The 64,601-nt window shown below is 39.0% G+C and overlaps 1 protein-coding gene and 1 long non-coding RNA gene across 5 annotated transcripts; one reads left to right on the top strand and one right to left on the bottom strand.

Annotated features, from left to right (window-relative positions):
• Window positions 1-1,517: 1,517 nt before the first annotated feature.
• Window positions 1,518-8,315, top strand: HMGB1 (high mobility group box 1). Of its 3 annotated transcripts, none has more exons than XM_074303551.1 (5): window positions 1,518-1,669; window positions 4,302-4,464; window positions 4,796-4,941; window positions 5,295-5,469; window positions 6,524-8,315. In XM_074303551.1, the coding sequence occupies exons 2-5, from the start codon at window positions 4,315-4,317 to the stop codon at window positions 6,701-6,703; spliced, it is 651 nt and encodes a 216-aa protein (XP_074159652.1). In that variant the 5' UTR covers window positions 1,518-1,669; window positions 4,302-4,314; the 3' UTR covers window positions 6,704-8,315. The 3 variants fall into 3 exon arrangements, with proteins under 3 accessions (XP_074159652.1, XP_074159653.1, XP_074159654.1); XM_074303552.1 differs by having other exon boundaries at window positions 1,526-1,625; XM_074303553.1 differs by lacking the exon at window positions 1,518-1,669 and adding an exon at window positions 2,765-2,897.
• Window positions 8,316-25,509: 17,194 nt separating this feature from the next.
• On the bottom strand, window positions 25,510-55,209 carry LOC141563023 (uncharacterized). Of its 2 annotated transcripts, none has more exons than XR_012488308.1 (4): window positions 54,967-55,209; window positions 29,989-30,144; window positions 29,283-29,435; window positions 25,510-26,057 (listed from the first exon to the last, which is right to left on the bottom strand). It is a non-coding gene; the product is annotated as an uncharacterized LOC141563023 (long non-coding RNA). The 2 variants fall into 2 exon arrangements; XR_012488307.1 differs by lacking the exon at window positions 25,510-26,057 and adding an exon at window positions 26,907-28,041 and having other exon boundaries at window positions 54,967-55,207.
• Window positions 55,210-64,601: the final 9,392 nt, after the last annotated feature.

A 64,601-nucleotide genomic window follows, 5' to 3' on the forward strand; every position in this document is an offset into this window, starting at 1 on the left:
GGCAAAAATTATCTAGTCTTTCCCCAAAAATTGTTTGGCTGCCTAGATGGTTCTGATAAAAGCTAATTAATAGAACACAACAGAAGCATTCAAAGAACTGACTTTACTATAAATTTAATGCATATACATTTGTATTTTTAGTCAATACTTCTGAAGGCAAAGTTTAGCAAATTTTAAAGTGTAACTATATCATTGTTGGGGGGAAGGGGAAGTCTGTTTTAACTGAATAGGGGTGTGGTCTTGGCAAGGGGGAATAGATTAAAAAAAAACACCTCAGTTTCATAAAAGACTGCCCCAGCAGCATATTCTTTCATGGCTTAGCCGTTGTAGCTAATAGATACTTGAAGGTACTGCATTTTCTTTGTATTGAGTCTCTTTTGGTGTGGTGGGAATTGTAGCCAGCTCGGTGCGCTGGAAGCACAGGCTGCAGATTTGGGCACATGCACTCTCTGCTTCGGGTAACAATACACCCACCAGTGCTGTAACCCTAGAGCAGTTACATGGATGGACTAAGTGGTGTGATGGGAGCGCAAGATAGTATCACAAGGATCCGTTTGATTATAACAGTAATCCACACCAAGTCAAATAAAACAGCCCAACAGCTAAAAACGCAGCCTTTAATGAGTCTGCTAATTCTAGTAGGCCCTCATAAGTGTTTCCTACCTGTGAGTGTACCTTATCAAAACTTAAGTGGCTGCGCTTTCATTACGTGCTATAATTATTTGATTTCTAGGAAGTTAAGACACTGCTTTGTATTGAAACTTAAAAAAAAAAAGTTCTAGACTGCTGGGAAACACGAGCAAACAGGGAGAAAAGGTGAAACTGAATGCCTTGCTCAGTGTTTGGTGAGCCGGGACTCCAGCTGCTGCGCTTGACCTGCAGTGTGGGCACTTCGGCCTAGACAAGGGGGTTTTAAATGCTGCCTCACTGGATCATGTCACTTTCAGGCAGGAGAGACCATGCCTTTGTGGAAGACTCGAGTGTAATGCAAGCCTGCGTTGTGGAGGGGGCGAGCGGTCGCCCTCCCTTTCCTGTCTGTAACAGCAGAGCCCCCAGTTCTCAAGGGGGCGATCCCACACCTTTGCCTCATGTTGGAATGTTCCCTAAAAAGTCTGGGACCTCTTATTTGAAAGGTTTTGAAAGAGACTAAGTGTGGGGAAGGGGGGGGAGGCCTGTGGGTGTCTCTCTTGCCTGAGGAGTTGGAGGTGTTTGCAGAAAAGCCAGGCCATTTTCGCTCCGGCGGCCACTCCGGCGTGGGGCTAGCTTGGGTTAGACACATGCATACACACACCATAGAGCTCTGCTTTCCCGTAGCAGCTGCTGCCTCTGCCTCTGCCTCTCCCGCCTCAGCCTCTCTGCCCGGCACACACACAGGTTCAGATTTGCGCGCTGTTTCAATCCTCGATGACGTGTCTCCGTTACGGGCCAATAGGAAACGGGCTCTGGTCAGGACAATGGGAGGGAGCCCGCCAATGAGCGAGCGCGGTGAGTTGGCGGTAGCCAATGGGAGCAGCGCTGCCTGGAGAGTAATGTTACAGAACGGAGAGAGTGAGGAGGCTGCGTCTGGCTCGCGCTCTCACAGCCATTGCAGTACATTGAGCTCCATAGAGACAGCGCCGGGGCAAGTAAGAGCCGGACGGGCACTGGGCTACTCTGTGCGGCGCTGAGGGTGAGTCTGGGGCAGCGCCGCGGTGGGGAGAGCGCCCCGGGCAGCTCCGAACCCCGCGCGGGAGCCGGATCCCCGCGGCCCGGAGCCGGCGGGTCAGGATTCACACAAAGGCAAATGAGGGGGGATCGTGGGGGGAACTGCGTACGGACAGGAGCCTTTTTCCCGGGCGCTTGAACCCTGCCCGGCGACGGGAACCCGCGGACCCGTAGCCCCCTCGGGCTGCTGGGGACCCTGAACCCCACGAGTTTTTTTTTTAATCTCAGGGCGGAAAATTTTTTTTTTAATTAAAAAAAAATTTTTAATAAATGTATTTTTTAGTGAGGGGGGGGGCTCGTGGCCGATGTGCGCGGAGCGCGGGGTAGGGACGGGCAGACCGCGCTTGAGGCGGCGAGGGCGCGGGGCTCGGGAGGCTCAGCCTAAGCTGCTTACAGTGCATTGCATTAGCCATTGCTGCAGATAGAGCCCCAGACGCCGCCGCCGCCGCCGAGCGAGCTTCCCAGCCTGGCGGGGCGGGGGCGACCGGGGCTCGGCTGGGCTGGGGGGGGCGCCAAGGGCGGTTGCGGGGTGGGGGGTGACGGCTATGCGGGGATCCCCTCCCCGCGCCCCCTTCTCCCCGGGGCGCGGCGCGGGGGGGAGAGGCGCCGCTGCGCTCGCTGTAACATGGCTGACTCCAGCTCGGCGCTGCTGGCTGGAGAGAAAACAAGGCGGGCGAGAGCCAGAGCTAGGGGGAGCTGGCTGGGCGCTCCAGGTCCGAGACAACTTTTTTTTTTTTCCCTTCTCTTCCCCCCCTCCCCCTTTTCACAGCCCCGTGTTTTCCGTGCGGGGGCGGCCCGGGGAGCGCGGGATTTTGGGGGGAGGCGAGCGGGCGGCGGCTCCGGCGGGGAGGGGTAGGCGCCCTTTCCCGGGGTGCGAAGGCGCGTCCCCCCTCCCCCCCCCGGCTCTAGCTTGGGTCTGGAGGGGCCGCGCCCCCACCCCCACCCCGGGCTCCTCCCCCTCCCCCTCGTCCTTCCCCCTCCCCCTGCCTGTAATGGCTGAGTGTGCGCCAGAGCGCACCGCGCACTCCTCCCCCTCCCCTCCCTCTCTCACTCTCAGTCTCCCACACTCACACACACACACACGCACGCACACACAAAGGGAAGGAGCCATATTCTCGCTCTCACTCTCGCCCTCTCGGCGGCGCAGGCGAGGAAGACGAGCAGCGGCCATTCCGTGCGCGCCGCGCCGCCGGGTACACACGCACCCTCACGCGCCACGCGGGGCCCCGCGGCCCAAGTCTTTTTCTTCCCCACCTTCTCCCCCCCTCCCCCGGCCTCTCCCTCCATTTCCCCGCCCCCGCTTAAAGCGCGGGCTTCGGGCGGAGCCAGACCCCATTTCGAGTGGGGACTTTTGCTCTTTGGCGCACGACGGACGCTTCATACAAAATGGGGGGGGGCGGGAAGGAGGTGGAAGGAGAGTCGCCGCCGCCCCCCGGGGCCTGCTCGGACCGCCGCGCGCACACCGAGCGAGCCCGGGGCTGGGCCGGCGGCCGGGCTAAGCTGAGCGGCGGCGCGCGCGGCCTCGAGCCCCGCTTCCCGGGCCGGGGTCCCGCCACCGCCGGCCCAAGTGTTCGGGCCCTTTCCCTGCTGGGGGGGGTTCCACACGTGGCTCGAGGGCGACTCTGCTCTTTCTAATTTATTTAACAAATGAAATTATATATTAAAAGGGTTCTTTGATTCCTCCTTACTCCACCCCCACCCTCCTGCCACTACTTCCCAGCAAAGTTTAGAAGAGGTGTGGGGGGCAAGTGCAAAGTGGCGGGAAGAGAAGCCAGCCTCGGGCCCTCGTGCCCTCTCCTTAATTAAAAGAGATTTATGTAGTCAACTAGTTTAAATGGGGGGGGAGTTTAAAAAAAAAACCTGCATTACTGGCTGGGATGGTTCGTCAGCCCCTAAATCTTGTTTACTCAGAGAAACTTCAAACCGGACGCGTTTAGTCAGAGCAGAAATCCGCCTCTTGGGCCAACGAAGCCCGCAGCCCCACAAGTGCCCAGCTTAGTGCAGTGTGCACAAGTGGCCCCACTCTGGCCGGGAGCAAAGTTTAATACAAAGGGGAGGAGAAGGCAGTGCTTTTTTTAAAGGAGGAATTGGGAAATCCTCGACCTACCTCCTAGAGGGAATCTAGGCAAAGAACTTCCCTTAAAGTGCCAAGTCTCCCATTCCTTTACTATAGAGTCCTAGTAAAACTGGTTGTTTTTAAACCATTGGATTGGTGTTTACTTTAAGTTAAATATTGTCTTAATTTGTATTTAAATGAGCATAAATTGTAAAATATTTTCGAAGTGATGCTGTTATACTTAGGCAATATACATATTTTTGACTTTTAAGTCTGTTCTTTGTCGATACTTAAGGTATGAGAAATCACTATGGAGTTAGGACAGTGCATACAGCCATTTCAATTCTTCCTGAGCACTTTAAGATGCTAGATTCTATTGCTTACTTTCAGCATCAGTTATTCTGAAAACATGTTGATCCACTATCTGCCAGGCTTTTTCAGAAAGAATATTGAATAGTTAATTGTAGTAATTTATATGTTGACTTTTCAAAAAAGAGATACTGAGGTTTTAAATGGTTATCTGTCTTTTGTGTTTTTAAAGAAAATAATCAAAAATGGGCAAAGGTGATCCTAAGAAGCCGAGAGGGAAAATGTCTTCATATGCCTTCTTTGTGCAAACCTGCCGGGAGGAACACAAGAAGAAGCACCCAGATGCTTCTGTGAACTTCTCAGAATTTTCTAAAAAATGCTCAGAAAGGTGGAAGGTAAGAGCAGCAGCTGGTGAATTAAGAGTTGAATAAAAAGTTAAATAACAACAACAACAATAAAGTTCAGTAGCAAAATCCAAAATGTTACCCATCCTTACTGGTAGTACAGCATTTTGTGGCAGACTGGTCCTAAGGATAACTGATTTCATCTTCTAACAGACTTTATTTGAAAAGTACTTTATATATAGTAAAATGTAACTGGGATTTGGAGTAGAAGGGCCATACCACTGAGTCTGCTGTAAGTCTGGGTGATTAGTAAAGTTAATTATACTTTACTTGGTATAGTTAGGCATTTTCTGTTTGCTTAAAACAGTATATTCTTTTCTAGACAATGTCTGCTAAAGAGAAAGGAAAATTTGAGGACATGGCAAAAGCTGATAAGGTTCGTTATGAAAGAGAAATGAAAACCTACATACCACCTAAGGGAGAAACAAAAAAGAAGTTTAAGGATCCCAATGCACCGAAGAGGCCTCCGTAAGTATCCCTTCTTGTTCTCTCCTTGAATACTTTGCCTTCCAGGTCAGCCTTTTATAATGAGTACCTTGTGAGTTTAAGGTGTCACATTTCTAAACCAAAGTAGTTTTCCTGGCACTTTGAGATTTTGGTTTATATCTGACAGACCTTAAAGACTTACTATATGCACTGCAAGTGACAAGTAAATTAGCCATGTTTTCTCTTCAAAGATCATTGGGCATAATTTTTATTGTGAAAACTGGTTGGTGTTATCTTGTACACTGCTTGATTACAGAGAAAAAAAATTTAGTAATTTACAATATGTTTTGTTGCCATTCGAATTTATAATTTTAAAATTGAAATTCTTTTTGTAGTTCGGCATTTTTCTTATTCTGTTCTGAGTATCGTCCAAAAATCAAAGGGGAGCATCCTGGTCTTTCTATTGGAGATGTGGCAAAAAAATTGGGAGAAATGTGGAATAATACTGCTGCAGATGACAAGCAACCTTATGAAAAGAAAGCAGCTAAACTGAAGGAAAAATATGAAAAGGTAACAAGATACATAAGTATTTTCCTAGTATAATTTGAGGGCACAATAAAGATTATTTCAGATATTTTATGTTCACCTCATGTTAAGTTGATCCTTAAATTTTAAAAATTGGTATTTTTACATCCAATTTCCTATTTGGAGCAAATATTGTTCATTAATACTAGGTTTCTTTAAGAATTGTGCTGTAAATCACCTAAATTAGTTATGTGGAATAAGATAAATAAGTTTAGCAGGTCCTGGTTTAACAATGACAACATGTAGTTTTTCTTATTTTTTTGGACTGTCCAAAACCTAGTTTGTTATCAAATATCAAAACTTCAAAAGCCATTAATGGGTGTAACCTAAAACAACTGATCCCATTCACATCCTTCTGATTTGCTACTCATTTGTCCTTCATAAAACCTCTTCTAGTATGGTTTTACAATCTTTTTGTTCTATAAAATATGACGGTATTGGCAAGATTAAAGTATCACATTTGAAAAAAACTTAACATTACATATTGTAGGCTAGGTGGGTTTCTCTACACCCTTTTGTGTATTCTGGGTTAAAGGAAATATTTTTCACTCTGAAGTCTAGTTTGGCTTGTTTAATCAGTATATTTGTTCATTTGTCTTAAATGAATAGTCTGATTCTATAGATTTAGGGTCTTAGAGTGATAGACCAGAAGAGTAATTTTTTTGCATTCAGAAGGTGGCAGTGTCTACCCTTTAATCAAAGTCCCTATGCATTTCTTGTTTTTAATAAACTGCAGTTAGAATGCTTACATAATTGCACTTCATTGAGGCATAGCAATTGCAAATATTAGACCATGTCATTCTGATGGGTTGTGGATGGCTAATTATAATTATCTCAAATATATATTTTTTTGCATTCATTTCTTGAGGGCTTGGTTATTTATAGAGTTGTAATATATCTGTAAACACCAAACTATAGCAGTCCCATAAATTTCTTTTCTGTAACAGTTATAAATCTTTTTCCTTCTTTTTCCCTCCTATTTCTTTTACTCCCTCTCCACACCCATCCCCCTAATTCCCCCCAAAAAAACACTTTACAGGATATTGCTGCATACCGGGCTAAAGGAAAACCTGATGTGGGAAAAAAAGGAGGAGTTGTCAAGGCTGAGAAGAGCAAGAAAAAGAAGGAGGAGGAAGAAGATGAAGAAGATGAAGAAGACGAGGAGGAAGATGAAGAAGATGAGGAGGAGGATGAGGAAGATGATGATGACGATGAATAAGTTGGTTATAGAGCAGTTTTTTTCTTGTCTATAAAGCATTTAACCCCCCTGTACACAACTCACTCCTTTTAAAGAAAAAAAAAAATTGAAATGTAAGGCTGTGTAAGATTTGTTTTTAAACTGTACAGTGTCTTTTTTTGTATAGTTAACACACTACCGAATGTGTCTTTAGATAGCCCTGTCCTTTAGTGGTATTTTCAATAGCCACTAACCTTGCCTGGTACAGTATGGGGGTTGTAAATTGGCATGGAAATTTAAAGCAGGTTCTTGTTGGTGCACAGCACAAATTAGTTATATATGGGGATGTAGTTCATTTTCATCTTCAGTTGTCTTTGATGCAGCATATGAAATAATTGTTGTTCTGTTAACTGAATACCACTCTGTAATTGCAAAAAAAAACAAAAAACAAAAAAAAGTTGCAGCTGTTTTGTTGACATTCTGAATGCTTCTAAGTAAATACAATTTTTTTTATTAGTATTGTTGTCCTTTTCATAGGTGCCCTTAAATCATAACTTTCTTTTTGAGGGGAAGCTCGTCTTTGCTTTTGTATGCCCATTTGGGATCACATGAATTATTACAGTTTTCATCTTTTCATATAGTTAGCCGATAAAAAGCTTTGATCTACACACCCTGCATAATTGTGATGGGGTACAAAAAGTTGTATAGAAACAATTTTCTTCCATAACTGGAAATTGAAAGTTACCAGTTAATAAACTCAAAATTTCACGTAGTACAGTATTCTATCCAATTACAACATTTAACCAAGAGGAGAACATAGAAATTTGCAGCATGGAATTATTTGAATGAAACATACTAAAATTAATGTCCTTGAAGGACCAGTAGAAGGGTATATTCTAATCTTTATGTGGGGGATATACATTCATAGCTTCATTACTATGTAACTGAAGTTATGTTTATAATTCCCATCCTTTAGAAGAGCTAAGGAATGTACCCCAAAAGCGTGAGTTGAAAAATACAAGACTGCCATGTTAATCTTTGGCAGTGGAGTTATTGTAGATTAAGTATGCTTATAGTATGAAGAGCTGGCAATGAATGGCCCCTTGGGAAACTTGAAATTGTATATGGTACCATTTATAACTCAAAATCTAGATTTGATTATCAAAACAATATTATAATTCCGTCTCCTTTAGAGTGAGTCATGTTTTTCCCATTAGGGTTCACATTAAAATTGTAATATTTGACCCTATATAAATTAAGCAGACCATGATGGGAAATACACTTAAAATTTGGCATTAAGGTAAGATGTAGACCAAATGTCTCAATTTGATCAAATTTCTTTCCTTTCCAAAACCAAAGCTAACAGTGTATTCATTAAAAGTGACCATTTATATGTTTACCTGCTTTCCATTTTGGGGGGACAATTTGGCAGTTTTGTGGTTTTGAAATTATGGTTCTCTTAAGTGCCAGTGTTTTAAAAATAGCGTTCTTGTAATTTTACACGCTTTTGTGATGGAGTACTGTTTTGTTATACAATTTTGACTTTCAGATTCTAATTTCAGTTTTGCATTTGTTTATGTATAATTTCAGGAGGAATACTGAACACCTGAATCCTGAATGATACTAATAAACTAATAATTGCAGAGGTTTTAAATATTTAGTTAAATGGCTTTCACTTAATACCTTAAGATTTTATTAAATATATTTTAAGTATTTTGTTTTAAATAAGATTGCCACTGAAGAATTGTTGTTAAAAATAGGATAGATAAAACATTTAAATCTCTGCCTTTAAAAAATTCTAATTGAAATATGTTCAGTATAAAAAAAATTTCATTGATCTGAACATTAGAAGTGATAAGTGAAATTATGTGCTTGTTTAAGGGACAATAGCACTGATTTTTTTTTTTTTTTTTCTCTTCCCCTCCAGGTAGGTTTCAATATATGGTCTTTACTAAAAATGTCATACTGAGGATGGTTGACATACCCTAATATTTTAAATTTAAGTTTGTTTTGACTAGATCAAGTAATCACTTGTAGTCCTAGGGTTAACCATGGTTTATAAACAAGTATGACTAGTGAACCTCTTGAATAGAAACAATTTAGATGTTGCTTAATTTTGTTTCTCAACATTCTAATGTTTTATCTGGTGAAAAATGAATTTGGTTTGATTGACCTAGTAACTTGTTTTAGTATATGACCATTGAACATTTGAGATGAGAATTTAGAGATCTCTTGATAATACAGTTCATTTAGCATTTTAGATTGGTGCAAAAAATATTGAATAGGCCTCCTTACTACTAAGTTATTTTCAAGTCAGTATAATTTGTGAAAGAATCAGATTCTTGGCAAAATTTTCACCTGGGTTGAATAATAAAGTAAATTTTGACTTATCGACACTTAGGGAATTCTACAGTTCAATAATGATAACAATTTCTGAGATATTTATATCGTATAGATACTAAGTTATATTTGGTATAATTTTAGTAATTTTATTGTACTACAGCTCTTTGAAAATAACATGATTTCCATTGACCAGAATAAGAACATCCAACTTCCCAGGTGTTACATATGAGAGGTCACTCTACCTGGTAATTTGCTTCAGCCATCTGTATTAGGGATACTGTTTGTATGTAGCTTAATATAATACAAGAAGGAACTCCGAAGTGCCCTGGGTTATGTTTACTGAGTAATTGAAATGCAGCTGTTAAAAAAACATACTCGTTATGAAATTCAAATACCTCAGTTTCTGAATTAACCAGGTAGATTCACGGACTTGAAAGAAAGTGCATCCAGTGTGTATTCACAGGGCTTTGCTCAAATACAACACAGCTGTGTTAAAATTAAGAGGCTATCAACCACTTTCTTATCAGTCAGTCCATATTGTTTTCATGTAGCAAATAGTGTTTGAAATAAGTTAACTGGAATTTAGGACATTTAAGTTTTTTTTTTTTTTAAATACTATGTCAATGAAAAATACATGTGTCCTAGACCTTATCTGGTCTGCAACATTCTCATAATCTTTCAAGTGACTCTGTTTTTCTTTAATATTTGCATCTATTTCCTTGGGTCTGTGTTACTGCAAAACATTTTTCCTTATCCCCTTTTAGCAGCAAAGATTCAAATGGTCATCCTAGCACAACTTGGGAAATTCCCTGAGCATAAGCTAAAAAGTATGCAGTGGAGGAACAATGAGATAAAGCGTTACTCTTCCAGAAGCAATTACTGTTGCTGTTCAGTCCACAAAACAAGTTCTTAATCTTTTTTTTTTTTTTTTTTTTCTTTTACAACCTTCCTTGGCTAGCTAGTAAAGCCTGTGGACCCCATTTCAGAATGAATAAAACATTTCTATAGTCATGAAAATGATAAATTCATAACACCAGGTTAAGAATGCCTTACTGCTTATCAGATCTTTAGAGGATTTTCAATGTGGGAACTAATTAGTATAAAGAAATCTATCAACTGGACCAAAATTTGGCCCTTTATTGAATACTTGTGGGTGGAAAAAGGACAAGTAAAGGAAGTATGGAATATTTTGAGGCTCATGGATACCTATATATATTTTATGAAATTATCTAAATTACCTAGGCTGATAGGGTGGGAAATAAGTAAAATGCTGTATTTGATATTCCAGAAGGCCACATGTTGAAATCTCAAATATGGAACTGAACAGTCATTTAACTTATTTACTCAAATGAAATGGGAATTATAACATCTCACTGGGTGATTATAAGGCTCAAAAAGATGATGGTATAGAAAGTGTTTGCTATGTACATGTTATTACAGGCACCAGAGATTAGCCTTGGTCAGAAAACCAGACATCAAAGGAGGAAAAACAAAGTCACAGGTTTATCTTGTATGGTCATCTTTGAAGGTTTATCAAAATGTCCCAAGTCTTTCTAAATGATTTCTTTTTATGCCAGTAGACTGAGGCTATCTAGAATGGTTGGTGCTCGATGTTTTAGTTTTACTTATCTTGTTTTTTTTTTGTAATGCGTTGAATTGTCAGCCAAAAAAATCTTTGGTAATTCATTTTTAAAAAGATCTTTAATCCTACCTTCATTTTAAGCAGAAATAGTGAACTTCAATGAGAGACAACTAATACTATAAGAAGTGGTTTGAATCCTAAAGTAGAATCTGGTAGGTATAGGAGAGAGTGATTTAAAGAGCTAATAAATTTGAATGGTTCCAAGACATTCTGGATAGCCTTGACTAAATTGGTTCCATTAGAAAAGGTCAACACTTTGCTGCTCTGATGCTTTGGGGTGAAGTATAACTCCAATATAACCCCAATTTGTAGGCTTTAGTGTATAATTAAGTGGGGCTCCTTTGAATTACAAGGTATAATTGTGGGCTTTGCTATTGAGTTTAAATCAGGTATTGTCAAATCTTTTAGACCTAGATTAGAATTTATATAGTAAACTAAACTGCTCTAAAACTGAATGGGAATTAATACAGTAAAGATTTGAATAAACCTACATAAGCTGTTGGCTAGGACCTCCAAAAACATCCTCAAATTCAATCAAAAGAGATTGCTTTTCACTGAGTCAAAGCAACAGGTCAATAGGAGGGACACAGGTTAAGAAAACAAATAGTAAGTATTCAACCTGGAGATGGTAACAGCCTTCACTCTTAAGTCTTCAGGAGATTACATTGCTATCCCTGCCCAATGTTGTGCAGAAGAGGAAATAAAAGAGCCTGGTCTGGACCAAAGGTACAAAAATATGTGACATGAGCAAAGGCCTCCCTACAGACCAGGTCAAAAGGTGGACTAACAACCTCGTTTCCTGCTAGGAGAAACTTCACATTGCAGCAGGGATTCTTAACCTAGAATCCATGGACTTTGAAAGGGTCCAGGGTTTAAGGGGATCTATGAACTTCATTGGGGGAGAAAAAAGACACTTTCATTTGAACATAATTAGTAGTGTAATTTTGTTTATAGTCAGACTTTTTATTTTTTAATTTTTAAGAAAATTTTATAGCTTATTTTTTCAAATACATGTTAATACAATTGTCAACATTTACCTTTGCAAAACCTTGTGTTCCATTTTTTTCTCCCTCCTCCCCCTGGACAGCAAGCAATCCACTATAGGTTAAACATGTGCAATTCTTCTAAATATTTCTTTGTTATGCTATTCAAGAAAAATCAGATTAAAAGAGAAAAATAATTGGAAATGTAATTCCGACAAAGGGTTCACAATATTCACTGGACAGTCCACTGACACAAAAGGATTAAGGATCTTTGAGCTAGAAGGAATTTTGGTGCAATATCTTCTGGTAGTAGGATCATAAATTTAGAGTGGGAAGGGAACAGTTACCTCACCTTGCTTCATTGTACAGGTGAGGAAACAGGCCAGAGGACAAATGATAATTCCAAATCATTCCAGTATTAAATAGACTGAGGACTACAGCATTCATTATACCATGCTGCTCAGATCAGCGACATCACCTTTTCTGTATGTGTTTCATTACCGGACTCAAAAATCAGCCTCCAGGCTCAGCTATGTCACCATTCCCTAAAAAGAACTTAAAAAACAAACATACTTAAAGCCAGTAATGAAAAAGAGTCCTATTAATAAGCAGTTGCTAGAGTAAAGGTTATGGAATTTGAGTAAATACATAGGAAATAAAAGTTATATTCTGTGGGTAGTTGGTTTTATAATTTTCTGTTGCTATTAAGAGCAAAGAGAAACCCCATCTTGAATATCCACCAAGTAAATTAAAGCATGTGTTTTGAAGGGAAGCATACCAAACACATAGGTAGCCCTTATTTAAAAACAACTCTACACTGAACATTTTCTATTAGTCAGACTTATGAAGCAGGAAGTAAGAGCAAATTACCTAGAGTGGTGAGTATTAATTGCTTAGGTTCACTCAGCCCTATCCTACTATCAACTTTACTCAGATTTTATTTGACATCCTAGGGGAGCAGCAACAGAGCAGAGCATATGGGAGGCCTTGACTGCCTTTGGAGAAAAAAACTAAGGAGGTCCCTGGGGAGGGCACTTCCTGGCCATTCTGAGAGCTCAGAGCACCAGGGTCCCCTTGCTTAGTTTTGTTGTGACATGCTTGGAGAATGCCAGCCTTTTACCCTGTTTTTACATCTATGTTCTGTGAAGATTTAGCCTTCCTGGGATACAGCATCATTGATACCTCCTTGCCTTTAAAGTAGTTTCACTGTATCAGAAATTTATCAAATATACACACGTGTGTGTATGTGTGTGTGTATGTGTATATTATGTGTTATTGACAATGTGTCTTAAGCTGCTTGGTTCTGAATGGAAAATGTTAAGAGGTCTATGACTTCAGAAAAGATTGGCAGCAACAGAAAAAAGAAGGGGATGGAGGTGGGGGAAGGTGGAAAGAAGTTCTTCAAAGAAAACAGTTTTATGGAGACATCTGGAAATCCAGTGGAACAGGAGCTCCCCTCCTCCTCCTTGCCCTTGTCATTTTATAGCTTTTGGGAGTTAAGGTCACAGGATCAGGGATTTTAGGGCTAAAAGAGAATACCTTTAGAGGCCATCTGGTCCAGAGACATGTACAAGGATCCAGCCTCTCAAAGTCAAATATCCACAAACTTCACTCTTGACTAAGAAAAGGTATATAGTGAGCTCACTCCCAGACTAAGAGCTGACTGAACATGAGCTAGTTCTCACCTACTCTAGCAATAACCTGGAACTCACATAAGACTTCAGAAAAAAAAAAAAAAATCTAATGAGGAACTACTGTAAGTAAATTCCTCCACTGCAGAACTGCACAAACAAGTCAACCAGAAGCCCGGGGCAAGGGAAAGGGGTTAGGCGCAAAGGCAATGCCAGCCCAGGCAAACAAGTCTGCTCCCAGCAGGACCAGATGTGTCGCCTTCAGGGCTGCTGATGGAGCCAACAAAACTAGAGGCCCCGAGGAAGCCTGGGGAGGTTAGAAAGCGCTGGGAATCCCAGGGGGAGGGTCCTGGAAGAGAGGCCCAGTGCTGAGGCTCCCAGCAGTCTGTCCGGACATAAATCTCAGCCCCCAAGACGATGGGCCCTGCCCCCCAACAGCACAAGTCCCCAAGGAGGCCAGGCTGGGCCAAACTGAAGCTACCCACACGTTGGGAAAGCCCCAATTCAGGAACAAAAGCTGAAGAGATGAGTAATTTTTTTAATCCCCTAAATAGTTTTTATTTTAAAGTATTATAGATCTGGTATCCCTCATAAGAAGAGAAAAATTCAATCACTGCAAATAGTAACTAAAAGAAAATGGATTGTCCACAATGTCTAGAATAAATGAAGTAAGAGTTAAAAAAAAAAAAAAGAAAAAGAAAAAAGAAAAGGCCTGGAAGAAAGAACTGGAAGGAGAATCGATAGCTTAAAAAAGAAAACAGCAAACTTTACCCATGCAAGGGGTTCCCTGAAAACTAGAATAGAACAAATATGAGTTTGCAAAAAATGTTAGAGAATCAAAGAACTTAAGAAGAAAATTTAAGATACTTCATAACAATAATAGCTAACTTAGAAAAACAGGTCAAAGAGAGAATATTTAAGAATCACTTGATTCCCTGAAACCATGATTTCCAAATTTTGAAAAATTTATCAACACCCAGACATTATAACTTAAGAAATTTTAACTGAAAATTGCACATATCTATTAGAACAAAATAAAGACTGGATCTACTGAACATTTTATGAAAAGAATCCCAAAAGGAAAAGCCACAATCCAGCATGTACAAGTAAAAAAAAAAATCCTACATTTCTTCAGAAAGAAATTTAAATACCAGTCAACTACAGTCAGAAACATGTTTTATTATTTGATCCTCCCATCAATTCTGTGAAGAGACCCAGAGACATTGTTTTGATGTCTCTTATTCAGCAAGTTAAGAGTCAGAGGTAGAATTAATCCTGGTCTTTCCTGACTCTGGAGAGTAACATACTCACCATTAAACTGTGTTGCTTCCTGTGGTTCCTGCTTCTACCATTTAGTACACTCTCCCCTGTTTCTATAGCCTTCGGATTATTAATATTTTATTAGAATGTTCTGTTCTTTTAAATATGTGATTAAAGAAAGGTATGCTTCATTCTTCAATATGACCTTAGAAAACTTGAAGCCAAAACGCTTTTCTATAGGAACATTACTACCCTCATATAATAGTAGTCAATGGAAATAGGATTCATTGGACAGAATTAATTTTCCAGTAAACTTTTCAGGAATGCATCTGTGTCACACTTTGAAAAAGGGGTATTTATAGTTATACTATATGGGCTTGACCTGAAAAGTAGCAGGAATTTTCTCCATAAAGAATCCTACTGTTTCACTCCAAAATACCAACGAACTAGAGGTGAAAAGTATGGGAACCAGGCTCCTCATAGTCCCTTGTAAAGCCTGTAGCAAAGTTGATCCATACGCTGACAGGATAGATGTGACTGATAGAGGGAAAGGGAAAAACAATGATTAAATACTTACTATGTGGAAAAACCTGTGCTCAACTTAGAACACAAAGAGAGAATTTAGACAATCCCTGATCTCCAAGGACCTTGCATCCTAAGGGGGAGAAAGACTTAAGAAAAGAAGGTTCCTGTTCCCGTTCAGTTTCTTGCAGATGGAAAAGGGCAGATGCACTCAACTTTCAAGGAGCAATGGCAAGCATAGTAGGTCCACAGATTTCAATAGCATGTGGTTCTAGACTGTCTCCAGCAGAGGTGAGGATGGCAGACGGTGGTCCCATGCCTAAGGCGCTGGGACAATGGGGCAGTGAGGATTAGCAGGGCAAGGGAGCAGTTTCATGGGACCTCCCCTCCTCTTTTAAGGGAATGGTCCCACTCAAGTTGGGAAGGGAAAAGTCTTATGGGTCTGATTGTGGCCTTGAATCAAGGATCTCAGCAACCTGACAAGGTGGGAAAGGTTTTCAGCTTAAGCCTAGAAAAGTAGGATCTGAATTCTGGCTCTGTTGTTTACATACTATTTGTATATGCATATATTTTGTTGTTATTTTTCAATTGTGTTCCACCCATTTGGATTGAACAGGATCTCTTGAAAGAGACACTGGAGTATTTACCATTTCCTTCTCCAGCTCAGTTTCCAGATAAGGAAACTGAGGCAGACAGTTAAGTGACTTGACAGGATCACAGTTATGTACCCACTGTCCTATCTATTCATATGGTTACACTAGATGACCTCTCAGATTCTTCTTAGATCTAAATCTAATAATCTATTGAGTCCAAGACTTTAGGCCCAATGATTGCCAAAGGATGATTACTACTCTCCCTTGGGATTCTAAGGGCAACCCTAGGAGGCTAAGAGTTTTCTAGTATCCCACTGATAGGTTCCCCAATATCATTTAACAAGTTTGTAACTCCCATTTTTGTAAAAATGTAGCGGCCATTTTTGTAGTGATAAGGAACAGGAAACTGAATGGGGGCCCATCAGTTGGAGACTGGCTGAATAAATTATGGTATATGAATGTTATGGAGCATTATTGACTCCTTTGTCCCTGGTAAAATTTGTCTTCTAGCAGACTATAAATACATGAAAGCAAAGACTTTTAAAAATATTTTAAAATTTTATTTCATTTTTACCTCTGTTTCTCTAGCACTAATGCACTATCTTTTGTGTTGTAAGCATTTAATCTCTCACATATAAACAAGATAGTTTTACAGATATAACATACCTCCAAAAGATTACCCAGGTTCAAAACACTTTGTGGACCAGACATATTTCAGGTTCTCTACATATGATGTCAATCTCTGGTACCTCTCCTCCTCCCACACTGACATATCCTTCTGGTAGATCCTAGCCATTAAACATTCACTCAGGCCTCAAGTTCATCCTTAATTGAACAGTTTAAGCTGCAAAAATCAAAGTAAAATGAAAAATCATTATATGTATGTATCATAAAATGCAATGTGACCATCACTTTCCAGCTCTAACCACAGAAACATTTCCTTTTTCCAGGTTGGCGTCTACTTCCTCTCTCTTGCATCTCCTGGGCTCTGGGAGAACCACAGGTCAGTCCCTTTAAAATCTGTTACCTCCCAAGGAGAGGAGGAGAAGGAGTCAGGCAGTTTAGTTTCCAATCAGGAACTTTAAATGACCACCTTAGTCACGGCCCCATAGCGAACAGAACCTCCAGCTCCAGGATTTCAGAATTGTGCACCAGTGTACCTCAGAAACATCACTCCTGAAAATGAGGAACTGCTTCAACACTCCCAAGGCTAATGACACTTCAGCACAGCCAGCGGCAGCTCCAGTCTTCAATTTCTGTCTCTTCTCCCACATCCTTGCACAATTTCTGCGTGTCACATCCAGCCCAAGGTAGGGCTTTCTGGCACCAAAGTGAACCAGAAGTTCAAGGCCTAGCACTCTCCAAGTTCCAGGGCTTTATCCAGAGATACCTTCATAGCACCAGAGAATCATAGATAATCCCCAGCATAACATTCCCTTAATCGTTGATTTGGACTAAGGGAAATTATTGATCTTTCCTCGTTAAAATTCATAGGCATTCTAGTTCAGCTTCTTACAAGCTGAATTATCTCAATAAGAAGAGCTGGAAATATTTACTTTCCATCTCATCGAGACCTACTAGAATCCCTCCCCAAGTAGCCAGAACCAATTAAACTGGGTTCCATGGGATCAGGAAAGAATTCTAAGGGAATGGACCCATTTCTTTGTGCTGAATGATTTTCATTTCATATTCCATTTGTAAGAAGCCAGAGCTGACCAGATCAGGCTGGTGGCTCAAGTCTGACACTGGACGTAATCCATCTAACAGTTAACAAAAGAAGGTTTACACTCCTTAGCATTTCCGGTCCCTCTGTTTTTGTCCGCTTGCATTTTTGATTTCCTTCTCAGGTTAATTTTACATTATTTCAAAGTCCAATTCTTCTTGTGCAGCAAAAATAATTGTATGGACATGTATACATATATCGTATTTAACATATCCTTTTACATATTTAACATGTATTGGACTATTTGCCATCTGGGGAGGGGTGGGGGGAAGGAGGGGAAAAGTTGGAACAGAAGGTTTTGCAAAGGTCAATGCTGAAAAATTACCCATGCATATATCATGTAAATAAAAAGCTATAATTAAAAAAAAAAAAGACGAATGTTTACCAGCTATAGCAAGGGAAGGATTTTCAGAGCAGAAGAGACATTCATTGAGGCTATAGTTGAAAAGAAGTACTTGAAATTTTACTTTCCTGGTGCCACTGTTGGTCATTCTTCTAAACTACTGAAGTTGCCACATTATCTTGAAAATTAGGAGAAACATTATGAGACTAGTTTTAAATTTTAATTTTTTTTATTACATTTTAAATTCCAAAACTGTCTCCCCTCCCTCTCCTGTACTAGAGTAGATCACCATTTAACAATTATATGTGTACATATACATATGTACACAAACATGTACATATGTAAAACCATATTATACATACTTCTATTTATCAATTCTTTCTCTGGAGGTATATATCCAATCATCTTTCATAGGTCCTTTTGTAGTTGATTCAAATATTTGTAATGTTCAGAATAGCTTAGTTGTTCACATTCTTTGAACAATATTGCTATTATATACAATATTCTCTTGGTTTTACTCATTTAGTTTCTTCATTATTTCATGAAAATTTTTTCTGTTTTTTGAGGTTAATTTTTTTAAAATGAGGAAAACTGCATCATAATATATGCAAATGAATCATGATCTTATGACCCTATTTTGGGGAAAGATCATTTTTTTTGGGTTATTAATAGCTATGCTTATTTTCTTTAATGTTTTTTATGATGCAGAAAATGTTTTAATAAAAGATTAGATATGAAATCATTATATAGTTGCTATTTAGATGATATATTACATCAAGTTTTTAAAATGTTTCTCCATCTTGTTTAAAAATGGACATTGTCGAGATTGGTAAGAAAACATATATAAAGATCAGTTGTACAACATTCTCTTTAATTTTTCCACAATTACATAAATGTCGAGTTTTGTGATGTGAATTTTTTCTTGGAGGTACTCCTACAAGTAATAATTGATAATATTGTAATTAAGTAATAATTGCTGTTAGAGTGTGTTAGAATATGCGGGGTACTTAATCTTGCCTTTTTGTTGAATCCATCTGTTTGGAAGAGTTTAATGAAAATAAGCCCCAACATTAAGATGTAAATGAGAAAATATTGTTGGAAATTTAAAATCTTCCTTATCAAAAGAATTGATGGAGTCTGAATACATAGTGAAGCATAAAACTTTTTTTACATTTTTTCTTGAGTTTTTTTCTTTTGGTTTGCATTTTATTTCATAACATGACTAATATAAAAATATGCTTCGTATGACTACACATCTATAACATATCAAATTGCTTCCCTTCTTTGGGAGAAGGGGAGGGAGGGAAGGAGAAATTTAGAATTCAAAAAAATTTAAAACAAATATTAAAAATTGTTTTCACATGTAATTGGGGAAAAATGAAATATCTAAATATTTTAAAAATCAACCTTATCTTCAAATAGCTGAAAAGTTTGTGGCACAAGTGATTTCTGAATCTTGTTGAAGTATAGAAAACTAATACTTTTGATTTAAAAAAAAAAGTGTGTTGTTATTTAGCTATTTCAGTTGTGTCCAACTTTTCATGACCCAGTTGAGATTTTCTTACCAAAGATACTGGAGGCAAACAAGGTGAAGTGATTTGCCCAAAGTCATGGTGACTAAGGTCAGATTCGAACTCACAAAGATCAGGTTTTTTTTACTCCAGGCCTGATACTTCACCACCTAGCTACCCCTGATTTAAAAAAAAAAAAAAGTTAAATTAAATATTTGAATGTTACTCCAGAAAACACTTTATGACTTGGTAAATTTATAAGCTTTTTCTATAAACATCCTTTGCTGACCAGTATGTAGAATTGACATGTCAACTGTACTATTCTGTTTAAACATTGCTTTATCACTCCAAATGATTTTATTGACAAACAGTAAGTCCTCTATTAATTTTGACAAAAATAATTCACAAAATTCAACCTTTCGATCAGACTCATCTTCATTCAAGGGCATACATTAATCTTGGAATGAAATTTTTGAATTTTGTTCTCTTGAAAATGCAACGAACACCTAGTTTTTCAATCCCTAATTCAAGGGTAGCTCATCAAACACATTTCCTTGGTGATTCTAGGAATTGTTTCCTCACCTTTAATTTCCCAGAACTTTGTTTGAAGGTCTCCAAGACAATTATCTATGTACATATGGCATGTTATTATCAGTTTCAAATTTATCATGGACTCATGAAACTATAGTTCAAATTGGAGTTCTATCTGAAATTCATTTCTCCACTATTCTGAACTTCTCTTGGATTTTATACTTCCAGAACCACTTCAGTACAAATTTCCATTGTTCAAACTTAAGGAAATCAGAGCTACACCCATTCTTCTCCATCTTCCTTTCCATACTCCAGATTATCTGCTGTTTCATTTTGCACAGCACCAACCAAAAATGACCATGGTTATCAGTTCCCTATTTATTCTTATGTTCACAGAACCAGCAAATGTATCAATGACCAAAAAATGACTGTGTTGAACAAGATATTTTTCTTGTTTTCTTCTCTTTCTGAGCAGAAAATCCAGCCAACTACCTAGTCTGGAATTTCAATAGTCAAATTGGATTTCTGGCTCAGCTAATCCTTGAAATGAACATTTTTTTGATCTCCCACCTCCATGCATTAGCAAAAGCTGTCTCTCATATCTACAGTGTCCTCTCTTTTCATGTTTGATAACTTTTAGCATCCTTATCTTCCTTCAAAACTCAGCTTCTTTTCTTCAAATCCTTCTTTATTTTCAGAACATCTTCTATTTGTTTATCTCTATATGTATTCTACCCATACAGTAAAACTAAACTCCATGAGGACAGGGCCTGTTTTCATTTTTAAGTGCATTTGCCCAGAACTGTTTCTTGCACATAGTAGGTGCTAAGTAATTATTTACTGAATTGAACTGTATAAAGTATTCAAATTCAAGAGAAAAATCTTTAAAAGAGCTAAATTTTACTTCATTAAAGACTCAAGGATATTCTTATTAAGTAACATTAAATTTTTCTTTGCCTACTGAGTTTGCAGTATCATCACAATTAGTCTTGTCACTGAGTTTTTCTGAATTTCTCTATTTGTATTAATATAGAAAAGCAGTATAGCTTAGTTGATAGTGGGCCAGCTTTGGAGTCAGTAATCAATTAACCCTTCAACCAATCAATAAGTACTTATTAAGCTCTTACTATTGATTAGGGGAGGAGTTAGGTGGCACAGTGGTCACAGAACTAGATCTGGAGTTAGGAAGATTTGAGTTCAAATTCTACCTCTGACACCTACCAGCTGTGTGACCCTGAGCAAGTCATTTAACTTTCTGCCTCAGTTTTCTCATTTGTAAAATGAGCTGGGGAAGGAAATGTCCAACCAGTCCAGGATCTGTGCCAAGAAAACCCCAATGTTGTCACAAAGGGCTGACAACAGTGATGTGCTAGGCGCTGTACTAGGTGCTGAGGAGAGATACAAGAAGAAAAAACAAAAATAAAAAAATCCCTTGCCCTCAAAGAATTTGCATTCAGTTGGGAAGGACAAGTATGCTTAGAAATATGTACAAATGTATACAAAATAAAGGCAAAGGAAATAGGGAGATGGGCCTCAGCAGCTTTCCCAGGAAAGCTTTGATGATGAAAGTGGCATTTGAGATAACTTTGAAGGAAGTTGGGTATTCTAGCAAGCAGAGGTAAGGAAGGAATGCATCAAAGCATGGGAGACAAAAGCAGACAAAAAATAGATGGTGTATGTGAGTAAAAGAAAGGCCAGTTTGGCTAGAATGAACTGTGAGTAATGAATAATAAAGCTGGAAAAGTAGGTTTGAATGAGGTTGAGAATTTCTTTAAAGATCAAACAGGAGAATTTGTATTTCATTCTAGAGGCAACAGGGAGGGAGCCCCTGCTGTTTCTTGAGCAGGGGAGTGAAGCGATCAAACTGTTGCTTTAGGAATATCACTTCTTCAGCTACATGAAGGTTAGATTGAAGAGGGAAGGCAGGGAGACCAATTAGTGCACAATTCCAATAAGAGTTTGATAAGGGCTTGAACTAGATTGATAGCCAAGTGAGTAAAAATAAAGGGACAAATACAAGATATTGTGGAGGTAAAATTCTTTAGAATGGAGTTCAAGTCCTTCTTCTGATAAAGACTAGCTGTGTTATCATGAGTGAGTCATTAACTTTCCAGCATCTCCAGGATACATTCTAAAATCTGCATCATTGGAAGAAGCTGGAGTGAAGTCCTCAGTTGTCCAAAGCAGTAAAATTAGAAAATTGGATAAAAAAAAAATTGAGGCTCACTATTGTGAATTTTTATTAAAATAATTTATTCAAATTCAGATGATAATAGGTGATTTTTAAATAGCACTTTAAGGGTTGTGTTATACTTTACATTTTATGTGAGTCTTAAAATAATCCTATGAATTAACTATGAAAAGTTATTCCCATTTTACAGATGAGAAATTGAGGTTCATGTAGGTAGAGTGATTTGCCTTTTAGAAGCAGAATTTGAAAAAAAAAAAAAAAAAAAAAAAGAAACAGAATTTGAAGCCATGAGTTTCTGACTCCCAATCCACCCATCCTACCCATAATACAGTAATTTTTCCACATAACAAACTTTTTCTAGATACCAGTTTGTGTTCAAAATAAAATTTTCAAATAGTCCATGACACAACAACAGCAGATATTTGTTGCAGTAAAAAGTTAAACAACAAATTCTAGTACTCAGCTTGATTCTCTAAGCCTCAGTTTCTTAAACAGTGGTTAGTGATCCTATATGGGTCTTGTAATTGAATATGAGGGTCACAAAATTATAATTTATTATCAATAAATGTTTGATTTGTTTATCAATTTTATATAACTATATATCCGAAGCCATGTAAAAATTTCTCAGGTGAAAAAGGGTTGAGTGGAAAAAGTTTAATAAGTCTGGATCTAAGCTATGCATTAGAAATTGTGCTGTCCTAAATTACAGAGGCAACCAGAGTTCAGTGGAGAGTCAGGAAGACCTAAGTTAAAGCTCTGGCCTCAGACACTCACTAGCTGTATCTCCTTGAGAAAGTCATGTAAGTTCTGTTTGCCTTGATCCACTGGAGAAGGACATTGCAAATCACTCTGGTGCCTTTGCCAAGAAAACCCCATGTCCAGTATTGGTATGATGTGGTCTGTGGAGTCACAAAGCACAACTTAACAAAACTGTAGAAAAACCCTCCCAGGAAAATTTCCCACAATATAATTATGACAGCTAACTCTGACTTGTGTAATCTAGCCACTTTGCTTTTCTATTTAATAGAATTTTATTTTTCCCAAATACATAAAAAGATAGTTTTCAGCATTCACCTTTGCAAAACCTTGTGTTCCAAATTTTTCTCCCTCTCACCCTGCCTTTCCTCTGCCCCCTCACCTAGACAGCAAGCAATATGAGAAAAAAAAACAACACAAACAAAAAGTCTCCATAGTTCTCTCTGGATGTGGACGGCTCCCTCCAGCACATATTTATTGGAACTGCCTTGAATCACCTCACTGTTGAAAAGACCACAGTTGAACACTCTATAATATTGCTATTGCTGTATACAATATTCTCCTGGTTCTACTCACTTCATCAGTTCATGTTAAGTCTCTCCAAGTCTCTCTAAAATCATCCTCCCAATCATTTCTTATAGAACATGATATTCCACAACATTCCTGGACCATAACTTATTCAGCCATTCCCCAACTGATGGGCATTCATTCAGTCTCCAGTTTCTAGCCACTACAAAGAGGGCTGCCACAAACATTTTTGCACATGTGAGTCCTTTTCCCTTTTTTATGATCTCCTTGGGAAACAGACCCAGTACAGACACTGCTGGGTCAAAGGCATGCACAGTTAATAGCCCTTTGGGCCTAGTTCCAAATTCTAGCTACTTTTCTGATTCCAAAAAGTCGACCGGTTAGTAGCTAGTACAATTGAGCAGATTCAGGAACCTCAGTTATATTAGAATTTTTTTCTCTTATTGGGTTCACTTCTTTCTTTAGCATTAGATTTGAGTTTGACTGACTCTCTGTGGCCCACTTGGGCAAGTAAATCAGAAGGCTCCCCCAGGGCCTTGGCCAGCTGAAATCGCACCGCTTCCTCAGGCCATTTCCTGCCCTGGTCAAGCCCCTGACCTCTCTCCCAGATTCTCCAGTCCCTCTCCATTCACAACCTCAAAAGCTTAGGTCCCTGCAACTACTTCTCAGGATGTGAGGAGCTGCAAATAGCTCCGGACAGCTGCATCTGGAGGCAACTTCCCTGGAAAACAGCCAGCCCCGGCCCAAGGCTGCTGCCTCTGGCCAGCCTTCAAAACTCCCCTGCAAATGATCTGCAGGAGGGTTTCTTTACCTGAAGCCGGTCTTGACTTGTGCTGAGAGAGGAGGACAAAATATCGATTTTATTTTCTTGAAAATGGTTGGTAAGGAAGAACAGCATGATGAAAACATTTGTCTGCCTGTAAATGTTCTGTATTTGTCTTCAAGCTGCCTCTATTAGATAAGTGCTCTTTCTAATTCCATCTTCAGAGATGAGAAAATCGAGGCAATGAGAGATAACTTTATTTCCCCAAAGAGACAACTGAGGTAGGTATACTCCTATGAGTTTAGAAGAACTGTTTTAGAACCCTGGCTTGGCTACTTACTATATGTGCCTTGAGGGAAATTACTTCAGCTTTCTATGCCTCAGTCCCCATCTATAAAATGAGAAATTCTAAGATAAACTGTAAGGATTCTTTAAATCCTAAGATCCAAATAAAATCCAGACCTCCAAGCTCTTAAAAATAGCTTTTTTCTAGGCCTGGAGAGACTTACATGAACTGATGCTAAGTGAAGTGGGCAGAACCAGGAGAACATAGTACATGGCAACAACAAGACTGTGTGATGACCAATTGTGATGGTTGTGGATCTTTTCAACAATGAGCCAATTCCAGCAGATTTGTGATGGAGAGAGCCATTTGCGTCCAGAGAGAGGACTATGGGTTCTGAATGTGGATCACAACATAATATTTTCTTTCTTTCTTTCTTTTTTTTTTTTAATTGAAGCTTTTTATTTACAAAACACATGCATGATTAATTTTTCAATATTGACTCTTGCAAAGCCTTTTGTTACAAATTTTCTCCTCCTTCCCCTCCACCCCCCTCTCCTAGCTGGCAAGTAGTTCAAAATGTTAAATATGTTAAAATATATGTTAAATTTAATATATGTATACTTTTTATATAGTTTTCTTGTGTACCATGATAAGTGGGGAAATGTGTATAGAAGAACTGCACATGTTTAAATTAACATATAGTAAATTACTTGTCTAGGGAAGGCAGTGGGGGAAAAGGGAGAGAGAAACATTTGTAACACAAGGTTTTACAGGGGTGAATGTTGAAAACTATCTTTGCATATATTTTGAAAATAAAAAGCTATTTTTTAAAAAATAACTTTTTCTGACACTTTTCCCAAGCCTTTCCTATTGTTTCCTTAAGAACTTCCTTCCTGAGTTTTGTGCTTATTGTAAAAATCCCATTTTCCCCTTTGGCCATAATCCCAAGTACGAAATATTAGTGCTATTTATAGAGCACCAAAGGTAATGCTGACTTGAAAACAAAACAAGAAATCATCCCTGAAGTAAAATGACCTTTTTCATTCACCTTTTTCAGTAATTTCTCTGCCATCCATGGTTGGAAAATTGGGACCTTACAAAGTCCTGGGTAAGGCAAGCATACAATAACTCAAAAGGACCAGGCAGCCCATAGAGGGGCTAACACAACTAGCATGAGAGAGGAGAAAAGGGAGAATCATGGAGCTACAGGATTAGGAAATGGGTGAGGAAAGAACAAAGGAGATAGAGGATGGCCGACTGGATCCCCAAGAGAATCATGACTGAGCAGAAGAAACAAGGTACATAAACCTTTCCTATGTGTATATATGTAAAATAAGGATTACCCTGGCCTTCCCTGCCTGAGAGCCCATCTCACCCCTCCAATGCTCCCCATACTCATAAGGAGGTTTGGCAGTTTCTAGGCTTTCTGCCTTAGCATCTCCAGCTCAAGATGGTGTTCCTCCAATTGTTTCCAGTTCCACTTAGCCACTTAAGAGTCAGATTCGCTTTTACAAAAGAGTATTTGCCTAAAGGTATAATGAAAAAATACAGAAATACTTTCCAATACATGGAACATAATCTCTACCCTCCATATAACTGGGGGAGTAAAGGGACTGCATTCACTCAGTTCTTGTACAGTACTTTCCCCCATTCCAAAGCCCCTGGGATGGATCTCCAGCACCTTGCTTTCTCAGGACTTCCCAGCCAGGTGAGCCAGCTACAACATCCAGCTAGGTCTCCATGACACCATGGTTCTGGTTCCACTGAGCATTCCATGGGGCACCTAGAAGCTGAAGAGGATAAAAGAAACAAAGATTTTCCAGGCTCATTTCTGAGAGCCACGAGGAATACAAAGGGAGGAGGAGGAAGATAGACCTTCCTCCCTCATCAGTCCAATTCATGAGGCCAGAGCTGGATACCAGCTAGAAAGAGCTCACAGGAGAGAGAGGAGTAAAAAGCAAAATAAAACAAAAACAAAAATGGTTGCAATCCTGAGTTTTAAAGACTTCGCCTCTTCTGGCTACATATGCAATCAAAGGGGGCTATTTCCATCCGTGTGCTAAAGGAGTTCTGGCTATTTTCTCTTGTACCACCTTCATGTTAGGTGATAGGAGCATCTTTCTACATCCTGTTGTATATGTGTATGAGTGTGTGGATAGTTAGCTAGAGGAGCAGATATGACTACTTTCCTGCAAAGCATGGTGAAAAATTAGCTCTCATAGGAATACGCATTGACTTTCATACCTGCAACTACACTGGTCCAGGGCCTGGGAGGAAGCACATGCTCTGCTTTACAGTGGTGTGATACCTTGAGCCCTCAAACAAGTGAAGTAAGGGGAATCAGTTTGTGCCCATCTCACAGCTATAAAATGAAGTGACTTTTTCTTTTGTGGAAGCTGATTCTGCTGGAAAGGGAATACTGCTGTGATGTTGGTCTAGTTGCCCCTTCTAGAGCCCCTCCTCATTGCCCCACCCCATGCACTACTCAGCCAAGAATGGTTCAGCAGGAAATCAGTCAACATCCTGCCTTGGGATCTTTTAAGGAGGAATTTTCTACAGGTGCGCTAATGGCAATCCCCACTCTCCTCATGTGGTACCCTTCTCTTCAAGGGGAGATTTGGGGGCTCTAATCAGAGGAGCAAGAGAATACTGATGAGAGTTCCCAATGATGAGGTTCTGGGGGCACAATGGAGAAGCCAAAACTAGTCCCAAAGGGGTTTTCCCATGTGGAAATTTATTTTTTAGATCTCTTATGAGAGTGTCTGTGTAGCATCTGAATTGTTCATTTATTATCTCTCATGCAATACAGCAGGCCCCACCTCCTTTTCCAATCCTCTTTTCATCTCTTCATTAATATATTTTTTTAATGCTTTCATTCACTAATAGAAATATACCACAGCCTATTTATGCCTCTCAGGAGTCTCTCCTTTGCTCTTTGGGGGAAATTCAGTTTTAATTCCTTGAAGAGTGTGATGTTCCATGTTTCATTATACAATTTAATGTTTAAAAAAATGAGATTTCATTTCAAGGAAAAGCCTGAGGTCTTGGAAAATACTGTTTCATTTATCAAATGCAATTCATCCCATTCTCTTCCTTCTCTTCAACTCTAAGCCCAGTTTTTGGCTGGTTTTCTCTAAAGAAAAGTAACAAAAATACCTAGACCAGACCAATTATGCACAAAGTAAGTTCATATTGAAGGAGAAGCAATTCTTATGGTATTGAGGGACCTTCAAGATATATGAAAAGGGAGAAAATGTGAAATAATAAAAAAGGAAGTTATTATTACCAAAACAAGTAATTGTGAGATAATCACTAATGGACCACATACCTATCTTTTCATCTCTATAAAAATCTTTTTTTTTTTTTTAAACTAAATTTCAAACGGGCATTAACAAATGCATCTGTTTCCTCCCAGGGTATTTCTTACTTCAAGTTTTTTGTTGCTGAGAGTGATTTCTGCCAATCAGATACTCCCTAAAGGAGATCTAAATTCAGAATATTAACTCTATTGCCTTGTAAATAAATAAAGGCAGTCTTACCTGTCTCCAGTGGCTATCTTAAATTGTTTCTGCGAACCAAACCACTGGATAGGTCTTAGGGTGAAGAAATGAAAAAAATCAAATAAACCAATACCTGGAAAAAATGAGGTAAGACCAAAGATTTAAGACCCACTGAGTTTTAAGAGTCACTCATATTTTAATATGCTTGGGTGATTTTCTAGGCTATCTTAGATTTCAAAGTTCTCTTCCTCCTTTTCCAAGCTGGCCTTCCAACCTGCACACAAAAAAATCCATTAGATTGTTCTGATATTATGAACTGAGTCACAGAGAGAAATAAATGTCAACAGTTTATAAAGTTAGGTTGTAGCTATATAGTCCTTTGCTAAAATCATCTCCCAGGGATATGATGACTTGTCTAAGTTTATATTGCTAATAAGAGGCAGCCTTTTGTATGTAAAAAGGAAAATAAAAATTACTAGTAAGCGAATTTAACAACTAACTATATAAAAATATAGGTATTTTATTAAATATAAATGATACTATTATAAATACAATGATATATTAATAATATGGTTTACATAGAATATAGGAGACAGCTAGTTGATCCAATGGATGGAGTGCTGGACTTGGAGTTAGTAAGATCTGAGTTCAAATGTGACCTCTAGCTATATGGACTCTGAGAAATAATTTAATTTCTGTCTGTCTAATCCACTGGAAAAGGTAGGTATCTTTGCCTAGAAAACTCCAAATAGGGTCAGAAAGAGTTGGATATGAATGGGCAAAAATATAAATACAATTATATAACATATAAATATAAAGTATAATAATAAATAAACAAATGAATGAATATAATATAATATGAATGATAAAGTAGGAATGAATATAATTAAGTAAATAAAGTATAATTATCAAATTCCATAGTTTGATTTGTGTATTTTTTGATATCCCATCAAAATAAAAGCTATTCTTTAGTTGTTATATTTGTGAGTGACTCACACATGCAATATTTTTGGAAATGAAGGACATTTTATTTCTTACATTTTTATCTAAGGGATTCTGAGTTACAGAAAGAATGAATGGAAGACAATCTCACACCAACTTATCTGCTTTTAAGAGGCAGTGGGACATGGTAGATAAAGAGTAGGTTTGAATCTTGCTTCTGATACTTGCTAGTTACATGATTTTGAGCAAATCATTTGGCCTCTCAAATTCCTCAGCTGCAAAATGGAGAAAATACCTGATTCAGGCAGCTGAGAATGTATATTACTGACTTTACAAGGTAATTATAAAACTTAACCAGGATTGTGTAAAGTGTTTTACAAACCTTAAAAAACACTCTGCTCCCAGAGCCACTTCATTCAGATTTTATCTTAAATGTAGTCCATCTCCCCTTAATTCCCTTCTGGGTAGCTGCTATCTCAATTCAGTAAAAGTTTATTAAGAGTCTAGCATGGGATGTAATTGTGCTGGAAGAAATCACAAGCAGGATATTCAAGAAAACGTGGGAAGACTTACACAAACGGATGCAAAGGGAAGCCAGCAGAGCCAGGATAAAAGTACATAGCCCCAGCAAAACTGTATGAGGGGGAACAAGAGAATGACTTGGCTCTTCTCAGCAATGCTACGATCGGAGACAACTCCCAAGGACCAATGATGAATCTACAATCTCTAGAGAAAGAAATGATATTGAATACAGACCGAATCGTGTTATTTTTCATCTTTCTTTCATTTGAATCTTTTTTTATAAAATAATCTAATAGGGAAATGTTTTACATAATTGCATATGTATAACCTAAATCTGAGTGCTTAGTATCTCAGGGAAGAGGGAAAGAGGGAGGGATAGAAAGTGCACCTCAAAACTTTAAATAAAAATGGAAAAAAAAATGGAAAAGGGGGCACTAGGTGCTACAGTGGGTAGAGCACCAGCCCTGAAGTCAGAAGGACCTGAGTTCAAATTTGACCTCAGACATTTAACACCGTGTGACCCTGGGCAAGTCATATAACCCCAATTGCCTCAGGGGGAAAATTTTTTGAGAAGAAAAGAAAAGAAAACACAACAAAACAAAAAACATGATTGACAAAAAAAAAGAAGTTATCTGATGTTATAAAACATTCCCTCCAAAAACCTGGGACGGTCTCCAACAGAACAGAGAAAGGGAAAGGGGTGTGTGTGTAACAGAAATAAGGCACATAGATAAGGAGCAGGGTAGAGGCAACTCACAAATTTGGAACTGCAAGGCTTCCATGTCTTTTCTATCCAGAGAATTCTCTCCCAGTTGGTTGGGACAGGGCCCTGGTGTTATGAACTTCTTAGTGTTCAGTGGGGCTTACTTCTTTCCGCAAGTCTCTAACCACCTCCAGCTTTAAACTTGCTTGGCTGTTCACACATTCAAAAAGAAGAGAGATCTTTAATCTGGATTGACAAGCCTTCTAGAAATTTGCTTCCTCAAAACCTGAGGTTTATTACTTCCAAAACTGAAGGAAAGAAGTAGAGTTTGTCTTTCTCAATAATTCTTGGTTCTGAGCTGATTTCTTGTAGGGAGGAACCACTGTGTAACTTATGGTGACCATAAAGTTTTATTTCCCAAATTTCTCTGAGTCTATGTAAATAAGAGAGTTAGGAGTGGGATGAGATGGAGTGGAGAAGTTAATGAGTTAGTCCATTTCTTGGGAGGCAAATTCATTGTCACCACGGTCCTAGACTATGGGGACTCTGGTCTCAAACAATTGTGGACTGCTCCATTTAAACCTGAAAAGGTAAATATCTTTGGATTTCATTGTCTATACACCCTTACAAAATTCAACTTTTGCAATGTCTTTAAAGGGAACATCTTTACATCCAGGGGCCTGAAAACTTCCATATTAGGAACAGTCACCTTTGGGTAGCAATTGCTTCTCTGGAGTGTGTGTGTGAATTGGGGGAGTGAATTCTATCAGATACTATTATTCCAACATCATGACTATATGCCTTTAAGGACAGTCATTTGTCCCCAGACAGAGCTCATCTAAGAACTAAGAGTTGAGATAGAATTTGAGACGATAAGGATAAAATTCCAAAACAATAAGTTCCCATTGTTAGGTCCAGGCAGATCAGTCAAACATAGCTGTTTTACAGGTGGTTTGTGTTCCAAATGTTTCTCCCTCCCTTCCTTACTTCCCCCTCCTCATGACAGCAAGCAATCTGATACAGGTTAAATTTGTGCAATTCTTTTAAACATATTTCTGTATTTGTCCTGTTATACAAGAACAATCAGATCAAAAGAAAAAAAATGAGAGAAAGAAAAAAAAAACAAGCAAATAAACAACAAAAGTGAGAATACTATGTATGGTTCCATCCATATTCAGTCTCTGTAGTTTACTCTCTGGATATGGATGGCATTTTTCATCCCAAGTCTATTGAAATTGCCTTGAATCACTGAATGGTTGAAAAGAGGCAAGTCCATCACAGTTAATTGTCACATAATCTTGTTGCTGTGTACAATGTTCTCTTGATTCTATTCACTCAGCATCAATTCATGTAAGTCTTTGCAGGCTTTTCTAAAGTCAGCCTGCTGATTGTTATTGTATAAAACAACAATATTCCATTACATTCACATACCATTATTACTTATTCAGCCATTCCTCAACTGATGAGCATCCACTCAATTTCCAGTTCCTTGCCACTACAACAAGGGCCGCTACATTTTTGCACATGTGGGTCCTTTTCCCATTCTTTATGGTCTCTTTGGGATCCAGTAGGGATGCTGCTGGATCAAAGGGATGCACAGTTTTATAGCCCATAGTTCCAGATTGCTCTCCATAATGGCTAGATCTGTTCACAATTCTACCAACAATGTATCAGTGTCCCAGTTTCCCCACATCTCCTTTAACATTTATCATTATCTTCTCCTGTCTCCTTAGCCAGTCTGAGAGGTGTGGTACCTTAGAGTGCTCTTAATTTGCCTTTCTTTAATCAACAGTGATTTAGAGCATTTTTTCTTATGACTAGAAATGAGCCTTCCAGTTTTAGAGCCATGATCCTGTTGCCAGAGAAGTGCTAGTCCATAGAAGAGGAAGGCCTGCCTCTAGTGTTTCTTTCCCTATATTATATTCTATTTCAGCTCTACAAATTACCTATAAGAAGTATTTATATTCTGATGCTACCTTCTGATCATTCTGTTTAACTAGCATAGAAACTGCCCCAAATGACTTGCCTGAGCTCAGTGGTGAAAATCACTTCCTTACATTATTGCAGCAAATGGTATTAGTATTAATAGTATTAAGTTTCATAGTGGAATCATAGAAAAATATTAATGGAAAAGTGCAATATGATATTCCAAAATTATTCTGGTAAATCTCTACATCTATATTTTGAGAAACAAAATTTTATCAAACAAATGCTTAAAACTAATCATCAGAAGAATACCGGCCATAGGCAAATTGACCATTAGTTATTTGGGGCATTACACAATAGGCAATGCTTTTAGTCCAACTTCACTATTCTACCATGCCTTGATATAATACTGGATTTTCTGAAAACTATCATTATCTTAAATATGTGTATATTTATTTTATTAAATATTTTCCAATTATGCATTAAATTTTTAACAACCATTTGTAAAAATAGGGTGTTCCAAAATCTTTCCTTTTCTCTCATCTCTCCCCTCTCCTTGAGAAGGCAAGCAATTTGATATCAATTATATATGTGAAGTCATGCAAAACATATTTCCATATCAGTCATGTTGCAAAAGAAAATACAGACCAAGAAAAAAACCCAAGAAATATAAAGTTTTAAAAAAGTATGCTTCAATCTGTATTCAGAGTTCATCACTTTCTCTCTGGAGTTAGACAACATTTTCCAACACAGATCCTTTGGAACTGTCTTGGGTCATTGTATTGATCAGAGTAGCTAAGCTGTACAATAATACTGCTGTTACAATGTCCTATGTATTAGGTACAATTCCTGATTCTGTTCACTTCATTTTGAATGCATTCAGGTTTTTCTGAAACCATCCTGCCCTTCATTTCTCATAGCACAATAGTATTTTCATACAATAATATACCACAATTTGTTCAGACATTCTCCAGTAGATGGGTATCATCTCAGTTTCCAATTCTTAGCCATCACAAAAAGAGCTGCCATATATATTTTTGTACATAGAGGTCCTTTTCTCTTTTCTTTAATCTCTTTGAAATATAGACCCAGCCAATGGTATTGCTAGGTCAAAGGGAATATGTGCAGTTTTATAGATCTTTGGATGTACTTCTAAATTGTTCTCCAGAATGGTTGGATCCATTCACAATTTCATGAACAGTGCAGTTTTTCTACATCCTCTCTAGCATTTGATCTGACAGTAAATTGTTAATGAATGAGATTTGCTCTTGACTTAAGAAAAAGAAGTATTATTGAACATGGTTGAGCACACAACCACTTTGGAGAAATACCCTTCACCAGGCATTTAGAACACAGATATACTACATGAGATAGGAATCCCTTTGGCTTAGTAATGGATCTCATCATTCTCTATTTTGATGAAAGTACTCCTCCCCCCAAATTTTTAATTTATCGATTCACCTAATGACTTTACATTTTTCAACTTTTCCACAGTAAGGAAGACATTAATGTTGAAAATTATATGTTTATATCCAGTAAGAAGAGAATATAGTGTTTAATAATTTAACTTCTTTATGCTCTAGTTGCTCTACTAAATTACTTAAAAGATGAAATAGCCATAAATACACTATTGGGGTAGATGCCATTATCTGGACTGTATTTTACAGTGGAGACAGAAAAAATATTTGAAGGGGAAATACAGTAGGTTGTTTCACAAGGATTCTGATAATTCCCTCAATGACCTGAGACATCGAATTTTCTGAAGGATGCTTGAAGACCTTTAACCAGAATGGTAACACTGGTCATATGCAAACTAACATTTTTAATTTGTAGGATTATGAGTCACAGCAAGGCATATTTTATATTTTACATTTTGGAGAGATGTTAAGAATCATACTCATACTTATAAATATGAAATATGTATCTTATATCCATGAAGCTTCTCATAATTCATGTGAGAGTGTTGCCAGAGCAAAGCTCTAGGAAGCTGCTGATAATCATGAATTTTTCAGGTTATGTGGACTTAAGAAGTCATTTATCCTATCCCCCTACTTCTACTTCAATTACTCCCTTCCTACTTCACCTCAATTGGTCCAGACATCTGAAATCTTCATTCTATCACCTACCTTCGGGGTAGGGGATCAATAAGAATCCCTCAGTAGCTAGGTAATGCCTTTTATTGCCAGGAAATTTTCCCTCCGATCTGACCTCCACATTATTCCAGTCTCAGCATACATGGGGAAGGAGCCAGCAGCAGAGCATCTGCCATTCCCTCCTGAGTCTAAACTCATTCTCTCTTCGCCCAAAAGTGAATTTTCCTGGAGGCAGAGTCACAAATGTGATCAAAGCCAAAAGGGGCTTTGAAGGCAAATGCTCCTACAGTCCTACAACAGCCGCCGCTGCACAGCTGAGGCCTCCCGAGAGCAGCATTCCGAGTTCTTGTCTCCCCATGTTCCTGACAGATACACGCAGACCCGGTTTGTCAAGCGGGGTCCCCGCCAAGAGTCGTGTCAATCCTGGCTATTCCAGGGCTCACGAGGGGGGCAAAACCAGGTAGTGAGGAGGGGCAATTTGTGCATCCTCCAGAATTAGGTGTAATAACATGTGACATATACAGATATATAACTATCTGAGACCTCCTCTGGGGCCCTGCTGAGCAGAGGTCCAAGGGGGCACTGACTTGGACAAATTCACACGGCCACTGGCTGAGGCAGGACTCAGGTCCCCAGGCTTTATTCTCTGAGTGTCTAGGGTTTAAACCTGCCGTGTTTAGAGATTCTGAGGAATATCAGCCTTTAGGATTGTGTGTGCTTATATATAAAAAGAAGTGTCTAACTCTTTTGGTTTCCAAAAATAGTCTTCAGTTGTAAATTAATTCACCGATGTTTTGTTTCTTCTCCTGTTTGAGCTGTAGAAAGGAAAGCACACTAAGGGAGGTGAGAATTTGCTCAATTATCTTAATAAATGATTAATTTCAAAGCCTTGGTGTACATTTGATCTTAGCCCTACTCTAATCTTAGCATACAAGTAAAATTGACTATAACTGAAATGCTTGGCTTACTTAATGAATTTAAATCGTAACCTATACTGTCCAGAGATAAAATGTTGGATTTTTTTAGAATACATCTGGTAAGGCCCAAATAGATTTTCTTTACTGGTGATGGTATTTTCAAGAAAGGAAGATGGATATTATGGCCATCTTCTCAAGGAGGAAGGCATGAATTTAAAACTTAAGAATCTACAAGTGGAAAAAAAAAAAAAAAAAAAAAGAATCCACAAGTGATTTCCTCCAATTCTACCTTTTTTTTTTCTTTCAGATAACAATAAGTGACATTCATGTGATGTTTTGCAGATATTATCTGATTTCTTCTTTCCACAATCCTCTAATGGACTATGGATATGATTATTCCCATTTTAGAGATGAAGGAGTGAATATGCAGCTAAGTCTCAGAGTCAGTATTGAATCTCAATTTCTCCTGATGTAAAAATCAGAATCCAAGGGCAATCAGAATCCAAGAGAAGAGAGATGGTGGACATGAAGAAGGAGGTCAAAAGAAGAAAGCCCTTTTTGGGAGTGGGAGGAGGTCACTGGTTAATTATTCTGGCTAATGAGACCTCCATTGTTTCTTCTTAATCCATTATACATGCTTTCAGCATCCCTAAATTTCACCCTCTAAATTCGTGGGTGTGTGAGCCTCTAAATTTAGGCAGCCTGGAGAAAACCTCTTCCAGACCCATCCTAGTTCTCATCAGTTTTAGGAGCAATCCACAATAGCAATGTGATCCTCTTCCTGATCATTTTTGGACCCCAAATGTTCAAACGCTGGATAGATTCTTGCAGTTGTATGTAAATGTGCTCACAAGGTCTATAATACTAAAACTTGTATTTCTAAATAGAATTCTTTGTGCCACTGAAACATTTTTGGTGGGATCATTTACTGGTGGGGGAGACACTAAGAATTTATTTTACTTTCTGAGTGTACATGGTGGTTAGTTCCTACAAGCAAATTAAGCCACATCTAATAGAAATGGCTATCAAATGCACTTCCTCTCAACCCAGTATTTCCACTGGCTTCTATGGGAACAGGTACCACCCAGGTGAGAAATAGCTCTGGCTGGACCTACAGGTATGCAAAGGAGAGTCACGGATATAAGAAGACAGGGAAGATTGGTTCGAGTCAGGTTGCAAAGGGCTTTAAATGGCAAACAGAGAAATTGGTATTTGATCCTAAAATTAATAGGTAGCTGCTATACCCGAGGGAATGCCATGATCCAATCTGAGCACTAGGAATATCATTTCAGCAGCTGGGGGGATGGTGTAGAGAGGAAAGGCTGAAGTCATGTTGAGCTGGAGAACCTACAGGATGACAGTCATTTTGAAATGATCAGAGCCCCTAGAATTGGAGGGCTGGCCTTGGGGTCCATTTCAGTCTCAGACACCACTTAACTTCTCTGTGCCTCAGTTTCCTCATCTATAAATGGGAATACTGATATAACTCTTAACTCCCAGAATTGTTGTGAGGATCAAATGAAATAATATTTGTAAAGCACTTTGAAAACTTTAAAGAGCTATATAAATGCTAGTAACTATTATTATAGGTCAGGAGAGGGACTAGCATTGAATATATAGATAAATCTGGGAGTTATCAATAGAGAAATAAATTAAATCCACAGATTCTATTACATCTACCTATGGTTGCCACAGAAAAACACATTTCTTTTGGGTGTGCCATTGTTTAACCTCATGTTAAAGGTTCCAAATGCTACCATTATTTTGTACAGATTTCTTCTGAATCTTTTACTGCTCTTCATTTAGCCCTGAGTTCTACATAACATTCTCTTTCCACTGAGACAGTTGCACAAATTGATTTTTAGATCTTTGATCTGATGCGATGTTAGATGAGCTTGTTGCCTAATTTTCTGCCTTGATGTGGCAATAAGCATTATTGAATTCCTGTGGTGTTGTGGAAGGAGCACTGGATTTGGAGTGCATGTATCTGAGTTCATAAACTACCAATACTCACCCCCTCTATTGCCATGGGCAATTTGGGTCTCAGGTCCTCATCTGCAAAATACCCTGGTTAGACCTCGAAGGTCCCTCCCACCTGGAAAGCCTATGATGTTCTATCCCATAGATTAACATATAAATTCTCCTGCTAAAATTTTGGGTAACTGCTACTTAACCACAGGCCAGGCCCTTTATTCTTGCCTCGGCCACAAACTCGGTTCATTTATGAAGGGGAGCGAGACTCCTAACAGCATGCTGCCTGACAATTCTGTGTCATAAAGCTATTTTGCATGCATGCCCCGGTGACTAGAAACAAAGGCATTCCGGCACATGGCATGAGTGTGTCGGGCTGCCAAGAGATCATGCAGGAGCATGAAATATGTATATTTGGGGAAAGAGCAACAACTGGGAATGTTCAAACAGCAGTGACAGGACATCTTCCCCAAGCCTGTAATTACACCAGGAACCAAAGCTTCTGTTAGGAAAACATGGCTCTGCTCCTTTCTAGAGAGGAGAGAAAACAGCTGAAAATATGTTTTAAAGAAACCCAGCTCCTCATTTGGATTCTGAGAACCCACCACACTGTTCTTCTTCACCAGGGCTAATGTTTAATAAGAACAATCCTATTTATATTGTGCTTGAGGGTTCACAAGCGCTCCCTGCCTAACAACTCTGAGGCAGGTGTCTAATGATCATACATTATTATCATTCCCCATCTTACAGAGGAGGAAGTGGGCTTGAAGAAATTGGGGGACGTACCCCAAATCACAGAGCGAGTGAGTATGGAGTTGGAATGGGAATAAGAATGCTCTGAAATGGCCAGCAGGATAGATACAGAGAGGCCTGGAGAGACTGACACAAACTGATGCTGAGTGAAGTGAGCAGAGCCAGGAGGTCATTATATACTTCAACAACAAAACTGTATGACGATCAATTCTAATGGATGACGCCTCTCCAACAATGAGATGAACCAAATCAGCCCCATTTGTTCAGTCATGAAGAGAACCTGCTACACCCAGTGAAAGAACTCTGGGAGCTGAATGTGGACCCAACAAAGCATTCTCACTCTTTTTGTTGTTGTTCACTTGCATTTTGTTTTCTGATGCAATTTCTTTCCTTTTGATCTGATTTTTCTTGTGCAACAGGAGAATTGTATAAACATATTGACAAATATTACTTTAACATATATTTTAACATGTATAACATATATTGGATTGCTTGCCATCTGGGGGAGGAAGGAGGGGAAAATCTGAAACACAAGGTCAGTGTTGTCAATGCTTATGTTTTAAACTTTAAATAAATAAAAAAAAGAATCTTCTGAATTCTACTTATGCTGCCTCATGCTATCCCCATCGCCTCTCTAAGAATCTTTATGATGTGAGTATAGGGAGGGTTATGTTTAGGCAATAGCCTGAGTCCAAACGGAGCACAAAATTCCACCTTTATTACAAAGACTTCTTCTGGCATTGATGGTGGAGAAACAGCCGTGAAATTCCCATGAGGGATTCAGCCTTGATCTGTCTTCACTGAGTTAACCCCACCTTGGTATTTTTTGGATATTTAATGGATGAACCAATATCCCTTTGCTGATGGAATTAGCATTAGGGCTATATTCTTGGACTTAGCCTAGAAAAGACTAAGACTTAAGACTAAAAAAAAGGAGAAAGGGGATTTCAGGGATTTTCTTGGCCTTAGGAATAGTAGCACTGGAACTGCAATGGCAAAGTGTCAGAATAGTTCCTAGAATAAATAAAGGTCTTTCTAAGACCAAGCCGAGGAGTTCCTGGATGGCTGACAAGGCCAAAAAGCAGGAAGAGAATCACAGCACAGAAAACAGGAGAAAAAGCAAATCCAGACTTGCTCCCCTCTTGATACTCTGAGTTGTGTGGACTGTGAAGATCTAGGAGAATTCTACCGACCCCGAGTTATTTCCACTTTTGTGCATGTTTCAAAATGGCCACTATTGTAACTGGAAGCTGAATGACTCCCTGGGGAAGTAGAGATTGCTCATTTATGGAGAGGAAAGAAAAACAATTGCAAATATATTTTTGAGACACCTCGCTCCTCACTTGAAATCTGAAGATGCATCCCACTATTCCTTACTACGGCCTAACGTTTAATAATAACAGTCCCCATTTATGATGGGCTTTAAGGTTCAAAGTATTTTTGGCCTAACAGCTCTGTAAGGCAAAGTTGTAACTGAAAGGGTTACTTGACTTTTTTTCAGTCCTATTGTTGTTCAGTCATTTTTCCATTCTTGTCTGATTTTTCCTGACCGTTTGCAGTTTTCTTGGTAAAGATACTGGAATGGTTTGCTATTTCCTTCTCCAGCCCATTTCCCAGATAAGGAAACTAAGGCAAATGGTTAAGTGACTTGCACACATCAAGTAAGTGACTTGATCTGCGGTCACATTTGAACTTAGGAAAATGAGTCTTTCAGCCCAGGGGCTCCGCACTGTGCCCCAGCACTCCTGAGGGTCCTCAATTTGGCTGTACTTGGTGACAGAATAGGCCTCCAGGAGGCATAAAGGCCTGCCAGAAACTCAAGAACAGTTGCCTTGACATTAGCCAAATTCTGATACTGCAATGGGATACCCTGGATGGGGGTGGAGTAGGATAAGGAAAACAAGTTTTGATGTTCCTAAAGAAAATAAGAGTGAAGGTATATGCCAAAAAGTGTATGAGAAGTCTTCCAGACTGAACCCGATCCACATAAACTCAGAGCTGCTGAGCTGGGCCACGTGTTACAAGTATATCACAGAATCGGGGCATTTTTGAGTCAAAAGAGACGACAGGGGGTAACCTGAGTCCAAACCCCATGCAAATTAAAGATTCTATCTTACAATATCAGTAATGATTAATTGTCCACTATCTGCCCACAGACCTCCAGTGATGGAGAACACATTACTTCCCACAGTAGTCTGCTGCATTTTTTTCGATGATGCTACTTGTTCTTTTCTAAATTAAGAACATAAAGTCATGGAAACTGTCTCCATATTTCCAGTCAAAGAGCCCTGCTTTCTTCATTAAACCCGTTATCATACAGGTTTGAAGAGTCAGACTCTGAGTCACTGACTGTTCCTGTGACACCCTAGGAGGTAGCTGACATTTCCCATATCAGGGAGGTTGTTTTTACCTGTCAGACACTAATTTTTTTTATTGCCACTGGACTTCAGCATCATTTACCTTTCAGTCTTTGAATCCCCTTCTCCAGGGAGTAATTAACTTCCTTTTCCTGCAGAGAGGTCAAGTGATGGGTCCAAATCATGGAGCAAATATGACTCCTTGTCCTGAGCTCGGGCCTGATCTGCAGTCCTCTTTGGCAATCCTGCCCCTTACTCTATTTGAAGGTTTGCCGTTGAATCACCAGGGAACATGACCACTTTTCAGAGGTCTTTTTTTTTTAAAGGCTGTCTCTATGGTGTCAAACATCTGAATGAAAACTGAGAACTTTGCTCAACATTCAGATTTATGGAAATCATTATCCTAAAGAGCAAAAAATATCTGGGCAAAAAATAAAAAATAAAAAGCTAGAAGGATTTACATCATTGATGATAAGTCCATAATGGATTATCCAGAAGTGAAAATAAAGATATATGAATAATATTTCTAATTTTATGAAGCCAACAATGTAGGAGAATATCTTTTGGAATCTATGAGACAGACTCCAAGTCCCAGTAAAATATTAAGCTCCTCAGAGCCAAGCATTCTTTTTGTGTTTTGCCTATATATTTCCAGTATTTAGCATTGTGTTCTACACCAAAGCTTCTTAAATTTTTTCCACTTAACCCCTTTCCAGCCAAAAAGTTTTTAACCAACCTGGTCTAGAATGTTAGCTGAAGTGTTTCTGGCAGATTTAGTGCATGTGCAGTACAAAGTACAGATGTTGTATATTCAGATCTAAGGTTGTCAGTGAAGATGCAACATGGGCAAATGTTGCCAAGAAACACATTGGATTCATTTTTTTTTTTAAATTTGGAATTAATTTTGGGGTGTTTCACTCAAACTTTTTACTGTTGCCAAATTTTTCAAGACTTCCACATTCAGTTACAGGGTCCCATATGGGGTCCAAGCCACAGTAAAAGAAGCTTTGCTCTACATAAAATAAATGTTTGATAAATGATCACTAGAATGGACAGAACTGGAGTAGATTAGAAAATGCTGGGATGGTTGTAGATAGTGTGATGGGCCTTATTTAATAAAGTATTTTTTAAAAATATTGTGTTTAGTTGAATATTTAACAATTGCAAAACATTTGGATAACAAATTTTATAATCCTTATCTAAACTTTTGTATCTTTGATATAATTCTAGTTTGAAAAAGTACTAGGAAAAGGAATTGAATGGATGTCACCAACATAGCAATATATGTACCAGTTTGCACTAATAACTGATTAAACAATTCATGGCAACTTTTGTTTCTAAATTTAAAGAGTTTGTTTATTTAATTTTTAATTTTTTTTTTTTTTTTTTTTTTTTTTTTTTTTTGCTGAGGCAATTGGGATCAAGTGATTTGCTTAGGATCACTTAGCTAGGTGTTAAGTGTCTGAGGTCAGATTTAAACTCAGGTCCTCTTGACTTCAGGCCTGTTGCTCTATCCACTGTGCCATTTAACTGTCCCCTTAAAGATTTTTTTTGGCTTGTACTTTTATCTAAATCAGCAGTTCTCAAAGTATGGCTTAGGGATACCTCCCATCACCATTACCACTTCAGTAGGTCAGTTAAGACCAAAACTATTTTCAGAAAAATACTAATCTGTTTTAATTTGTAATAAGATAAATACTAATAGACATAACCTGTATAAGTAAAAGCTCTTTGAGGTTCTCAATTTTAGGTTTAGATTATAAAGAGGTACTGAAATCCCCTTCCGAGTATGAGAACTTCTAGTCTAATGAATAACTTTTTAAAAAAAACTGCTCCTCATCTGGAAAGCCCCTGTATCTCTGGGGATCCAGAACCACTTTCCCCCCCCCCCCCCCCACACACACACACAGTGCAGAACAAGCTTGGTGCCTTCAGCTGTGATTCTGACTCGAGGCATCCCACTTTGGGGCCTCTGAGAAGTCTCTGAGGAAGAGAATTCTGTCCTCCCTGCATCCACTTGCACAGAACACAACAAAGAGCCCTGGTTTCACTTCAGAGGCTGTATCCTGCCTCGCCCTGCCTTCCCTCCACCCCCAGCACAGACAGAACAGGAAAAGGAGTACTTCACCTTCCATGCCATGGGTTAGGCAAGGGGAAATTCGTAACCAGCAGCTTAGGCCATGAGGGACAGGCCCTTAGTGCACTTTCTACTTGAAGGGCCAAAGATGCACAAGCTGAGCCCCCCCCCAGCAGGCCAGGAATCCCGATACTCTTGGGAAGAAATACCTCTTGGGCTAAGACAGACTTTTCTGCTGTTAACCATGGAGAGAACCATCCCAAGCCAGCACTGAACTGCAACAGTGTTGAAAATATAACCTAAGGATTGGGGTGGGTGCCAGGGTGCTTCCCCAGGCCTCAGGAGCATCACTATGGTGTGTTACCTTGGCCATTAGCAAAAGGAATAAGGAGGGAGAAAGGTCATTCCCTTTAATGAATTAAAGGTAGAAGGTCAGCTTTTATAGATTTTCTAAGATGAATTTGTAGAAGCTCATCTGATTATGAAAAAGAAAGAGCTTGGGCCTTTTGATCACTTAATTAAAGTTCTGATAAATAAAAAGGGGGTGGGGGAAGAGGAAACGTGTCCAAACAAAACCTGCATAACAGCCAAGCATCTAAAATAAGAACATAAAAAACAGAATGATTTAAAAAAAAAAAAAAAAAAGCATGTTTGTGTTATCAGAAAAGATCCATCCCTGATTTACTAAGGCCAAGATTTGCAAAAGTCTTAGCTATGTTTATTTAAAAAAAAAAAAAATCTCATGGTGAAAGGGCAGGAGGGGAGAATAAGGAAATGTCATGAGAGAGAAATGAAAGCACAACCAGACTTTACTGCATGGCCAAAAATAAATAAATAAATAGAATGAAAAATTGGGCTGCAGATATGTTATTTAGCTTGTAAAATCTGCATCAATCCACCTTTATCCATGTGGCCACCTAATCCCACCTAGCTACTTACAGCTCCAGGTACTCCTCCTATCCCCAAAGCCCAAACCATCTGTGCATCACATTGTTATTTGTGGTTGTTCATTCTTTGTTCTCAAATAGGACTAAAAATATCAGAAAGGTAAAGTCTTGACTTGAGTATGAATTGGATTTAAGGGCATCATAGAGGCTTAGGTTAGATCTACATAGTAAGAAAATATTTGGTCTATTTAGGTAGATTATCAATCCAAAAAATATCTACTTAAGTTTTTATCGAATTTGTGGGTAAAAATCAGGTAGAAAGAATGAACTTTAAGGCTATAGCCAATTATTATTGTGGCTTTGGGCAAAAACAAAACCCTCCTCCTTTCCTCCCCCACCAGATTTCCATGAAAAGTAATGAAAAAAAAAAGGATAGAAAGGAGTAGAATACTGTATTGATGTTCACTGGGCCCTCTCACTTGCTTTAATGAAGCCTTCCTAATTTTCCAATGGATCATAGGCCCTGGATTACTCTCCCAAAGGCTTCATTGTGTAGAGACTAGTTGGGGGAGGGGAAGCAGGAGAAGAACTTTCTGTAGTCATCTTTCCTATTATTTATTTGGCAGGTTCATTATGATTCTAAGCACCTTTATTTCTGGATTTGGGGGCAGATTAGAGTGGCCAGACTTTTATAATTTCAAAACTGCAGCTGGCCGGACAACCATTTCCCTTCCTCCTATGATTGTCTCTTCTTTTCAATGGCCTCACTAAATTATTCTAATAAATATTATGTGTCAAGGCTAAGGTCTCCTTTGGAAGTTGCAACGGGTGCAAAACACAGCAGCTTATTTGCTGAGCAGAATGAGCATCTATGCTATTATAATCCCCACCCTGACACCCTCCCTTCCTTTATTGATTTCCTGACCAAAGCTAGATTCAAATCAAGCTATCGATCCTTTCCTTCACAGCATGAAATGGGATCCTTTTCTTTTGTGTTTCATCATGCAACTTCTAGTATCCCAGTATATTATACTTCTCTGTCCCCAATATCAAGTGTGTGTATATATGTGTGCATATACGCACATATATATGTGTATGTGTATCTAGAGATATATATATATATATACACACATACCTACAGATATATATGTACACACACCTAAAAATACATACACACACACATACCTACATATACACATATATGTATGTATCAAGGGACTAGACATATATATATATAGAGAGAGACCAGGTTTAGTCTTTGGGGCCATTGCAAATTATTCTTTCTGTGGCTTGTTTTGCCCCTATCTAGAGTTGCCTTACTCAAAATATAACTTGAATATAGCTCATGCCTAAGTCTGAATAAAAATGTCCTATATAATAAGCACTTACAGTAGAAATATATCTATCTGGTGGAGAGCCTTTATTTCATTTCACAGAACATGCAAAAAAACATCAAAAAGGATTTAAAAGGGTCTATAAGCAATGGATACAATCCTCCTTCCATCTTATATTATTCTCTATCCTTCTTTAATTCCAGAAACCACACCAGCCTTCCCCTTCCCCCCACTTCCCCAAAGGTAAAGGAACTTGAGATTGCTGGACAGTAATATGTCTATTCAGAGATATATCTAGGTCTATATTAAGGTCTTAGATTCCTTTGGAAGGAAAATATCCTTAGGGCTACTAGGTAAGCAGCCCCTTCCTAGGATCTGACCTCTACAAATAAATCATGATCATGGTCAAGAGCAAAGTTCAGATCTTTTGCTCCCCATTTCAAGACTTTTCCTCCTCAGCTGCTTCTCTGGCTTTGGGGGCAATAGGTCTATACACCTACTTCTGTAAGAGCCTGACATTGTTCGGGAACTCTCCTCTTTCAGAAAGACAGGGCTCACAAGCCAAACCTGGGATTAATAAAAAGGCAAATGCAACACTGATAATCCTGAGGAACTTTCCCCGGTGTGCATCTGGAGCAGGGGTGGGGAACCTTTTTTCTGCTAAGGGCCATGCCAAATTATCAACTTCAAAACTCAAGCAGTGCAAGGGTGTTGGACCTACTTCAGTTCCTCATCACCTGTGGTTCCTTACCAAATGGATTCTAGGACCTTATACAGCACACAGGCCAGACGTTCCCCACGCTGGTCTGCAGAGCTGGGATTCAGAGCTTCCACCATTTGGGACATTTAAGTTCCCTTTTCCATCACTAACAAGTCATTGAGAGTCACCCTGGGGCTGAGTGGCATTCTGAGCCAACAATTCAGCCCTCACAAAGTCTAAATGTTTTGCCACTGCCTTGACTGCTACCCTATTGGAAAGGACGTCTGTCAATCTCTGAAGGCCTGTAACAGGAGCAGGTTTCCCCTACGGGGACCAAAATATGCTCCATCCACCCTGGCCTCCAATCTGAGCTCAGGAAAGGATACAAGGCCAAAAAAGGAACTGTTACTTCCTATTAGGGACCACCCAAACACAAGCTAATCAATGAATCCTCAAACTTATCCACAATGAGACAGATGCCAAGGGGCATTCGGAAGAAATAATTGAAGTCTTTTTTTTTATTAATTTTATAATTATAATTTTTTGACAGTACATACGCATGGGTAGTTTTTTTTTTTTTTTTTTTTTTTTTTTTTTTTTTACAATATTGTCCCTTCTACTCACTTCTTTTCTGAATTTTCCCCTCCCTCCCTCTACCCCCTCCCCTAGATGACAGGCAATCCCATACATGTTAAATATTAATAACTGAAGTCTTAAACAGAAATTCAACTCCTTATAATATTACCAAGATAACAGGATTCTCAATCAACCAGCTCCACATGGACGACCTAGATCATGGACTTATGGGTAATAACAAAGCCATTTGGGGCAACTTTGGCTTTCATCTTTTAAGAAAAAGATGAACATTTTACTGGATCGCCCACATTTTCCTTTAGTTCCTATTCCATTGTGCCTCACTTTACAGAACACTTGGTCCCTGGGAGATATACCATTAAAAGGCTAATACAATCACTTCCAAAGGCAATATGTTATACCTCTGAACCAGAGACATAATTACTGTGCTAGCAGGACAGGCAGTTAGGACTGATGGTTAGAGCGTTAACTCTCAGGTTAGCATGACTTAAGCTGATTTGGCCTGAGACACATACTGTGGGACCCTGGAAAGATAATCTAACCTCTTTTTGTTTCAGTTTCCTCAACTATAAAAGGGGAACAATAGCACCTGTCTCCCAGAGTTGCTGTTAAGATTAAATGAAATAATATTTGTAAAGTGCTTAAAGTAACACATGGCAAGTGCCTAATAAGAGCCTGTTTCCTTCTTTTATACTCTAGAGATATCAAAGAAAAAATATGTTTTCAAAAATATTTAAAGATTTTTTTTTTTTTTTTTTAGCAAAAACTTGAAACAAAAGGACTATCACCAACTGGAGAATGGCAGGGCAAATCAAAGTATATGAATATCATGAAATATTGCACTGTGAGAAGTGACAAGGGATGGATACAGAGTACCAGGCTATCTGAGCAGGTCCCAAAAAACAATTTTTACTACTACAACATTATTAAGGAAAACAACTGTGAAAGATATAAGATCTATGAGAAATGAAGTGGGTCAATCACAGGCCAGGTTGACTGGACCACAATCGTGCTACAAAGGTAGGTAAGCTGGAGTCAGAAGAGTTTGCACTTTATTCTAGCTAAAACTAGCAACCATCAAAGTTTTTTCAATACGAGAATAATATGGTTAGGTATACAGTTCAAAAGTACCAAGTTGGCAGCTATGGAGTGTTTGAAGAAAGATCAATTAAGAGGTCACTTGGATTGTCCAGTTAAGAAGGATTAAGGGCCTGAACTAGACTGGTACAGGTGAGTGGAAAAAAGGGAATAGATGTAAAGCAGAGCTGGAGGTGAAGTTACCTGGCCTAACAACTAAGTGAATATGTGGAGAGAAAAACAATGAGGACAGAAACAGGGTGGTGAGGAAGAGGGGTGGTGAAGATAAATTCCATTTTAAACACATTGAGATAACTTACTATTTAACATAGTGCTAGAAATGTTAGCTATAGCAATAAATTTAAAAAAAAAAACCCAAGAGGATATATGTAGGTAAAGAGGAAACAAAACAATCCCTTTTTGGAAATGACATATGGTACGCTATCCAGAGAACCTAGGTGTCCAGAAGCAAGATGGACTATTTGACAGAAACAGAGTAGTTAGAAATAAGGGGCCATTTGGGGCACCAAGGTAGGAGAATAAATTCTACATTGGAAATATTGAAATGTCTACAGGGCTTCCACAATTCAAAATATTCACTACATGAGGTGAAAACAAAATTTAGGTTAGACACTGGGACTAAATATATGATATGGGAGTTATTTGCTTAGAGATAATAGTTAAAACTCATAGGAAAAAATGTCACCACGAGATAAAAAGGGAAGTGAAGGAGAGAATTCGGGAGAGAGATTCGAAGTTCACTGAATTGGGTGGCAAGGCTTGGATGAGAATCAAGCAAAGGAGATAAAGCAACATCACTAAATACTAAAATAAAAGGAAATATCCAGGTGATTTTACGGTGTCAAATGTTGAGGAAAACTCAAGAAAAATAAGAAGAGGCCATTCAATTTGGTCAATTACTAGAGGAGATGAGAAGCTGGATTACAGGGTGCAGAGAATCAAGTGACCTAAGTAGTGAGTAGGTGTAGATAGCCTTTTCTAAGAGTTTCACATAGGATAAAAATCTGAAGGGATGACAAGAAAGGCCAAGTAAGTAGCAGGGAAGGAGTCAGAAGAATGAGTTGGGCTAGAATAATTGGGAAGTGATGGGATAAAGGTACAAGTTGATCAACTTTGGAGAGATCCACCTCTTCTTTAGAAACTAGAGCAAAGGAAGTAAGAATAGGAAATTATGTCCAAAAGTTTTAAGTTGTAAAGCAGGGAAGAAGAAAAAACGAAATGAAGGGATTTTTTTTAAAGTTTGAAGCAAGGTCTTGGTGGAGAGAGTGGGATAAATAGTGCTCTGGGAGGGTTAAGGACAGAAGAGGTTTCCAAAGGCTGCTTTGATAAACACCACTGAGAATCAATTAGGGAAGAATAAAATGGTTACTTTGAGGTGCTTAATAAATGTTTGCTGATTGATGGATAGGACAAAGGACTTGACTGCAAAAGAAACTTATTAACTGTAGAGTCAAAATTAGGAAGGTAGTAAAGCTAAGAAAGTGCTTACAAGATCTTTGTAGTACAGTGGAAAAAATGGAGGTCTGGTTAAAAGAAAGACAAGTTAGGATGTTATGGATTGATGGATAGAGGTATTTTAGAATTCTTGAATTTAAATTTTTTTTTTTATTATTATTTTATTGTTGTTGTCATTGAGGCAATTGGGATCAAGTACCTTGACCAGGGTAACACAGCCAGGAAGTGTTAAGTGTCTGAGGCCAATTTAACTTAGGACCTACTGACTTCAGGGCTGGTGCTCTAATCACTACACCAGAATTCTTGATTTTAACAGTCAAACCCCTATGGATGATGACATTGTAAAAGATGCCTTCTCTATGTGTGGCTGACTGAATGAAAGTCTAAGTTATGGAAAATCAATATATATATTGCATATAGTGAGTATATGTATTGAAATCCTATTTTAAAAGTTTAGGGGTTACAGCTTTTGGGATAAGAACTCACTATCTGACAAAAACTGCTGGGAAAATTGGAAACTAGTTTGGCAGAAATTAGGTCTTGACCCACAACTGACATCATATACCAAAATAAGGTCAAAATGGGTTCGTGATCTAGACATAAAGAATGATACTATACACAAATTAGAAGAATATAGGATAGTTTACCTCTCAGATCTGTGGAGGAGGAAGGAATATATGTTAAACATGGTAAAATATATGTTAAATCTAATATATCCATACATATTTATGCAATTCTCTTGCTGCACAAGAAAAATCAAATCAAAAAGGAAAAAAAAGAGAGAAATAAAATAAAATGCAAGCAAACAACAACAAAAAGAGCGAGAATGTTATGTAGTGATCCAAATTCAGTTCCCACAGTTCTCTCTCTGGGTATAAATGGCTCTCTCCATCACAAGATCATTGGAACTGATCTGAATCATCTCACTGTTGATAAGAGACACGTCCATCAGAATTGATCATTGTGTAAGCTTGTGTTCATACTATTTGACCATTTACTAGGCTTATACTCCAAAGAAAAGAAAGAAGAAAAGGACCTATATTGACAAAAATATTCAGTTCATTTTTTACTAACAAACTGAAAACAAAAGAGGAACACATCAGTTGAAGAATAGCTGAACAAATTATGTCATACTGATATAAAGAAATAATATTTTTGTATAAAAAAGGATGAAATGGAAGATTTCACAGAAAACTAGAAAGATTTGTATGGATTAATGTAAAGTCAGCAGAACGAGGAGAAAAATTTATATAAGGTCAACAATTTTGAAAGACTTATGAACTCTGATCAATATCCAAGGATCCAAGGATGCTGCCTATTGGCTGACAGAGAAGTATAAAGACTCAAAATGAATTTTGAAATACAAATCGTGTGGGAAATTATTTTGAGTAACTATGCTTATTTGTTACAAAAGATTTTGATTGGGTTTTTTCTTCTTTTAATTGGGCTGTTGCCAGGAGAGTTAGCTATAGGATGGGAAGAGAAAGAAAAAACAAAAGTATTTTTATTATCAGGCCTTGGATATGCAGATGATACCATTCTAATGACAAAGTGTTATTAACACTGAAGTATTTTTTAATGCAAAGAAGAAAATATAAAGGCCAGAAACAATGACTGATATGCAGGACATCTTGAGAAAAAATGTTTTACGTATTATACATTTTAAAAGAAAATTATATATGTATCTGCATCATGTTATATGTATAAAATATCATGTATTTTAAAAGCTAGGTGGTGGAATGAATGGGCAGAGTATTGGATGTAGTCAGAAAGATCTGAGTTCAAATTCAGCCTCAGACCCTTCTTACTTGAAGTCACAACCTCCATTGTAGACTTAAAGTCTATTTGACTGATTTTTTTCCTCTATAAAATAAGTATACCAGTAGCACTTATCCACCCAGTGTTGTTGTAAGAATAAAATATATTTGTAAATATATTTTAAAGCATTATATTAAAATTAGCTATTATAATCTCTCTCTTCTACTGTTTATGGAAATGTTCATTTTATTTATTGTTCAGATTTTTTGTTTAAAGGGTAGAGGTTGGACTGGAAAGAGAGACTATGAGCCAAGTACTAAAAATCTTTGAGAAAGTATAGAATGACCTGATAAACAGCTGCCACAAGGATCTGATAGATGTGTTCAGAGTGAACTTCAAAGGAGATGAGGCTGTAGAAAGGATGCTGGCAGAGAACTAATCTAAAATCAGCCAAAGTGAGCAGGAAGTATTCCTACTTGTGGAAGGCACCTTAGGAGCCTTCTAGTCTAACTGTCATTTGACAGATGAGGAAGTGGAGGCCAATATAAAAATGACCTGTCTAATCCATCCATAGAATAAATAGCTAGCATTTACATTGTGTTTAAAGATCTAAAAAGAGAAAACTGGGAAGACTCTTATAGAGAGATGTAAAGTGAGCAAAAGTAGGAAAACTATAGAAAGTTTGATCTTCACAACAATCCCAGGGGGCAGGTTATCCTTTTTATATACCCATTTTACAAATGAAAAAACTGAAGTTGAAATTGAAGCTTGAAGGTTGAAATTGAAGGATTTGCCAAAAGTCACACAGCTAAAATACTCATACTCAGTATTTGAGGCAAGATTTGAAATGAGGGCTACCAAAAAAAAAAAAAAATTTAAAAAAGAAGAAAGAAATGAGGGCTATGCAAATTTCAAGTCCAACACTGTTTTCACTGGGTCAATTTAGCCATCTATTAAAGAGTGAAGCTGGGATTTGGATGGTGCTGATTCTGATTCTCCATCCAGGGCTGTCCTCCGAGGCATACTGGTCCAGAATAATGATACAGCTTTGTATGGAGCTTTAAGGTTTACCAAGGACTTTACCTGGGTTTTCACCAAGATCTTTACAATAACAGGGAGGCAGGTGCATAGAAAGAGATGCAGAGGGAAGAAGGCAAAATCCAGAATCATTCAGTCACGCTGGACTCACGAACCACAGCACAGCGTGGACAATGCAGACTTTTTATCTCCTGAAGTCTGTCCAACCTCATATTCTTCTTCAGCATCACAATTTTAAAATTTCAATTCTGTACCACTGAGCTTTCCTTATACTCCAATTCTCATGGAAAAATCACAACTTTCATCATATGAACCTTTGTTGGCAAGGTGATGTCTCGGTTTTTTAGTATGTTGTCTAGATTTGCCATACTTTTCCTCTCAAGGAGAAAATACCTTTTAATTTTATGGCTGCAGGGGGCAGCTAGGTGGTGAAGTGGATAGAGCACCAGCCCTGAATTCAGGAGGACCTGAGTTCAAATCTGGTCTCAGACACTTAACACTTCCTAGCTGTGTGACCCTGGGCAAGTCACTTAACCCCAGCCTAAAAAAAAAAAAAAATCTTATGGCTGCAGTTGCTATTTGTAGTGATCTTTGAGCCCAAGAATATAAAGTCTGACATTGCTTGCATTTTCTCTCCCTCTATTTGCCAACAAGTCCCTTGTATAAATGGGCCCAGTTATCAAGATCTTAAGTTTTTTTTGTTTTTAATGTTAAGCTATAAGCCAGCTTTTCCATTCTCCTCTTTCTCCTCTTCAAGAGCCTTCTTGATTCCTCTTCACTTTTTGTCATTAGAATGTATCATCTGCATATACAAAACAGTTGATATTTCTTCTAGCATGTTTAATTCTAGATTTTGATTTATCCAGCCTGGAATTTCACCACATATGTACTTTGCAAATAAGTTAATTAAGTAAGATAACAATATACTTGTACACCTTTCCCAATCTTAAATCAACCAGTTGTTCCACTGTTTGATTCTAATTTTGCTTCTTGACCTGCATACAAGCTCCTCAGGAGACAAGTAAGCTGACCTGGGTACTCCTACTTCTTGGAGGACATCACATTGGGTAGTAATACACACAAAGGCCTTAGTAGTAGAAACAGATGTTTTTCTAGAATTCCCTTGCTATTGCCATACTCCAAACAATTTGGTCTCTAGTTCCTCTGTTTCTTTGAAAACCAGCTTGCATTTCTGGTAATTCTTGGTTCACATGTAACTAAAGCCTAGCTTTGTGAAGTACAATTGGGTAATTTGAATATTTTAAACCATACACAAGGATTACAACTGTAATTGAAAATAACAATAATAATAATTAATAATATAGCACTTACTGTATGCCAGGCACTGTGCTAAGTTAATTACTATCTCATTTGATCCTCTCAACAATCCTGGAAGATAAAGTGCTACTATTATCCCCATTTTACAAATGTGAAAACTGAGGCAGGCAGCATTTAAAGTGATTCACCCAGAGTCACCCAGCTAACAAATGGGAGTCACATTTGAACTCAGGTCCTTCTGACTCAAGGTCCAATACTCTATACACTGCACTTAATGCACTATCTACTTTTTAATATAGAAGAAAAATAGTTCAAAAGAGTATACCTTGTAGGCCACATTTAGCCATTCTAATCACAATTCTAGCTGACTATATACTGACATATACACACATATACACATTTAAGGCCCATTTAGCCATTCTAATCACAATTCTAGCTGACTATATACTGACATATACACACATACACAATATACATAAATGTACACTGCACGATTGTATGTATATGTATATTTTGTATATGTATATATGTATATAGTATATGCTGACCTTCTCAATAAGAATGTGAGCTCTTCTCCCTGGCATATTTATATTCCCAGTATTTAGACAAATGCTTTACACATAGTTGTTAAATTGTTCTACTGCATTCCATTTTCATTAATAATCTTGTTAAAATTAAAATAAAGCTTTAAAACTGTAAATATACTTTCATGTATGACCCTTTCCTTTCCGTTTATGTATATGGAAGCTTTTTTTCTTGATGGCTTAGTGAGTTTAAAAATAGGAAATATTCATTTCCCAGAGAAACATGTCTCCAATTTTTTAATAAAAGTCCATGGAAAAATAAGATTTGGTATATAAAAATTCACTTCACAAGCAATTTTAAAAGTGTTAACCCCAAGATAACTTCTTAAAAATATATACATGCATATTTAAGGATGTAGCAAATCTTTTAAAAAGCACATATTTGAAAGTAACTGCAGAATACATTTTTAACATTCCCAGTCAGACCACTCAAAATAAGTTACAGAAGATTAATAAAAAGTTTGCTGGGGTTATATTTTACATTTTACATTTACTAACAAAATCCCTGGCCTGAAGCTAAGCTTCACTCAAATCCCATTTTCCTAATAATGGGCAGAAGGCAAACATTTTAATATTTCTTGAGTTTTTTGGGTTTAAAACCCTTGGGGACCTGGGTTTTTTAGAAATGGTCAGATTACCCTGGGCTATGGAGAAGGTAGGTGCCTCCATTCAACACCCAGCAGGGGTATAAGTGTCTGACAGGTAATGGAGGAAGAACTCTGGGGAGCTGGGTCTGAGTGTGGAGAGAGATTAGACATCCCTACCTGGGAAGGGAGACCAAGGCCCGTGTGAGAGAGCCGCCAGAGGTCTGGGTGAAGGGGAGTGGTCAGAGGTCCAGGCAGCCCAGCCCTGCGCCAGGAGACTGGGACCAAAAGAGCCACCGTATAGCACATAGCCAGTCCGTGGGGCCATCAATCACCAGCCTACTGCTGTGGGGCCACCAGTCCCCTCAGGATTGGTCCCGGGGCCAAGGCCGGACAAGGGAGCGTCCTGACTGACCAAAGTTGGTACCTGCCTTTCAGGCAGGAGCCACAGGGCTCGCTCTCCAGGAAGGAATCCTGCCCGGGGTCTAGCCACTCCAGCCCGGTTCAACAGGAATGGAAGGCCTTGGGAGAATACACTTAATAAAATGCACAGCACAGCAGGACCTGAGTGTCCTGCACAGGGTGGCTTCGGATGATGCACAACATGACCTATTAAGTTTTTGTGTCACCAGTGAATTTCTAAGGGTGTCCTGGTCTCCACAGCTAAATTAAGCTACATAAAAGGTTCCCATCTCCAAGAGAGCTAATGAACAGGACTCTTCTGTGGGTCATTTCTGGGACTCCTTGAATGTAGATGGGGCGGAGAAATTACATTTTTATTTTCAGCAAGCGAAATTGAGCATATCCTTCCACATGACTAAGAAGGGGTGCAGATAGGTTTCACCCACCAGGAATCTGCGGCAGATAACAGAACTCCCGAAGCCCTGATCTAACGGGTAAGAGACCTCATGATACTGAATGTAACAGAGCCGGCCCGGCTGGATGAGGTTATCATCTTGTTTAATAAAAAAGGGCTGCTTTTAGATTACCCATTTGTGTACTTTGTCTCACGTCAAAGGTCAAGCATTCTGAGCATCCCCATTTCTCGTTGGCCTACAAATGGCATCCCGGGGCTGATTTGGAAACATAAATTACATGCCTAGTAACTCATCGTGTTAAGAATTAGATTGTTCCTTTAACTTTTTTTTAACCTCGTGCACTTCATACAACAGCTGTGCTCTTGAAAAAAAGTGCCGCGGTAATGGAGTTGTACTTTTCCTCGTAGTGGACTTAAACGTGGTCACTTTGGAGAGGGTCTGGGACCTCCCGTAGCCCGTGTCTCCTAATTTGTTTTTTCTTTCCGTCTTCCCCACACACACAAGCCCCCTCCCAGGCACTCAGCTCCACTAATCCAGGCCCAGGGTGACCTGACCCCTATTGAAAAGCAAATCATTTTTTTTCTTTTGCAAAGGACAGAACTCCCCCACTTCACCCCCACCTCCTCCCCTCCCACTTTATCTCTCCGGCCGTCAGGCCTTCGGGATTTTCTACAGCCACCACCCTCCTCCCCCTCCCCCTCCAGCCCCGCACATGGCCCCGGGACTTTCTGTTTCCAAGCTGGGAGAAGGCGTCCTAGTAACTTTTATTTTTATTTCTTAAAACAACAACAACAACAACAATCTCCTCACCTGGAGCTGCCAAGATGAAGCAGACATTATCTAACACAATGTCCATTACAAATCAGTTACCAAGAAGTAGCCGGCTATGTTAAGTTCCCTTGCCTGCTTTCTCTAGTGACCTTGCATTGTGGACACGAGACGGGCTGAGTGAGAATCAGCCAGCCAGCCGCTACAAAAGAGCTCTGAAAAACTCGGGCCGGGCTTTCACTACGGGAGGGCGGGACTTGAGCGTCTTGTTTTCTCCTAAGTCTGGGCGCAGCTTTACCCGACAGTCCTCCTCCCCCACTCTTCTCCCCTCCTCCCTGCCCTCCCGTAGCCCGTGGCTCCTAAATTTTCCTGTCTCTCCCTCCATCCGTCTCCCCGCCCCCTTCCCTCTGGTAGCCGGTGGCCCCTAATTTTTTTTATCGCCCCTCCCCCTCTCTTTCCCGGTGCCCCTTCCTTTCTCCTTTCCCCAGCCTCCCTTCCCCCTCTGGAGCTCCAGTCCTTCCAGCCCGCCTGCCTTTCTGCTTTTTAAGACCGGGGTAACCCAACTTAAGGGGCTGATAAAAAGAAAATCATTAAAAAACAGAGCAGGGAAATAGATTTAGCGGGAAGGACAGTAAAAAACACCAACCCCAAAAAAAGTAACTCCAGGAAGTTAGACACATACACAATGCAACCAAACAAAAAACCGAGGGATCATAATCTTATTTTTAAATCTTTTCTTTTGGTTTTTCTTAAAAAAAAAAAAGTTTTGTAATTTTCCACCCTAAGAGCAGAAACATCAAAGGAAATTGGTCAATTTTAAAATAGAAAGGAAGAAAAGAGACTGGGGGGGGGGGAAGAACCCTCCCCCCACCCCCTCCCGGAAATCTGCCCGAGAGACGCCGGCAGCAGCCACAGCAGCTGCGGCGGCACATGGAGAGCCCTCCCCTGCAGGCGAGTGTGCGCCGCAGTCCCGGGCGCAGCCATCTAACCACCCGAGGAAGTTCAGAATGTGCCACGTGAGGCCGGCCTTTCTCGGGTTACAAGCATCTGAGCGCAAAGTTTCTCGAACAAAACCATTGGCTGCTGGGACAGGCCCCGACCCTGTCTGAGCATTACAAGCCCTGCATTCAGAGCGCGCTGTCTGGAAAACGGCCGGGCCCCGGAGTTTCGTAGTGCCACCCAGTGTTGGCGGGGAGGAGGGAGGTTAAGTGCCGTCGGCGAGCGCCGGCTCAGGCCAACCCCGGAAAATAGACTCGAGCTGTTGCTCACTGGGTCAAGGGTCAGCCGTTTGTGCGGGCTATTATTTAGTGGAAACTAACGCGACGTTAAGAAATAAACACGCAGTACCACTTCCTGCCAAGCAAGACGCGTTCTCGCCGGTCTTTCTTTCGTGCCTAACAAAAAACAACGGCTATTTCTCGTCCGGATCTTTAACCGGAGCTCCCCGGGGGCTGTGAGAAGCTGGCGGAGTGCTCGCGGGCGGGATGGGAGGACTCTCCTCCCCTTTCCCCTCCCATCTCCGAAGTACCCTTCATTCTGACATTCACAGATCCGCTTAGATCCCCCAAAGACTGTAGTTACATTTGGTGCTGCGTGTCGGAGGCCTGGAGGACCCCTAGACGCCATTCTTCTCCCAGAATGAGCCTTAGCCAGGAGGAGCCCACTGTTTTCGCTTGGAAACCCCCACTGGTGTGTGAAAAACTAGACAGGACTCTCCCTGAAGGGGAACGGCCTTTGAGAGTGTTGTTAGAGATGTAAGGCCAGGCTGTGGGGGGAGGGACGGAGTGTGGCGGCCTGGCGTGTCAGTCAGTCATGCCAGCCTCGATCAGAGGGAGGGAAGGAAGATTACAAGTGACCCTGAGCCAGACATTTCGCCTCTCACCCTCGGTTGTTCTCTTTGTAAAATGGAGTACGGGACCAGTGTAAAATGGAGTGCAGGCCAAATGAACTAGACAGCCCTCAGAGGGGGGGAGTGTGGGGAGGAGTCCCGCATCCTAGTGGTGAGTGCTCCCAAGTGGGGGGCAAAGGCACCGCACAGACAAGCCGGAAGGCGGCACTGGGGATCTTTCATACCCCCCTTGTTCTGGAGGCCCAGCAGGAGCAACGGAGGTCAGAAACAAGCGCTGGGCAGCTCGGCGGTGGCCAGATGCTGGGTACATTTAAGGGGGAGATTCTGTGGCGGCTACAGGACAACTGAAGGGTGGAGCATGGGGAAGACGCCCAGGAGGACACCGTCGCTCTCTTCTGCAGGCGGCACTTCCCGGGAAGCGCCGAGAGACTAGTGAGGTCAGGGCTCTCCCTCCCCCTCACCCAGAGAGCTGCTCCGTGTGACCCTCCTCCTCGCCCAAGCCGCCCCCGGTCACTGAAGAGTGATGACCGGATCCTGCACTGAGATCCCTATGAAACAAAATCACCCCCGCCAATTTAAAAAAGGTTTAAGGTTTTTTTTTTAAAGTCTCTCTACTCCCTCCAACTTCAATATCAATTCCAATTGTTTATTATGCATCCCCAAGGAAAGGTAGTGAGGACAGTTGGGGAAGGTTTTTTTTTTGCACTTTCCCTTAGATTCCTGAGTAATGTCCTGAGTGTCTTGACTAGATGGTTTCATTTCTTGAATTCACAGGAATAAGAGCTGGAAAAACACTTTGAGAACGATCCAGTCTAGTTCTCAAGCTTTCTAGTCACAGGCAGAACCTTTTTATATTCCTAAACATTATGAAGACTCCAAATAACTTTTGTTTATATGGGTTAGATCTATTGATTGTTATTGTATTAGAAATTAAAATAAGTAGGTTTTTAAAATGTTTATTCATTTAAAAAATAATAAACCCATTACGTGTTAACATCGTGTTTTATCAAAAATAACTTTTTCAAAACAAAAAAAGTATTGTAACATTTTTTACATAGTCTTCCAAATCTTTTTTATGTCTGGCTTAATAGAGGACAGCTGGATTCTCATATCTGCTTATGTATCAGTCTGTTGCAATCTGTTGTTTTAGTTGAAGTATTTAAAGAAATTGTGGCCTCACAGATATGTAGTTGGAAAAGGGAGGTATAGTTTATCAAATAGATAATGTCTTTATTATTATGAAAGTAGTTTTGACCTTATGGACTCCCTGAAGGGGTCTTGTTCTCAGGTTCTCAGGAGTTCTCAGGTTTTGCTTTGAGACAAGATGATTTAGTGTAATCCCCTTATTTTATTTTTATTTTTAATTTTATTTATTTTAAAATTTATTTTTTTTTATTTATTAATCCCCTTATTTTATAGAGGTGACTTAAAGTGGTCACATAGTTCATTGAATATGCAAGTATTTATTCAAGTAGGAAGAAAAGTCAATTTGGAGTCAGAAGATCTAGGTTGAAATCCCACCTTAATCTTTGCTTCAAATTCTACCTGTGTGACTTGGAGCAATTGATAAACTCTGGGCCTCAACTTCCTTATCTGTCAAGTGAGGAAGTTAGACTAGATAAGCCCTAAAGTAATTTACAGCTCCAAATCTATGTCCTATGATTCTGTGACCTAGTGTCACTACCATGCTATTCTATTGTGGGAAATAGAAGCTGTACTCTCTGACTTTCTGGGTCTTATATAATCATATATATAACTATACTACATAATTATATACATATGCTCATACTATATAGAAAAGATAAGACATATACACAAAAAATTCCATAAAGACATACATTTGGACTATTATAAATACCCAAATTAAGTAGAAAGGACTTATAAAGACACTATCTGCATCCAGAAAAAGAACTGATAAATAGAAGTATATATAGAAAATTTTTATTTATAAATGTGCACACACATATTTGTGTCTAATAGTAACCATCTCTACTAGGATAGGGGGAGGGAAGCCAAAAGAAATAAAAGTTACATGAGAACTTTATATTTGAAAGGAATAACAAGTTGTACATAATCGATTTGCAGTTTCATGTTATGGAAATGCTTGTTTTATTTTTTAAGTCCTGAATAAAATAAATGAGATTTTAAAAAGACATATACAAAAAACTCCATGGAGAAAGTACCACAATGGGTGAGAAAGAAGCAAAGCTTCACTTCTGATGGGGGACTATTTGAGAAGGCTTCAAGGAGGAGGTGTTACCTGACCTGGTCATTGAAGGGAAAGAGGAAAATTAGCAACTGGGTATGGGGAGTACAAAGGGCATTCTAAGAGGGGAAACAGCTGGACCACAAAGGAAATATTTGCTTACATTTAATCATTTCAAAAATAGTTAATATTTATAGAGCACTTACTATGTGCCAGGTATCTTACTAAGCACTTTTACAGTTATTTCATTGGCCCTCACAGTGACCCGAGGAGATAGGTGCTATTAATATCTCATTTTACATCTGAGGAAACTGACCCACAGTTTAAGTGACTTGATGTGGTTCACACAGCTAGTAAGTGTCACAGGTAAAATTTGAACTCAGATCTTCCCAGCACTCTAGAGCACTTTCTTACAGCAAACCTGTGAGTTGGTAGTGCAGGACCCTATTACTCCCTCCTCCCCACCTCATACCCAAACAAGCTTTCATAAAGGAAATGACAGTTGAGTTGGGCCTAAAGAAGTGTAAGATAGGAGGGGAAAATCAGAGATCACAGTGTTCTATACATGCTCTTATGTCAATTTAGCTTTTATATAGGTCACTGTAAGAAAAAGAAAAGGGTCCTAAGCTTCCCTGCAACGACTCAGTCTTACAAGAAGTGAAAATAGGACAGTCTTTATTTAAGCAGACAAAAAATGAAGACTTCCATCAGAGTCCATAAACAGTCAAACACCTCTCTTTCCTTTCCTGGTGAGCCCCTTCCTCCCAAGGGACACTACAATCCTCCCAGATCTAGATTACTGTCTGGACAAGGCCCCTTAAATCTCACTCTAAAAAAAAAAGTACCAAGCAACCTATCCATTGCTCTTTGGAGTGAGATTTTTCTAGCATACCCTTCACCTTACTATCTTATTATATTCCTCCTGTCTTTTTTTGTTTTATTTTAAACAATAGTTTTTTATTTTCAAAATACATGCAAAGATAGTTTTCAACATTCACCCCTGAAAAACCTTGTGTTCCAAATCTTTCTCCCTCCTTTCCCTCATCCTCTCCCCTAAAAAGGAAGTAATCCAATATATGTTTAACATGTCCAATTCTTCTATACATATTTCCACATTTATCATGCTGCACAAGAAAAACCAGATGAAAAAGGGGAAAATGAGAAATAAAACAAAAAGCAAACAACAAAAAAGGTGAAAATACTATTTTGTGATCCACATTCAGTTGTCATAGTATTCTCTGGGCGTGCAGATGGATCTCCCCCTTACAAGACCATTGGAACTGGCCTGAATCACCTCATTGTTGAGAAGAGGCATGTCCATCAGAATTGATCATCTTATAGTATTGTTGTTGCTGTGTACAATGATCTTCTGGTTCTGTTCATTTCACTCAGCATCAGTTCCTGTAAGTCTCTCCAGACCTTTCTGAAATCATCCTGTTTTTTACAGAACAAATATTCCATTCCTCCTGTTTTATAATACATACTACTATGGGATTGAGCAAACTACTCAGTCATTAAAAAGCTGACCATCTTCTCCTAGACCTGTCAAATCCACACAGTTCACAGGACTGGGGAATGACAAGGCCTGAGATTACTTTTCAGCTATCTGTTTTGCTGTTTCTTGGTTTTGCCTCCCCTTGGTCCAGGAAATGCTCCACTACTCAGTCCTTATTCTAATAGGCGCTGGCTTGGCTCAAGAACTCCCTGGTGTTCCATCTGGGCCTCTCTTGCCTCCCACCCCCACCCTGGGCCACAGTGCTTCTAAGCACAAGGTTCCCTGGAAGGATCAATGAGAATCCCCAGAGGAGCTGTCTAAAAGTGCAAGTTTCCTCTCCTGGGAGCCAAGTGTGGGTTTCTCTGTAGCTACTTTTCTCTCTCTTTCAACGAGTATCCAAGAATACATACAAGCCCTCAGTTTACTTATCTGTAAAATGAGGAAGTTCAATGTTATTTTCAAGGATCCTCCTAGTTTAAAAAAAAGTTTTGGTTTTTCATTTTGTTTTTTTTTTTTTTTTTTTAATTTAAGATCTTATAACTCTAACTATGTATTAAAGAGACCAAGGGAAGATCCAGGACCACAAATGGCCTCATCATATCATAGAGCTAACTTTGTCAAAGGAATGTTAACACCTCTTTAAAGAAAAAATGAAAATTCAAGTGGATATAACTAAGCTCCTTCTGGGCATATAGTTATTAACCACAGAACCCTAGATAAACTGTACTAAGCTAGTACAATCCCCCTTATGTTACAGGTGAGGAACCTGAAACTTAAGGAAATCTAGTCCTTGCCTAAAAATCCCTTTTGATCCAACACTTTCCCTCATCTCTCCTCTGACCCAGAATATAGTGTTAGTACAGCCTACATAAACCACCCCTGATCAGCAATCTCCCTTATACACTCAACAAAGAACTGAGCCAAATGATATTTACAACTATGCCTGTACATAGAATGACAAGGACATTACAGTGGTCTTTTGATCTGGTTCACAGAGGATCTCAGAATCATGATCACATTCACACTGGAACAGACTTGAGAGATCACTTGCCCTCTACACCCTTATAAGAATACTGCAAATATCTAAGAGTCCTTACACCTCTGAGTTAAAAAGGACATCAAATCCAAGCTACAAGCTAAACCGAAATTCTATCTACAACATCTGTGAGTGTACTCATTCCCTAGAACCTAGCTTCTTAAACTGTAATTCTCAACCCCTGTGGGCTCTCATAACTAAATGAGGGGGGTCACAAAATTATGATTTATTATCAGTAAATGTTTCATTTATATACTTATTCTATATACCTACATATAAGATCTATGTAATAGGTAACAGTCTCCTTCCCAGGAAACACATTTTACTTTTGTAAAATCCTAACAATAGGAAGTTTTTCCTTATATCAAGCCAAAATCTGCTTCTGGAACTTCTACCCTTTGCTTCTAGATTCTTCTGCCCTGCAGGGCCACACAGAACAAGTCTAATCTCTCCTACATGTGACAGTGTTTCAAGCACTTAACACAACTATATCATCTCTCTCCTAAGTCTTTCTTTCCCCAGGCTAAATCTCCCCAGTTGCTCTGGTAATAGGGAGCTGACTCATAACAGATGCCAAAAATATGAATGACAGTTTTGCAGAGAGGGTCAAAGAACATTACTGATTAGGCCAACATATTCACTTGCTCCTCAGTGTTCCTCAGCTGCACACACACACACACACACACACACACACAGGGATGCATGGGAGAGCAGTCAGTGTTCCATGAATTCACTGGAAGTACAGTCCCAGTGATGTGGATCAAACCACAAATGTGCATTCAAATTCTTCTCTAACCATGGTTCAATTAATTTCAATCCCAGGCTAAATTCTTTCAGGTCTGGGACCTCTGGACTTTTGATAAATTGTTGGCTAATATAAGGTTAGGTTGCAGGTGAATGATTCCTCTCCCTTCCCTTGCCCCCATGGGGAGACTCATGGGTGGTCCTGGGCAAAATTGTGAAGGGCTGGATGTTGTGGTAAAGGATGGTTTATTTTAGATTTCTTCTAGTCCTTTTTTCAATGGTTAAGATTTGTATATTAGAAAAGTAAAATATTGAAACAAAATTACAAAATTGGAACATATCCATCTCAAAATGTTAGGCATGTACAACATGTATAAAAATATTCATGGCATATATACAAAGGCAAGCTCATACTTTGGGTAGTTAATATTTCATATTTGAAAACAAGAAGAGTCACCATGCTGTTCTTAAATCATTGTTACTTGAATTGCCATCTTGGTTTGAAATTAACTCTCAAGGAATCTTTTCATTCAAAATAACCCAGTAAATATTTGAACTATCATTTTCTGAAGAATTCTTCCCTAAGTGAGTGAAAGCAGATTAATGTGTTCAGTTCAAATGGCTGTGCACTGGTTGGAATGTCTGCTTAAAATTTAAATTAAATCCAATGCAAATACAATTTGGCTTGGTTTATAAATGTCATGCTGTATTCCCTAAGTAGAATATAATTTGCTTGAGGGCAGGAACTATCTTAATTCTGTATTTTCTGAGCACCAATGGGTACTTAATAAATGCTTGTGACATTTAGCTACTATTATTAAACAGTTTTGCTTACAAAGACAGATATAACTTTAAAATAGATATTCCAACTCTGAAGAATAAATTTAAAGGATAGAAAAAAAGCCACACTTGTTACATGAAAATTTTTATGACAATCACATCATACAATTTTTATGACCTTGGTCTTTTCTCTTGCCTTTATATAAGGTCAAAACAGAAACACTGATGATTTTCACAACCTGATCCACTTCAGGAATGTCTCAATAGCATGACATCATGATCAAATCTAGCAACCCAAACCTCATCTTTAGCCTCAATAAAATTTCAAAAAAGCACTGATACTTCCTTTTTGTAGTTCTTAATTAGGGGCACTCTGACACACTTGTAAGTGGCAGAATTCAGTTGCTTCCTTTTTATATCAGCTTTGTCTAAGACAATCCCTTTTGCATGGCATAGTCCTTAACAGACTGGCCTTCAGGGCAGTGCCCAAACGGGCTTTTTTGCATGGTCTGTCCTGCCACTTGTGTTCTCTCTTGTGGCTGCAGATCTTTCTATATATTGGTCTGCATGTTGTCTTCCCTGTTAGATTGTAAGCTCCTTGCAGGTAGGGACTACCTTTTCCTTCCTTTTGTATCTTAGCACCATGCCAGGCACACAATATGTGCTTAATAAATATTGATTAACTCCCAAGATCTGGAGCTGGGGTGGGGGGAGGGGAAGCTGACATCCTTTTAAAATGTTTTTGTATCTACTTTTAGCACTCTCCCCTACACTACATTTAGGGCCCTCATTCATCAGTCCCTACTCCAGCTACCCAGCATGTTTTACTGTTTAGGCCCGTCTTCCCCAAGTATTCCATTCTCTACAGCAGTGGTTTCAAACCCAGGGCAAAATATTCTTGAATGGATCAAACTAGATGAAAAGAAAATATAAAAAAATAAATAAAATAGACATAGAACATGTTAATATATAAATTTATTACTCAATCTGACACTTCTAAGGATTCTTATGTACTGTTTAGTACTTAGAATTTGATATTACTATGCTCTATAATAAGGGCCCTTAACTTTAAATCTGGGGGAGTTAAAAAATTTATAACTGTATTTTAATATCATTGTTTTCCTTTGTAATCCCATGTATTTATTTTATTTGTCTAAAAACATTTTTCTGAGAATGTTTCATCAGACTGCTAAAGGAGTCCAGAATATGGAAAGGTTAAGAACCCCTGTTCTAGACCTTTCCTGTGAAACTCCCCTTCAAAATGTATAGAATAACCAAGAATCAGAGGTGGGGGAAAACTCAAGCAATCTATCCCAAATTGTACCTTAATAAGAATCTCATTCAAAATCCTGGGATCTCACAGGTAGTCAGTAGGACTTGACCAGTTTTTGCTAGAACATTTCCAGGAAGGGGAAAGCCACACTCCCACTGGAGCACACTGCTTTCTGAAAGCTCTCCTTTTCAAGTTTTCCTTTCTATCTATGCAGAGTCAGTCTCTCCACAACTTTCTCTTGTAGCCTCAAGTTCTGTCTTCAGGGGCCATTCCTTTTTCACGGGTCAGCCCTCC

The sequence above is a fragment of the Sminthopsis crassicaudata genome, chromosome 3 (genome assembly GCF_048593235.1).
Source record: "Sminthopsis crassicaudata isolate SCR6 chromosome 3, ASM4859323v1, whole genome shotgun sequence".
NCBI classification, from domain to species: domain Eukaryota; kingdom Metazoa; phylum Chordata; class Mammalia; order Dasyuromorphia; family Dasyuridae; genus Sminthopsis; species Sminthopsis crassicaudata.

Coding starts and splice junctions, on each gene's coding strand:
- HMGB1 (XM_074303551.1), top strand. CDS start 4,315: ATGGGCAAAGGTGATCCTAAGAAGCCGAGAGGGAAAATGTCTTCATAT. Junction 4,465..4,795: donor AATGCTCAGAAAGGTGGAAG/GTAAGAGCAGCA, acceptor ATTCTTTTCTAG/ACAATGTCTGCTAAAGAGAA. Junction 4,942..5,294: donor AATGCACCGAAGAGGCCTCC/GTAAGTATCCCT, acceptor TTCTTTTTGTAG/TTCGGCATTTTTCTTATTCT.